At 36.6% G+C, this 71,872-nt stretch overlaps 5 protein-coding genes and 2 non-coding genes across 7 annotated transcripts; 4 read left to right on the top strand and 3 right to left on the bottom strand.

The window, feature by feature from the left end:
* Nucleotides 1-29,065: 29,065 nt before the first annotated feature.
* Nucleotides 29,066-30,670, bottom strand: LOC146937489 (uncharacterized). The gene is made up of 2 exons (XM_085749443.1): nt 30,230-30,670; nt 29,066-30,166 (listed from the first exon to the last, which is right to left on the bottom strand). Exons 1-2 carry the CDS (start codon nt 30,668-30,670, stop codon nt 29,186-29,188), a joined length of 1,422 nt encoding a protein of 473 aa, XP_085605569.1. The 3' UTR covers nt 29,066-29,185.
* Nucleotides 30,671-30,869: 199 nt separating this feature from the next.
* LOC146937488 (small nucleolar RNA R71) lies at nt 30,870-30,975 on the top strand. The gene has a single exon (XR_015033757.1). It is a non-coding gene; the product is annotated as a small nucleolar RNA R71 (small nucleolar RNA).
* A 3,061-nt stretch (nt 30,976-34,036) lies between these two features.
* LOC146937487 (uncharacterized) lies at nt 34,037-35,972 on the bottom strand. The gene has a single exon (XM_085749442.1). The coding sequence runs from the start codon at nt 35,970-35,972 to the stop codon at nt 34,503-34,505; it is 1,470 nt and encodes a 489-aa protein (XP_085605568.1). The 3' UTR covers nt 34,037-34,502.
* Nucleotides 35,973-36,122: 150 nt separating this feature from the next.
* Nucleotides 36,123-36,228, top strand: LOC146937486 (small nucleolar RNA R71). Its single transcript, XR_015033746.1, has one exon. It is a non-coding gene; the product is annotated as a small nucleolar RNA R71 (small nucleolar RNA).
* An 11,755-nt stretch (nt 36,229-47,983) lies between these two features.
* Nucleotides 47,984-62,593, bottom strand: LOC146937483 (flavonoid 3',5'-hydroxylase 2-like). The gene is made up of 2 exons (XM_085751779.1): nt 61,599-62,593; nt 47,984-49,158 (listed from the first exon to the last, which is right to left on the bottom strand). The coding sequence occupies exons 1-2, from the start codon at nt 62,511-62,513 to the stop codon at nt 48,526-48,528; spliced, it is 1,548 nt and encodes a 515-aa protein (XP_085607905.1). The 5' UTR covers nt 62,514-62,593; the 3' UTR covers nt 47,984-48,525.
* Nucleotides 50,116-54,012, top strand: LOC146937485 (replication protein A 70 kDa DNA-binding subunit C-like). Its single transcript, XM_085751778.1, has 9 exons — nt 50,116-51,252; nt 51,366-51,633; nt 51,781-51,877; nt 51,982-52,103; nt 52,232-52,316; nt 52,410-52,815; nt 52,981-53,169; nt 53,278-53,427; nt 53,545-54,012. The coding sequence occupies exons 1-9, from the start codon at nt 50,965-50,967 to the stop codon at nt 53,758-53,760; spliced, it is 1,821 nt and encodes a 606-aa protein (XP_085607904.1). The 5' UTR covers nt 50,116-50,964; the 3' UTR covers nt 53,761-54,012.
* LOC146937484 (uncharacterized) lies at nt 54,167-60,883 on the top strand. Its single transcript, XM_085751780.1, has 5 exons — nt 54,167-54,876; nt 55,909-56,113; nt 56,352-56,463; nt 56,620-56,808; nt 56,925-60,883. The coding sequence occupies exons 2-5, from the start codon at nt 55,920-55,922 to the stop codon at nt 57,159-57,161; spliced, it is 732 nt and encodes a 243-aa protein (XP_085607906.1). The 5' UTR covers nt 54,167-54,876; nt 55,909-55,919; the 3' UTR covers nt 57,162-60,883.
* Nucleotides 62,594-71,872: the final 9,279 nt, after the last annotated feature.

Here is a 71,872-nt window from a genome sequence, read left to right as displayed (position 1 = left end):
CTGAGCCATCAGAGAGATGCCGGCCCCTCAAACTGAGAAGCAAGTCAGAGGTTTCCTAGGACGTCTGAATTATATTTCAAGATTTATATCTCACATGACTACTACCTGTGGACCAATTTTCAAATTGCTCAGAAAGAATCAGCCTGTTGTATGGAATGATGAATGCCAGGAAGCTTTTGATAGCATTAAAGAATACATGTTGGAACCACCTATCCTTGTCCCACCAGTGGAAGGAAGGCCTTTGATTATGTATCTGTCAGTGTTAGATGATTCAGTGGGTTGTGTTCTCGATAAACAAGACGAGACTGGAAAGAAAGAGCATGCTATCTACTATCTAAGCAAGAAATTCACTGATTGTGAGACTCGGTATACAATGCTTGAAAAGACTTGTTGTGCTTTAGCTTGGGCTGCCAAACGCCTGCGTCATTATATGGTGAATCATACAACTTGGTTGATATACCGAATGGATCCAATCAAGTACATCTTTGAGAAGCCTGATGTTACTGGAAAGATTGCACGTTGGCAAATGTTGTTGTCTGAATATGATATTGTGTACAAAGCTCAGAAAGCAATCAAAGGAAGTATCCTTGCTGAGCATCTTGCTTGTCAGCCTCTTGATGATTACCAGCCGATTAAGTTTGATTTCCCTAATGAAGAGATTATGTATTTGAAAGCGAAAGACTGTGAAGAACCACTGATCAATGAAGGGCCGGACCCCAACAGCAAATGGGGATTGGTGTTTGATGGTGCTGTTAATGCTTATGGTAAAGGAATTGGAGCCATCATTGTAACTCCGCAGGGGCACCACATTCCTTTCACTGCTCGAATAACTTTTGAATGCACGAACAACATAGCTGAATATGAAGCATGCATCTTGGGCATTGAAGAAGCCATTGACCTGAGAATTAAGCACCTTGACATCTATGGAGATTCTGCACTTGTTATTAATCAGATAAAGGGTGAATGGGAGACTCATCATGAAAAGCTGATCCCTTACCGTGACTATGCAAGACGTCTGTTAACATACTTTACCAAGGTTGAGCTGCACCACATCCCTCGGGATGAAAACCAGATGGCTGATGTGCTTGCTACTCAGTCTTCCATGTTTCGTGCGAATCACTGGAATGATGTGCCCGTAATCAAGGTGCAGCGTCTTGATAGACCCGCTCATGTGTTTACTATTGAAAATATGCCAGATCGGGCTGATGAAGATGTGAATGATAAAAAGCCTTGGTATTACAACATCAAACAATTCTTGTAAAACCATGAATATCCACCTGGTGCTTCCAATAGGGATAAAAAGACTTTGAGAAGATGGGCTAGTAGATTCCTTCTGGACGGAGAAATCCTATACAAGAGGAACTATGACATGGTCTTGTTGAGGTGTGTTGACAAACAAGAAGCTGAGAAATTGATGCATGATGTACATGATGGCACTTTTAGGACCCATGCTTCGGGCCATACCATGTCAAGAAAACTGTTAAGAGCCGGTTATTACTGGATAACTATGGAGCGTGACTGCCACAAACATGCTATGAGGTGCCACAAATGTCAAATTTATGCTGACAAGATTCATGTACCTCCACATGCCCTCAATGTTATATCTTCCCCATGGCCTTTCTCTATGTGGGGCATTGACATGATCGGAAGAATTGAACCAAAAGCTTCCAACGGACATCGTTTCATTCTAGTGGCAATTGACTATTTCACCAAGTGGGTTGAAGCTGCTTCCTATGCAAATATGACCAAGCAAGTAGTTGTTAAGTTTATCAAGAATAACATCATCTGTCGATATGGTGTTCCCAACAAGATCATCACTGACAATGGTTCCAATCTGAACAATAGCATGATGCAGGCTTTATGTGAAGAATTCAAAATTGAACATCATAACTCTTCTCCTTATAGACCTCAGATGAATGGTGCAGTTGAGGCCGCTAACAAGAACATCAAGAAGATAGTTCAGAAGATGGTCACTACTTACAAAGACTGGCATGAAATGCTACCTTTTGCCTTGCATGGTTACCGTACTACAGTGCGTAGTTCAACCGGGGCAACTCCTTTCTCTCTGGTATATGGCATGGAAGCAGTTCTCCCTCTGGAAGTGGAGATTCCATCTCTTCGAGTGATCATGGAAGCAAAATTAACTGAGGCTGAATGGTGTCAAAGTCGGTACGATCAATTGAATCTGATTGAAGAGAAACGTATGGGTGCTATGGCTCATGGACAGTTGTATCAAGTACGAATGAAGAATGCTTTTGACAAGAAAGTCCGACCTCGAGAATTCAAGGAAGGCGAACTTGTATTGAAAAGAAGGATAAGTCAACAACCCGACCCAAGGGGCAAGTGGACACCTAACTACGAAGGTCCTTAAGTTGTCAAGAAGGCTTTCTCTGGTGGTGCTTTGATTCTTACACACATGGATGGTGTTGAACTCCCAAATCCTGTTAATGCCGATATAGTCCAGAAATACTTTGTCTAGAAAGAAAAGAACAGCGTGGTAGGTCGAAAACCCGAAAGGGCGGCCTAGGCAAAAATGCGCTTCCCGGTGGATCGAAAACCCGAAAGGGCGATCCAGGCAAAAGTTAGGGACAAAAAAAAAACAAAATGAATATGAAAAAGCTCGCTGAGATTGTATGCAACTCAGGCAAGAATGAGCGCCTCGATGAGCCGAAAACCCGAAAGGGCGGTTCATGCAAAAATGAGGTTGACAATAAAAGACAAGTAACTATATCTGGCAAATCATCATCACCCTTGGGGCATCTGCAACTGTCAATGATCATCTTCATCAGAAGCTTCTGTACTTGTGAATCCAAAATTTCTATGAAATGTAGCGGTCATCGTGTTCAATGTATCACCAACCAATAAAATTACCATTTTCCAAGCTTTGTAAATCCGTGGAGTTATGCCTTTGGCTAACTTTCACTCTTCTACATCAATTTGAGCCTGTGCTATTGTTTGAAACTCTATTTTTTCTTTCTATTTTCAATGCTGTATGCAAAATATTTTCTTTCTATTTGATAATGTCAATGCTTGAAACGAACATTTTTGAAAATTGAAAAAATCCTTTTCTGTCTATTTTGAAAGCAAACCTGAGCAATAGGGTACATTTCAATGAAACATGCATGAATAAATGAGTGTCAATGTCTATTTCAATACATGTTACGAGCAGGTTACTCCCCAGGATGATCTGTGGTCAACGGCAAGAATGAAAAACAGGATGAAAATGAAAAAAAAATGAAAAATGGAAATGAAAAGTTCGCTAAGTTGAAAACCCGAAAGGGCGGCTTAGGCAAAAATGAGCACCCCGCTGATTGACAACCTATGAAGGCAATTCAGGCAAAAATGGGGCAATGAAAAGAATCTTACTCCCCGGTGAATCGAAAACCCGAAAGGGCGGTTCAGGCAAAAATGGGATTGAAAGATGAAAAATAAAAATGAAATAAAAGCATTGACCACAGATGCGAACATCCAATGTTTACCCAGCACTGACACGCCTAACAACGGCAACCTGTATCCAAGAATCTTCCAAGGTTCCCTTCTCTACAAGTTTTATTGCCCTCAGTCATGGTTTTGATACGTCTCTCAACGACGATCTCTCCAAAGAGGATTTTCTATGTGAATATGTTGCAGCACGAGCCACTACGTGCCCAATCTTCCAATGTTGCCTCTATCTCTGTGAAGCTTTCTTGTCAAATTACAAACCAATCATGCATTTCAAGCATTCATACATGCATAATCATGCATTTTATGTGCTCATACATTCAATAACCTTGTCATACCGTACATACATATTGCATTTCCAATTTCAACTTTCAATCCAACTCAGTTTCCACTTACAATTCAGTTCAATCTCCACTATCAATTTGAATCAACATTCAAATTCCAAATCAACTCAATCTCAATCTCCCATTTCAACTCAATCTCCAATTTCAATTCAATCTCAATCTCAATTCAATCCAAACTTCAACTGTCAAACTCAATTTCAATCTCCAATTTCAATCCAATCACAATTTCAATTTCAAATGTCAAAATCAAACTCAATTTTAACTCAATCCAATTTCAACTGTCAAATTCAATTCAATTTCAACTTTCAATTCAATTTCAATCTCCAATTCAATTCAATTTCAATCTCCAATTCAACTCAATTTCAATCTCCAATCCAATTCAATTTCAACTCTCAATTCCTATGTCTCTGCTCAATCTCAACTTTCAATCTCTCTTTCAACATCAAACTTTCAATTCAATGTCTTTGTCAATGTTAATCCACTCTCAGTTTGCTTTTGGGCCAACAACAATGGTCATATCTATTTTCAAATCAAATCAATATCAACTTAGTCTCAATTCGTATCTTTCTAAATCAAACTTCCAATCTGTATCTTGTTATTGGTCAAGCAGCTAGTTCGACCCAAAGAATAACTTGTACCTGCTTATATACCTATACTTCCGGACAAACGACAAGTTCGATCCAAAGAACAGTTTGTACCCAGCTTATGCTTTGTTATCAGTCAAACGACAAGTTCGATCCAAAGAACAGTTTGCACCTACCTACATGATGTGGTGATGATCCAACGGCGAGTTCGATCCAAAGAACAGTTTGTATCTACCCTTTTGTCTATATCTCCAGCCAAACAGCCAGTTCGATCCAAAGAACAGTTTGTGCTTGTCTATCTGTTTGTATCTTCAATCAAGTGTCAAGTTCGATCCAAAGAACAGCTTGTATCTGCCTATATGTCTATGTTTCCGGTCAAGTGCCAAGTTCGATCCCAAGAACAGCTTGCACCTATCTCTTGTTTTGTATTCCTCGGTCAAGTGGCTAGTTCGATCCAAAGAACAGCTTGTACCCTATTTTCTATCCCCTGGTTTGTCTACCCTGTCAATGTCCACCTGGATCCCCGGTGACATGACATGCTCCATAGACTCCAGTTGTTTGTCTTGCATTCATAATCAAAATATTGCATGGCATTCATATCTTTGAAAATATGAAAGCGTATTTTTATGTCCAAAAACAGTGCAAATGTTAATATTTAAGTATCTTCGTCCCGTCAAGTCAAAGACCTCGTCTCTTGACTCTCCGGACAAAGAAACTTAAATAGGGGCAGCTGTTATACCCTAATTTTGGACCTAAAAATACTAGCTCAATTCTCCTTTTCGTGCATTTTAAGTCATTTGAATTTGTCCCTGATCAATTGCATTTTCCTCTACATATTATTTCAATGTTATTTGCAAAATTCACATAGAAGGGTATTTTAGTCATTTCCTATGTTAAAATTTCTTTCAGTCTGTTAAAAATTTGTTTGAGTCCTCCATGCTGAGATTTTGGGTTTATACCATGGTTTGAAGTTGTGTTGGGATACTGGATTTAAGCATGTGGTGTGTCTCTCTGATTCAACTATTGTTGTTGACCTCATCCAAAAGGATTTTAATGTTCATCACAAATATGGAAATTTAGTCATGGCTATTAAACACCTTCTTCGTAGAGATTGGGTGGTTAGTTTACGACATACTTTGCGTGAGGGTAACGCTGCAGCTGATTTTCTAGCTAAAAAGGGTGCTCTTAGTGGTAGCAGCTTTGTTATTTTGAATGAAGCCCCTCCTGATATGACCTCTATCCTCTTAGCAGATGCCAGGGGTGTTGAGTTTGTTCGACCCTAGTATGGGTCCTTTTTAGTTTTTTTTTTTCTTCCCTTTTGTTACCAAAAAAAAATAGTTTGAATAAGTCTTCATTTCAATTCTATGTCAAAATCCCTTTTAAAAATTGCATTTGAAGTCATTTTGAGTCGGTTTAGCCCCTAGGGGTATTTTAGTCTTTCCATGTGATAAAACCCTGTTTAAATTCTAAAATTGGTCTCTGAGTCTTTTGATTTGCTTGTATAAACTCTTGCTTCAATTCTCTGTTAAAAATCATTTTTAAAATTGCATCTGAGTTGTTTTAAGTCAGTTTAGCCCCTAGGGGCATTTTGGTCATTTCACACGAAATTTTGGCAGAGAGAGGTTACTTTAGAGTACCTCATTTAGGTAAATGGTTCGTTTTAGTCCGTTTTGTCAATTTTAGTCGTTTCACTTTACGTTATTTTCAAATTACGTTTTTTTACCAATTTTATTTTAATTACATTTTTTAGTCCTTTTTTATTTTGCATTTCAGTCCTTCAATTTTTAATAATTGCAAATAGGCCCAAAAGTTTGTTATAAGTTCAGTACACATGTCAGTTTGTCATTTGTCCAGTTAGTTACAATCCAGTCCACGTGGCAGCAAGCCATTGGTTCAAAGATGCACACGTGTCAGCTATAAAGGGGCCTAATCATCACAGATCCATTCAGAACTGGCCAACTCACACAAACACACTCTCAATTTCTCTCTCCAAAATCACAGATCACAAATTCAAATAACTCAAGAACACGATGAACAACTTCATCACCTTCAAACCCTAACCGTTTTTTTCCAGAATCACATTTCCTCCAAATCCTTTCGAATTCACACCAATTCTCATCGATTCAACCACAAACAAATTCGTTTCAACAATCATTTCATCAAACCAGATTCTAATTCAACAAAATCTACCAAATTCGATCAAAGTTGCGAAGGTTCTCAGTAATTCTCTGCGAGAATCATCATCATCGAACCTTTCTCCTGCAATTCGAGCACGAATGCGATCACAGGAGAAGGATTGAGGAAGAGAAGAAGAGGATCAAGAAAACCAGCATCAACATCAAGTCGAACTCAAACAAGAAACAGGTTCATCAAAGATTGAACCAATTTCGTCAAAGCCACACCGAAACATTCAAGGAAAACCAAATCAAACTTCAATTCAAGCTGATTCCGAACCCTAGGGTTTCGAAAATCACCAAATCGAAGGTCAACAGGGAAAGAATTTGGAATTTGTGAAAGGATCGAAGAGGCTAGGGTTTGAGCAATTTACAGAAAGCCAAAAGACGAAGAAGAAAGTGGCCGAATGAAGCAAGAACGTTAACAACGTCTTCAAGGAGTGGCAAAGCGAACTGGTACTCCTTTCTTCTCTCTCTCTTTTCAAATTTTTCGCAACTTAAGTCGTTAGATCTAGCTCAATTGCGTGATTGTTCCCAAAAATTATTTGCAAATTCGAACAGAGGAGAAGAAGAGGATCGTTTTGATATAAGTTTTTTAAGGAAAAGGATAAGTTTCGTTTTCCAGTGCGGCGGCGCCGCCGGCAGCCACCGCGCTGGAAAACCACGCCGTTCGTCCTCTCCGTTCAACACTTGCAGAGCACCTCTCTCTAAACATAACCTAGAGAGAGAAACGTGTGGGAATTGTGTGGTTTTCTTCTTGGATTTTACTTTTATACTCCCTTGTGATTCCATGCGTGTGCGTACATCATCATATCATGCTCCCACGCGTTCTGTAGCGTTGGATCTAGGGTTTTGGCTCCCTGGATCAATCCAACGCGCCTGATGCGTTTGGATGATCCAGGATCCATTTCCCTTGGGCCTGGACGTTCTTTTCTTGCAGTTTTTTTTCGTTTTTGCTTGTTTCTTGCTATTTTGCATGCCATTTCTTGCTAACTGCACCCCTGCATGTTCAAAAATCCTTTAAAAAATTCCTAAAAAATTCCTATGTGTTCTTGACCATTTTCTTGATATTTTTGTGATGTTGTCATGTGTTAAATCTTGATTAAAAAATGTGTGGTATTTTCTTGTCAATGGTTTACCATTTTTGTTAAAAATTGTGAAGTTTTTATATGTTTCTGTGTCTAAAAATTCTTTAAAAATTCCAAAAATTTTCATACACATTTCTTGGTAGTTTTGTGGTATTTTTGTAATGATTCTAGCCTATTGGAAATTGATAAAAATATATGTGGAGTTTTCTTGTGATTTTATGTTACTTTTTGTTAATTTCTTGTGAAATTCTTGCATGTTCGTGATCCTAAAATCTTGCTATGGTATATTGACCCTTGGTATGAGAGTTTACAATGTGTATGCCTCTGATTTGGTGCTATTCTTTACTGTTTTGGAGTTTGATTTGTTAGTTTCTTGTGCTACAAGTTATGTGAATATTTCCATACAAAAATAAAGTGTAAAATATGTCTAAAAGTGTGTCATAACTCTTGGTTTGAATATGTGCCTATAATTACCACATTGTGGCTACAATGAAGTCTTTGAACATTGCTCATAATAAGAGAATTATAGGTCATGTGCTTATTGAGAGGTTATGATAAATTTCCACTACATTTTGACACTCTATTTTTTGTCATTTTTACCATTCTTTGTTTTAGTATTTCCTAGCCTACCTTTCTATCATTTTATGCCTTATTTCCACTAACCACTCTACTTTATGTTTCATACATCATGAGCATTCCATCTTCCATCTCCTTCTCACCCTTTCATTCCTTGGCACTTTGATTCATAACAAGACTTAGAATGTAACATGTAGGAACTTTGGTACTTTACTTTTAGGCAATTTAAATTTCTTGCAAGACCATAGAATGTATCTAGGCTAATGATGTAATAAGGACTATGGACTATAATGATGTACACCGACACAAGCACCGACACATGCACACACATCGCATGGATACTTTAGATGTATGCTTAGGGAATGTATGCTTTAGATGTATGCTTAGGAATCATAATACTTAGAAAAATTCTCTTTTCCAAAAAACATGAACAACTTCACTCAAATAATTTTCCAAAGAAACCTTGGGATCAAAATCCCATTGAATTTTCCCTTTGTTTTCTTAAATAAAAACCTTAATGAACTTTAATCATACTTAGACTTCTTTTTGCAAAATAACTAATTCCACCTCACATTTTCCAAATCTTATGCCCTTGAGGCCTCTCTCTCTTATTCTTCAAAATTCCATTTTCAAAATTAAAATCAACCAACAAAAACAAAAACATTTTTGTGGAAGAGAACTACATGGATTTTGATCCCTTAAAAGGGTATGTAGGCAAGAAGTCAAAACTTCTCCAATTCCAATAAAACAAAAATTCAAACTCATTTCTCTCCCTCCAATTCTTAACCTAGCAAATCCTTAGGTGTAAATAACACTTTCAAATAGCATTTAAAAATAAAGCGCGCGCGTAGAAAGTAATGACGGTTCCTATAGGATACTATAGTCGTTATGGGTGCCTAACACCTTCCCGTAGCGAAAACAACTCCCGGACCTCGATTCTCAAGGGTTTTACTTATTTTTTCCCTTCCCAAGAAAAAATGAGATATCAACGGTTAAAAAGGTTCAAACTTAATCAATGTTTGACACCCGAAAAACCAAGATAAAACAGCTGGCGACTTCACTGGGGAGATTCGAGAGTTACGCCTAGTCTTTATTTTCACGCTCGCGCCTTGTTTTTACTTGCTTTTTTTTACTTGCTTTCTTATGTGAATAAATGTTTAAATTCTTGCAAACGTGTGGGGGTGAGAATATTAAAGCCCTACACCCGGGCTGAGTGAACTTAGGAATTAGGTGGGATATAATCGACAATTCATTCTGAGGGTTGCCTCGTGTATCGGATTATGCGATCAATCCCACATAGCTGAGGCATTTTGGGGGTGATGTTGTCGGCGCGTGTTGTCGCGTTTAGGCACTTTGCTTCCAATTGTTCTATGACGCTATGAACCGTAGATAACCGAACCCATCCATGGCCATTTTCTAGGATGTAGTGTGGAGGCTAAACCGAGTGTTGTCTCGAGTTTTAGTCGTCACGCGATACTACACTCAAGTTAGACCTTCTTACTCATAATCATGGAGCGAGTGTTTGTCTCGTGGCACCATGATATACGTCGGAGAGGTTGCGACTTGGGAACTTTTTAGAACCCGGTTACAATTATCCAAAGCCCTAGATTCAACGGACAACGTGTCCACTCATGACTCCTTGACTTTGAATTTCAACCCACCATGTTTTCTCCGTACTTGAATGTGATCATGCATACATGCATACACGCATACATGCATAAACTTTTTTCCATGCATTTATCGAAGGGCTTGGACAAATTGAATTTGTAAACATTGTAGGAATGGGGAAGACTAAGTCCTACAAGTTCAAGGAGGTGGATTTGGCTAGTTTGAGAGATTTGGCACTCAAGATCAAGGATCCAACCGGTTTCTGACGTCGTTACAGGGATTTACTTACTCTTCTCCGGACTAATGTGGATGAGAAGCTTGTACACACTCTAGTGCAGTTTTATGATCAGGACTATCGGTGCTTCACTTTTCACGACTTTCAGTTGGTGCCCACACTCGAGGCTTATTCTTGCTTGATGGATCTATCTATTGCTAAGGGGGTACCTTTCACGGGTCTTGAGCATCCCCGTACTCCTTTGGTTATTGCCCGTGATCTCTATCTCAAGACCTCCGATGTTTCCAAGAATCTTGTCACTAAGGCTCACATCCGGGAATTCACTTCGGAGTATCTACTTGAGAAAGCCAATATCAAAACCACTTGTCAGGACACTCTTGAGGCTATTCTTGCGTTACTCATCTATGGGCTTATTCTCTTTCCGAATCTTGATGACTTCGTGGACATGGATGCTATTATGATCTTCCGCTCCAAGAATCCAGTTCCTACTTTGTTGGCTGACACATACCATGCTATTCACGATCGATCTGGCAAGGGTCGTGGATACATTCTTTGCTGTGTACCTCTCCTCTATAGGTGGTTTATTTCGCACCTTCCGAAGTCTTTCCATGATAATCCAGAGAATTGGACTATTTCACAGCGGATCATGGCTCTCACCCCTAATGAAGTGGTTTGGCTCACTCCCGCTGCTAGAGTCAAAGAAATCATCTTTGGTGGTGGAAGTTTCTTAATGTACCTCTTCTTGGTACCCGAGGTGGAATCAACTATAACCCGGAGCTCGCCTTGCGACAATTTGGTTTCCCGATGAAGGAGAAGCCCATCTATCTTGCTACATCTCCTTATTTCTTCCATTACTCTAATGCTCCCATGGGAATAAGAGAAGATTTCATAGAGGCTTGGTCCAAGATTCGCAGGAAAGATGTGAAACATATGGGTGTGAGGTCCGGTGTTGCTCATGAGGCCTATACTCAGTGGGTGATAAATCAGGCCGAGAAGATTGGTATGCCTTACCCCACCATGAGATATGTGTCTGCATCCACTCCAACCATGCCTTTGCCTCTACCTCTGCCTACTCAGGAAATGTATCAGGAGCATCTAGCTATAGAGAACCGAGAGAAGCATCAGTTGAAGAGTAGATACTATGAGGCTGAGAATTTGATTATGACTTTGGATGGGAAAGATGAACAGAAGACTCATGAGATTTTGGCATTGAAGAAGGAGTTGGCTAAAGCTAGGAAAGAAATTGAAGAAAAAGATAAGTTGCTTATGAGGGATTCCAAGAGGGCTAGGGGTGCCCGTGACTTCTATGCACGATAGTGTAGCTATGAGTCTGAGTCTGAGAATGATCCTTCCACTTCCTACGCTTGAGGATTACTGTTTCCTGTTGTTGTTCCCAGTTGTTATTGTTGTTTTACAGTCTATCTCTTGGCTTAGCATTTCAAAGAGAATTATCTTGTAAAACCTTGTGATTGTGTCGTCTGGTTATGATGTTTCAGTTGTTTAGTAATGTTTACAAATTTCTAATTTGCCTAAAACCCTTCGATAACACAAAAAAGAGTCTTTTTTGCATAAGCATCTACACATTTCATACATCATTGCATTCATTGGTCGCAAAAAAAAAACTTCCTGTGCTCATTACCTCCTGGTTCTTCTGCCGCAGTCTGAAAGGTGGCTCGTGCACGCAAGGTTCACCAACTAGCTAGAATTCATCAGACAAGATTGTACAAGAGAAGAAACTTGGCTAACTTTGAAGAAGAGAATGCTCAGCTCCGTGTCGAATTGGCTGCTATGAAAGAAGACTTGGCTAAGGTTCATGACGCTATGTCTACTCTGATGGTTGCACAAGAACAACCAGCCACATCTGTTCCAGCTTCTACTGAAATGATTCCATCCATCCCATTATCCACTGTGGCTTCTGATGCTCGGTTTGTTATGCCCAATGGCCGCTCTTATGGACTCTCAACTTTCTATGCTCCTAATAATACAGCCGGTATTTCTGGTATTGCCCATCAAGGACATATTCCTGCAACAACTTTTGCTTCTACATCTACCTCTATGCCTCAAGTGACTACTGTCGTTACCGATCCTGTTGTGCACACTGTGCAACAGGTAATCGATGTGGACACTCCGCGTGGACAGGACCCCATAATGGAGGCTATGGGAGAACAGTTAAGAGAGCTAGCTGGAGAGCTCCGTGAGGTCAAAGCTAGCCGTGGGAACGGTGTTTCTGCTAAGGCTCGTGATCTATGCCTGGTATCCCGATTTGAGGTTCCTAAGAAGTTCAAAGTGCCAGACTTTGACAAATACAATGGATCTTCTTGTCCACATAGCCATGTCATTCGGTACGTCCGAAAGATGGCCAACTACGCAGATAATGATGCGCTGATGATCCACTGCTTCCAGGATAGCTTGATGGAAGATGAGGCAGACTGGTACACCGGTTTGAGCAAAGACAATATCCATACTTTTGAAGAACTCGCCGCTGCTTTTGAAAATCATTATGAGTTTAACACCCGCTTAAAGCCGAATAGGGATTCTCTTAAGTCTTTGTCTCAGAAGTCAGATGAAACCTTCCGTGAATATGCTCAGAGATGGAGAGGGGCAGCTGCCCGTGTTTCTCCTCGGCTTGACGAGGAAGAACTGACACAGACATTCCTGAAGACTTTGAACAAGGAATATGTTGAAAGGATGATAGTCTCTGCACCAAATAATTTCTCTGACATGGTTACTATGGGAACTCGTCTAGAGGAGGCTTTCAGAGAAGGTATCATTGTTCTTGAAAAAGGTGAGCCCTCAGCTAGTGTGCCGAAGAAGTATGGTAACGGCCACCATAAGAAGAAGGAATCCGAAGTAGGGATGGTGTCTGGTAACAACTCTACAGCTGCTGTCGCGCCTATTAATGCCGCTCAGTTACCCCTACCCTACCAATATGTGCAGTACTCTCAACATCCCTTCTTCCCACCATTCTACCAGCAGTATCCTCTGCCACCGGATCAACCGCCAGTGCCCGTTAATGCCATTGCCCAGCAGGTCCAACAGCGGCCTCCTGCTCAACAGCAACAACCACAACAACAGGGTCCTCGGCCCAGGCCTTATTTTCCACCAATACCATTGCGTCACCAGACCAGGCAAGCCTCTGCCTACGCCGTTGCCTCCCAGGTTCCGACAAGACCTCAGATGTGAATTCCATCAGGGCACTCAGGGCCACGATGTTGAAGGGTGTTATGCTTTGAAGTACGTTGTAAAGGATCTAATAGACAGAGGACGATTGACTTTTGAAAATAGTGTTCCACACGTTCTTGACAACCCGCTTCCAGATCATGCAGCTGTTAACATGATTGAGGCTTTTGATAAAGTTGAAACATCTCGGGTTCTTCGAGAAGTCCCCGCTTTAGATGTCCGTAATGTTGCTACTCATTTGGTGCCACTACATGTCAAGCTCTGCCAAGCTGCCTTGTTTAAACATGATCATGCTTCCTGTTCAGAGTGTCTTCAGAATCCTATGGGTTGTTGTACCGTACAAGGTGATATACAGAGTCTAATGGACAACAAGAACTTGGTTGCCAGTATGATTGTGCCAGTGTTTCATGATTCTCCTGCCAAAAGTGTATCTCAGACAAGGGAAGTAGAACCCTTGGTGATCAGGCTACCTGGCCCAGTATCTTATGCCTCTACTAAAGCAATCCCTTACAAATACGATGCAACTGTGATTGAGAATGGAGTGGAAGTGCTTCTGGTATCCCCAGCTGCGGTTAGTAATATTGCTGAGGAAACTACAACTCTGAGAAGTGGAAGGGTCCGTCCACATTTGTTCCAGAAGAAGGTTGTTACACCCGCTGCCACAGTAACTCCACCGGTTGCTCCTCCTGTTGACAAGAATGCCAGCCCTTCGGGCCAGTCTATTGAAGAGTCTAATCTGGACGAGATTTTGAGGCTCATCAAAAAGAGCGATTATAAGATTGTAGACCAACTGCTGCAAACTCCATCAAAAATATCCATCTTGTCTTTACTCCTAAGCTCAGAAGCTCACAGGAAAGTGTTGATGAAAGTGCTGGAACAGGCCTATGTTGATCATGAAGTCTCCGTGGATCAGTTCAACGGAATAGTGGGTAACATTACTGCTTGTAATAACTTGGGGTTTTGTGACGATGAACTCCCCCAAGCAGGAAAGTGTAACACCCCGTTCTCCCAACGATTTAATATTAATTATTATAATCAAAGTAATCACACAACGGAGTATCACACTACTTTTCAAAAATTCATAAATAGAAAATATCTATTTATTTAAATGCCAACATTTAAAATATCTTACAAACTGCAGCGGAATAATTCTTTAAAATATAAATTCAACCAAATTCAACATCAATAAAAATCTTGGCACAAAGGCCACAACATAATTCAGCTTTATTCTAATAGCAAGTCTTTTCCAAAATATGTGATACATAGGAGAAATGAGAAGACACTCGCGACGATCCCCATCCTAATATGTATCAGAGCCCTAGACACTTGAGCCAATCAACCTACAAGCCATCATTACCTGCACATTACCCACGGTCGAGGCAACATATACGCAGAAGGGGTGAGAAACTTATCCAATAATAATATATATAATTCATCAAATTAATGAAAACAAACAAGCATATCACAACAGACATCATTAATAATCTATATAAATAAACACATAAGCAACGACATAATTATTTTCAGCAACAAGATACAGCAACAACAACAACAACGTTATCCACAACGACACCGACAACTCGACAATGCGACAACGACAACAACTCGACAATGCTACAACGACAACAACAACTCGACAATGCGACAACGACAACAACTCGACAATGCTACAACGACAACAACAACTCGACAATGCTACGACAGCAACAACTAATGCATCATGTAGGTGGTACCAATCTACGCGCGTTGAATGCTAAGCATTCCAGGGCATAAGCCCCCAACAGGTGAATGATAACATTCCAGGGCATAAGCCCCCAACAATTTGAATGATAAACATTCCAGGGCATAAGCCCCCAATAGAACATGAGTATGCATATGGACTCGACTTGTGTATATCAACATACAACTTCAACAACGACTACAACAACAACATATGTGCCTACAACAATTATGACACACTCCCCAACTTTGACATTAGACGTTACAACAACGTCAACAACGGGAATCAACAACATAGTATATATTTATAAATCAATTACATTCATTTCAAAGTCTAAAACATCCCCCAAAAGCAATTAAGTTTTGATCAATAGAACATAAGTCAAATATCCATAAAACACCTCAACTAAATCCCTAACACTTAAGTTTATTGATTTGGGGTCTTACTATACATCTTAGGACCCCTTTAGAGGCATAGAAATAGGTCAAAAATAGTCTAAGTCAATACTTCATCGTGGCACGTTAAGGTACCATCGTGGCACGTTTGGACAGCCTAAAAATGGTTTCGTTCCTGGAAAAATCGTTGCACGTTGGGATGCCATCGTGGCACGTTCATAGTTCGACAGACAACATCAGATTTTCTACCTCTCACGTTTTCGTGCGTAGAACCTAAACCGTTAATCCGTTTTCGATGCCGTTTTCGCTCATGCGCTCCTGACACTAAGCTCTATCATATTCTACAGGAAAATTCAAGTTTAAACCACTCAAAAAAAATCGTTTTCCCAACCTCACATAATCACTTGTCTGTAGAACATTCAGACACCGACGTTTCAATCAAAATCCCAATTTTTGATCCCTGATTACCCAAAATACGTTTCAACATTAGTTCTCAGGCTCAATTTGGCAATATAGCAATCAAATAACATAGAAACATTCATCAACAACACAATTCATCATGTTAAGCAATTAACCTAAAACTTTCTAACCCTAATGCCCAAAACACCACAATCATTAAAAATCAGAATTATATACCATGATTATTGAAAGGAATCCCACCCTTACCTTAGTTCAGCAACACCAAACGACAAGCTACCGCAATCGATTCCTTCCTAGCTCTCTCTTGGCCTCTTCTAGGTTTTCTCTCCAAAACCAGTTTTCTTCTAATGTTATTACGTGAAAAATGTTTCTCTCCCTTTTCTTTCTTTTACTTCAAAAATATATCTCTTTTCTTTTCTCACCCAACTCCCTTAATTTCTATTAATTTCCACTTAATTCCCATTAACCAAAAATAAATACTATTTCTATAATATTTCTATTTCTCATATTATTTCTATCAAATAATAACAACATTCATTCAAATAAAATACAACTCCATAAATCATATAATAAATTAGCATCATAACATTTATCACACAAAAATCATATAAAATATATATTTCACATAAAATCATATATATATAACAAATAAAGTCATATAAAAATATTCACACATCTATTAAAATAATAGAATAAAAATGGGGCGTTACAGGAAGTACCACAACTCAGCTTTGCATATCTCAGTGCACTGTAAGTCTGACATGATATCCAATGTGTTGGTGGACACTGGATTGTCCTTAAATGTAATTCCTGAGTCTACATTGAGACAGTTGAGTCATCATGGACTCTCTCTAAGGGGAAGCAGTTATTTGGTTAAGGCTTTTGACGGATCTCGTAAAGATGTTCTTGGAGAAGTAGATCTCCCAATTACCATTGGACCGGAGACATTCCAGGTCACATTTCAGATTATGGACATCAACGCCTCTTACAGTTGCCTCCTCGGAAGACCGTGGATTCACGATGCTGGGGCAGTAACTTCCACTCTGCATCAAAAGCTCAAGTTTGTGAGGAATGGTACATGGTGAAGAAGCGTATCTGGTTAGCCAAGTGTCATCTTTCTCTTGTGTTGAAGCAGGGTCTGCTGAAGGGACGTCATTTCAAGGCTTGACTGTTGAAGGCGCAGAACCCCGAAGAGGTAGTGTTACTATGGTTTCATTGAAAGACGCCCGGAAGGCTGTTCAAGAAGGGCAAGTTGCTGGCTGGGGCAAAGTGATACAAATTTTGGAGAATAAGCGCAGAGAAGGCCTCGGTTTCTCCCCGACCTCGGGCGTTTTAACAGGAACTTTCTATACTGCTGGGTTTATTAACGCTATTACTGAAGATGCTGCTGGAAGTAGTTATGTGCCCACGTTTGTTGTACCAGGAGGCACCGTGAGAAATTGGGAGGCCATTGATGTTCCTTTAGTCATGCATGCTTCCATGTAATGTGTCTTGTTGCTCATGCTTTTCTTTGTTTTCAAAATAACAATCCTTTCGCTCTTGCCAAGGCGAAAGTGATGTCTTTGTAAGGGCGTGTTTGTTTTGGCATTGCCGTTATCAATAAAAGTTGTCGTCTTCCCCGCGACTCTTTGTTTTTACTTTTTAGTGCCTTTTTCTTGGAAATAATGGTAATGCCCGAAAAAACCAAAACATCTGTATTTTCTTATTAATTTAAAAAATCTGCATGAAAAACATTTTTCTAAAATCATCCCAATCATATTATGCAGATTGAACCATAATAAACCCGTTGAACACAGTGACCCTACGGTTCCTCCAAATTTTGAATTCCCTGTATACGAAGCTGAAGATGAGAAGGATGATGAAGAGATACTGTACGAGATCACTCGACTGCTTGAGCAAGAAAAAAGAGTCATTCAGCCTCACCAGGAAGAGATTGAGCTTGTCAACCTGGGTACTGAAGAGAACAAGCGAGAGATCAAAATTGGTGCTGCACTTGAGCCACAAGTAAAAAAGAAGATTACTCAGCTTCTCCATCATTATCCGATGTCTTTGCATGGTCCTATGAAGATATGCCGGGTCTAGATCCCAAGATTGTGGAGCATCGGATACCGACAAGGCCTGAATGCCCTCCCGTCAAGACAGGTTTTCTCATGACAGCTGAATATCCTGAGTGGATCGCCAACATTGTACCAGTGCCAAAGAAAGATGGGAAAGTTCGGATGTGTGTTGATTACAGAGATTTGAATAAAGCCAGTCCGAAAGATAACTTCCCATTGCCACATATTGATGTGCTTGTTGACAGTACTGCTCAGTCTAAAGTGTTCTCCTTTATGGATGGTTTCTCTGGCTATAAACAGATACGGATGTCGCCTGAAGATAGAGAAAAGACGTCCTTCATCGCTCCATGGGGAACATTCTGTTATAAAGTGATGTCGTTTGGTTTGATAAATGCTGGTGCAACGTATCAGAGAGTTTTGACTACTCTGTTTCATGATATGATTCACAAAGAGATTGAAGTATATGTTGATGACATGATTGTGAAGTCAAGTGATGAAGAGCATCATGTTGTGTATTTGAAAAAGATGTTTGAAAGATTAAGAAAGTACAAGTTTGGGCTGAATCCCAACAAATGTACATTCGGTGTAAGATCTGGAAAGCTGTTAGGCTTCATTGTCAGCCAAAGAGGTATTGAAGTTGATCTTGACAAAGTCCGAGCCATCAGAGAGATGCCGGCCCCTCAAACTGAAAAGCAAGTTAGAGGTTTCCTCGGACGCCTGAATTATATTTCAAGATTTATATCTCACATGACTACTACCTGTGGACCAATTTTCAAATTACTCAGAAAGAATCAGCCTGTTGTATGGAACGATGAATGTCAGGAAGCTTTTGATAGCATTAAAGAATACTTGTTGGAACCACCTATCCTTGTCCCACCAGTGGAAGGAAGACCTTCGATTATGTATCTGTCAGTGTTAGATGAATCCATGGGTTGTGTTCTCGGCCAACAAGACGAGACTGGAAAGAAAGAACATGCTATCTACTATCTAAGCAAGAAATTCACCGACTGTGAGACTCGGTATACAATGCTTGAAAAGACTTGTTGTGCTTTAGCTTGGGCTGCCAAACGCATGCGTCATTATATGGTGAATCATACAACTTGGTTGATATCCCAAATGGATCCAATCAAGTACATCTTTGAAAAGCCTGCTGTCACTGGAAAGATTGCACGTTGGCAAATGTTGTTGTCTGAATATGATAGTGTATAAAGCTCAAAGAGCAATCAAAGGAAGTATCCTTGTTGAGCATCTTGCTTGTCAACCTCTTGATGATTACCAGCCGATTAAGTTTGAATTCCCTGATGAAGAGATTATGTATTTGAAAGCAAAAAACTGTGAGGAACCGCTGATTGATGAAGGGCCGGATCCCAATAGCAAGTGGGGATTGATATTTGATGGTGCTGTTAATGCTTATGGTAAAGGGATTGGGGCCATTATTGTAACTCCACAGGGGCACCACATTCCTTTCACTGCTCGAATAATTTTTGAGTGCACGAACAATATAGCTGAATATGAAGCATGCATCTTGGGAATTGAGGAAGCCATTGACATGAGAGTCAAACATCTTGACATCTACGGTGATTCCGCGCTTGTCATTAATCAGATAAAAGGTGAATGGGAGACTCATCATGAGAAGCTGATCCCTTACCGTGACTATACAAGACGTCTGTTGACATACTTTACAAAGGTTGAGCTGCACCATATCCCTCGGGATGAAAACCAGATGGCTGATGCTCTTGCTACTTTGTCTTCCATGTTTCGTGTGAATCACTGGAATGACATGCCCATAATCAAGGTGCAGCGTCTTGATAGACCTGCTCACGTGTTTACTATTGAAAATATGCCAGATCAGGCTGATGAAGATATGAATAATAAAAAACCTTGGTATCATAACATCAAACAATTCTTGCAGAATCATGAATATCCACCTGGTGCTTCCAATAGGGATAAAAAGACCCTAAGGAGATGGGCTAGTAGATTCCTTCTGGACGGAGAAATCCTATACAAAAGGAACTATGACATGGTCTTATTGAGATGTGTGGATGAACAAGAAGCTGAGAAATTGATGCACGATGTACATGACGGTACTACCCATGCTCCGGGTCACACCATGTCAAGAAAACTATTAAGAGCCGGCTATTACTGGATGACTATGGAGCGTGACTGCTACAGATATGCCAAGAGATGCCACAAATTTCAAATTTATGCTGACAAAATTCATGTGCCTCCACATGCCCTCAATGTTATTTCTTCCCCGTGGCCTTTCTCTATGTGGGGCATTGATATGATCGGAAGAATCGAGCCAAAGGCTTCTAATGGACATCGTGTCATCTTAGTGGCAATTGATTATTTTACCAAATGGGTTGAAGCTGCTTCCTAACCGAATGTGACCAAGCAAGTGGTAGTGAAATTTATCAAGAATAACATCATCTGTCGATATGGTGTTCCCAACAAGATCATTACCGACAATGGTTCCAATCTGAACAATAACATGATGCAAGCTTTATGTGAAGAATTCAAGATTGAACATCACAACTCTTCTCCTTATAGACCTCAGATGAATGGTGCAGTTGAGGCCGCTAACAAGAACATCAAGAAGATTGTTCAGAAGATGGTTACTACTTACAAAGACTGGCATGAGGCGCTACCTTTTGCCTTGCATGGTTACTGTACTACAGTGCGCAGTTCAACCGGGGCAACACCCTTTTCTCTGGTGTATGGTATGGAAGCAGTTCTCCCTCTGGAAGTGGAGATTCCGTCTCTTCGAGTGATCATGGAAGCAAAATTAACTGAGGCTGAATGGTGTGAAAGTTGGTATGACCAGTTGAATTTGATTGAAGAGAAACGCATGGACGCTATGGCTCATGGACAGTTGTATCAAGTGCGAATGAAGAATGCTTTTGACAAGAAAGTCCGGCCTCGTGAATTCAAGGAAGGCGAACTTGTATTGAAAAGAAGGATAAGCCAGCAACCCGACCCAAGGGGCAAGTGGACACCTAACTATGAAGGTCCTTATGTTGTCAAGAAGGCTTTCTCTGGTGGTGCTTTGATCCTTACACACATGGATGGTATTAAACTTCCAAATCCTGTAAATGCCGATATAGTCAAGAAATACTTTGTCTAAAAATATGAAAAGAACAGTGTGGTAGGTCGAAAACCCGAAAGGGCGGCCTAAGCAAAATTGCGCTTCCCGGTGGATCGAAAACCCGAAAGGGCGGTCCAGGCAAAAGTTAGGGACAAAAAATGAATATGAAAAAGCTCGCTGAGATTGTACGCAACTCAGGCAAAAATGAGCGTCTCGATGAGCCAAAAACCCGAAAGGGCGGTTCATGCAAAAATGAGATTGATAATAAAAGACATCTGGCAAATCACCATCACCCCTTGGGGCATCGGCAGCTGTCAATGATCGTCTTCATTAGAAGCTTTTGTACTTGTGAATTCAAAATTTCTATGAAATGTAGCGGTCATCGTGTTCAATGTACCACCAACCAATAAAATTACCATTTTCCAAGCTTTGTAAATCCGTGGAGTTATGCCTTTGGTTGACTTTCACTCTTCTACATCAATTTGAGTCTGTGCTTTTGTTTGAAACTCTATTTTCTTCCTATTCTCAATGCTATATACAAAATATTTTTTGTCTATTTGATAATGTCAATGTCTGAAACAAACATCTTTGGAAATTGGAAAATCCTTTTTTGTTTATTTTGAAAGCAAACCTGAGCAATAGGGTACATTCCAGAGAAACATGCATGAATAAATGTGTATCAATGTCCATTCCAATACATGTTGCAAGCAAGTTGTTCCCCAGGATGATCTATGGTCAATGGCAAGAATGAAAAACAGAATGAAAGTGAAAAATGAAAAATGAAAATGAAAAGCTCGCTTAGTCGAAAACCCGAAAGGGCGGCTTAGGCAAAAATGAGCACCCCGCTGATTGACAACCTATGAAGGCAATCCAGGCAAAAATGGGGCAGTGAAAAGAATTTATTCCCGGTGAATCGAAAACCCGAAAGGGCGGTTCAGGCAAAAATGGTATTGAAGAATGAAAAATGAAAGAATGAAAAGCATTGACCACAGATGCGAACATCCTATGTTTACCCAGCACTGACACGCCTAGCAATGGCGACCTGTATCAAAGAATCTTCCAAGGTTCCCTCTTCTACAGGCTTTGTGTATGTGATATGATATATTGCCCTCAGCCATGGCTTCGATACGTCTCTCAACGACGGTCTCTTCAAAGAGGATTCCTGTGTGTATATGTTATAGCACGAGCCACCACGTGCCCATTCTTCCAATGTTTTGTCTGTCTCCGTGAAACTTCTCTGCCAAATTGTAAACCAATCATGCATTTCCAAGCATTCATACATGCATAATCATGCATTCTATGTGCTCATATATTTGATAATGTTGTTATACCATACATACATGTTGCATTCCCCAATCTCAACTTCCAATCCAATTCAATTTCAACTCTCAATCCAATGTCTATGCCTATGTCTATGTCTATGTCTATGTCTCTGTTCAACTCTCAAATTCAATTCCATGTCTATGTCTATATCTGTGTCTCTGATTATTTTCCATTTTCAAATGTCTCTTTCAATGTCAACTTTCAATTCAATTCAATGCCTCCATCAATGTTAATTCACTCTCAATTTGCTCTTGAGCCAACGATAATGGTCATGTCTATTTTCAAATCAAGTCAATGTCAATTTATCCCCAATTTGTATCTTGTTGAATCAAACCTCCAATGTATCTTGCTATATGTCTTGTTATTGGTCAAGTGGCTAGTTCGATCCAAAGAACAGCTTGTACCCGCTTATATGCCTCTATTTCCGGTCAAACGACAAGTTCGATCCAAAGAACAGTATGTACCCGGCTTATGCTGTGATATTGATCAAGCAGCAAGTTCGATCCAAAGAACAGCTTGTATCTGCCTTTTGTCTATGTCTCTGGTCAAACAACAAGTTCGATCCAAAGAACAGTTTGTACCTGGCTTATGTTGTGATATTGATCAAGCAGCAAGTTCGATCCGAAGAATAGCTTGTATCTGCCTATATGTCTATGATTTCGGTCAAGTGACAAGTTCGATCCAAAGAACAGCTTGTACCTGTCTTGTACTTCTATTCCCGGTCAAGTAGCAAGTTCGATCCAAAGAACAGCTTGTACCCACCTCTTGTTTGTATTACAGGGTCAAGTGGCTAGTTCGATCCAAAGAACAGCTTGTACCTATCTCTTGTCCCCTGATTTGTCTATCCTGTTAATGTCTACCTAGATCCCCAATGATATGACATGCTCTATAGACTCCAGTTTGCTTGTCTTGCATTCATAATCAAAATGTTGCATGGCATTCATGTTTTTGCAAATGTGAGAGCATATTTTTATGTCCAAAAACAGTGCAAATGTTAATATTTAAGTATCTTCGTCCCGTCAAATCAAAGACTTCGTCTCTTGACTCTCCGGACAAAGAAACTTAAATAGGGGCAGCTGTTATACCCTAATTTTGGACCTAAAAATACTTGCTCAAAATGTTTTTCCATCTCTGATATGTGTCTATTACTATTGAGTGATTGCCAATTTGATATTGTTTACCCTGATATTTTACTATGTTTTAGCTGCATGGTTTACTGTCTTTGTTTTGAAAAATTTTCAATTATGACTTTGTCTATATTTTCTTGCATTTAAAGCCATCCAAAAGGTTTTTCTTGCATGTCAAGTTGTCCCTGATCAATTGCATGTTTCTCTGCATTTTATTTCAATGTTATTTGCAAAAATTCATAAAAAGGGCATTTTAGTCATTTCCTGTGTTCAAACTCATTTTAGTCCCTGAAAATTGTCTCTGAGTCCTTTCAATTTGTTGTATAAGTTTTTGTTTCAATTCCATGTTAAAATCCATTTCAAAAATTGCATTTGAGTCATTCAGAGTCAGTTTAGTCCCTAAGGGGCATTTTGGTCATTTCACATGAAATTTTGACAGAGAGAGGTTACTTTGAAGTACCTCATTTGTGTAGTTGGTTCATTTTAGTCCTTTTTGTGTTTTTTATTGGTTTCACTTTACGTTGTTTTCAATTTACATTTTTTTTACCCAATTTCATTTTTAATTGCATTTTAGTCCTTAAAGTCTTATTATTTGCATTTTAGTCCTTTTTTCATCTCAGTCCACTGAGTCTCTAAAATTTGCATTTTTAGTCCTTTAACAGTTTTGCATTTTAGTCCTCAAATGTTTGTAATTTTGTTTTAAGTCCTTTTTCTATTATTGTACTTTGGTCCTTCAATTTTCAATAATTGCAGAAAGGTCCCTGAGTCCCAAAACAGTCCAAGGCCGAGTTAGTTACAGTCCAGTACAGGTGTCACGAATTCATTGGGTCTCAAGCACACATGGCAGCCTATATAAAGGCCAACTCATCAATGCACAGTGACAGATTCCATTCACAACGTGCCACATCACACAAACACAATTCCCAATTCTCTCTCTTCTCCTCAGAATCAAAATCATAACCGTTTTCCAGATTCATCAAAGAACACTAAGAACATTCATCAAACCCTAATTTTCCAGAACAAGAAATTGAAGCAAAATTAAGCAAATTCATTGCAGTTCTCAAAGATTCGAAGGTGAATCTTCATCATCGAACCAAAACAACTGCAATTCAAGCACAAATTCAACGAACTTGTACGATCACAGTTAGAGAGAGTGAGAAGAAGAAGAATCGAAGCAAGTTTTGGACCAGTGAAGAAGAAGAAGAGAAGAACACCGATTTATTTTCGGTTCAAACTTACCAGAAAGCTCACGAGGATCTTTTGCTCGAATCTCCGATTAAAACCAGGTAACTTCACAAAAAACTTCTTCGTTTTCATTGCAAAAGCTCATCAAAGGTTTACAAACACAAATAAACGGTGAATCGAAGCAGATTAACAAGTTCTAAGACTTGTTCTTTCGAAGAACTCTGAAAAGATTGAAAAGATTTGAAAACCGAACCCTAAAATGTAGATCTACGAAGTAAGTTAGGGTTTAGATCCATGTAGATCGGAGTTGTTAAGGTCTCGCCGGAATCTGGAATTCACGGCGGTGACGATGAAGATTCCGATGAATCTTCATCTTCTCCAGCCGTTTCATTCCAGAAACCGGCGGTGGAAGATGATCGGAGAAGAAGAGAGGTTGCAGAGCTTCTCTCACTAGGAGAGAAGTTAGAGAGAGAAAGAAGAGAGGAAAATGAAGAAAACGTTGGAGTAAGGCTTATATAAGCCTCTAGGTTGTGTTTCCACCGTTAGATCTAGGGTTAGGGGGAACTGGATCAATCCAACGCTCCTGATGCGTTTGGATAGTCCAGATCCATCCTGGATCCTGGGCCTGGGTTTCTGTTGAACTGGACTTTGCTTTCTTGCTATATTTGTGCTATTCCCACACTACTTCTTGATATTTGCACCTCTGTTTCATCAAAAACCTTTTAAAAAAATTCCTAAAAAATGTTCTAATCATTTTCTTGATTTTTTTTTGATGAATCTTGATGTGTTTACATGTTAATCTTGATATAAATACATGAAAATAATTTTCCCTTTGATGATTCAATTTCTTTTTCATTTTCTTGTTAAAAATCTTATTAAAAATTTCTAAAAGACCTTATGAACTCTTTTGCAACTATTTTTGACACTTGAAACTTGTTTCTTAGGATATTTTGACACGTTAAAAATGGATAAAAAAATAATGTGTTATGTGGAAGAGAACTACATGGATTTTGATCCCTTAAAAGGGTATGTAGGCAAGAAGTCAAAACTTCTCGAATTCCAATAAAACAAAAATTCAAACACATTTCTCTCCCTCCAATTCTTAACCTAGCAAACCCTTAGGTGTAAATAACACTTTCAAATAGCATTTAAAAATAAAGCGCGCGCGCGTAGAAAGTAAAGACGGTTCCTATAGGATACTATAGTTGTTATGGGTGCCTAACACCTTCCCGTAGCGAAAACAACTCCCGGACCTCGATTCTCAAGGGTTTTACTTATTTTTTCCCTTCCAAAGAAAAAATGAGATATCAACGGTTAAAAAGGTTCAAACTTAATCAATGTTTGACACCCAAAAAACCAAGATAAAGCAGACGCCAGATGGTGTGAGGTTGGGAATGTTGAAGCTGACAAGTAATATATTGGAAGAGATTAAGAATGGTCAAAAGGAAGATTTGGAACTGGTTGATCGAGTGGTGTTGGTTAATCAAGGTACGGGTGGAGACTTGCGGTTGGATGAGAACGGTGTTTTGATGTTTCGTGATCGTGTTTGTGTGCCAAGTGTTATTGAGCTTAAGAAACAGATTTTGGAAGAAGGTCATAAAAGTAGTTTGAGTATTCATCCAGGAGCGACTAAGATGTTTCAGGATTTGAAGAAGCTGTTTTGGTGGCCTGGAATGATGAAGGATATTGCAGAGTTTGTGTATGCTTGTTTGGTTTGTCAGAAGTGACAGGGCCTCAAGTGCACGGCTATGTCGGTTTTAGTATAAAAAGTATCGTATCCACAGAGACCAATTTAACAAGTACCGCTTCTTGTCGTTTCTATGTTTATCTAAGGCAAAATGAAAATTGTTTGGAATTTGCGCGTAATAAAATAAAACAATGAATTTAATTTAATAATAATAACATGAGACCGGAATGTAGTTCTCGTCGACCATCGATACTCACAAAGTAGTAGTTTTATAATTAAAAGAAGATAATTTTCCTCGCGGGAAATAATTAAGTTAAAGACGCCGCTTACTCTAGCGTATGCGGTGCCAGAAAGTCGAACCTGCAATTGCCCGCTTTCGCGTGGTACGAATTACAACTTCGAAGTCCTTTTTTGAAAAATAATTAAATCTTTCTTGGAAAAAGTAATTTTTAGTAGAAAATCAATTTAAAGGTACCGTCGGCTTTCGCACGCCCGTTACCAGATTTTAAACTTATAACCGTCAGCTTTCGCGTGCACGATTATAATTCTAAAATCTCTTTTTGAAAATATAAATTTTCTAAATTAATTTAAAAAGTGCTTTCGCTGTTTTTTTTTAAAAATTATTTTCCGAATTTCCTAAGTCCGTTATCGTTGCCGCTCTTTCGACACGTAAACGATATCTCTATGTTCCTACTTTCGTAGTGAAGCTTTTAATTTGAAAAACAGAATTTTCGGACTAAAAATAGACTTCTTGTTTCAATTATATAACATACAATTTAGTAGAGTATCATTGGTGTGACGATCCTCACATTCCGGGCTCAAAGTAAACTACTCAGACATAATAAAATAATAATCTAAACCTATTTTCCTTGATGAATCCATATAAAAGCAAACAAATAAAGGAACCGAACCTGTTATTTGGATGGATACTTTAAATTAGGCAGAAAAGGACAACTACAGCTAGGGCATAATAATAATAATCCTCAATCAATTGAGTTTGCACAGTAACCGCAAGTGATGGAATTGAAGAATTAGTAGCAGCAACAATAAAAATCCAATAGGCTTGGAATTGGATGAATACGGCAGTATGCAATAGCTAAGAAACTACCGCGCAGGAACAAGGAAATTTTAATAACCAGGAATAAGAATGATAACAGGAATTAAAAGGCTAATAAAGGGAAAAACTGAAACTTTAAATCGGATGAAATATATGTAAATTGCAGCGGCTAGAAAATTTGGAATCCCCAATGAATCGTCCAAGCTACGAGTGTAAAATATTGCAGGCCAAAAATATTGTACGGCAGCTAGGGTTCTAAAGAAATAAAACTGAACAAAAACTCGGGGTCCTTTGCAACTGAGTGTCTCATGTGCTTTTATAGTCTAATTCTTGAACAGAAAAATTGCCAAAGGTCGTTGGGCTTGTGACACATGATATCTTTCTTTTCCTCATTTTTCTTCACTTCTGCTTTTTACACCTTATGGTCCTGAAACACATCAAAGTACTAGCGGTAATCGTGCAAAATAAAATAATTGACTCTAAATTAAATGGAAAACAAACTATTTAGACAGTATATTTTGCATGTTATCAAACTCCCCCACACTTGATCCATTGCTTGTCCTCAAGCAAAAAGCAAGGGACGACAACAACATAATTCAGAAGAACAGAATGAACTAGAAATCAATTGCATTTTTATTTTTCAAGGCTTTGTTCTAAAGATGCATTTATCACAACCTAAACACTTTTCAAGGATCACATCAACCTACAACAGTTTCAAGTGAGTGTGTGTGTGGAGTCCAGCTTTTTATTGCGCCTGTGTAAGAGGTATTATGAGGAAACAGGTTCTAACTTCAACAGTAAATCAACCGAGAAAAGTCCTTTCTTCATTCAATATAAGAGAGATGGGAATTTAGTTAGAATTAAATTAACAATAAGCACAAGGGGCTGCAGATTGCTTAGGGGCTATCTATCCTCACAGGAAGTCTTTATGGAGAGGGTGTCCTTTCCTCCTAGATTCAAAATCACCCTAAGTAGTGCTGCAAAAATTTTATCATCTCCGTGTAGGAAGTCTTTATGGAGAGGGTGTCCTTTCCCCCTAGCTTTGATGAATTTATTTCCTCTTTTGAGCGATTTGGAACTTAAGCTCAATTTAGGGAGTCACCACCACATTTAGGAAGTCAGAGAGGGAATGTCCTTTCCTCCACATGTTGGTGCCATTCTCCCGCCCCATTTTAGTTTAACAATTTATAACAATAAAGCACATTATTTCCCACACAAACTTATACTACTTTTACTCTGAAGACTTTTAAGGGTCTAAGTTACCATTAAAGTTAGAACGTGCTCCTTAAAATACCTACTCATACACTTACTCAAAGACTGCAACTTTGTGCTTTTTCTCAAAAAGAGAATTTTCACATTGAAACATGATATGAGTTGAGTGAAACTTAAAAAGGGTAAGGGTGTTTACATGCATAAAGTCATCATCGAACTCAGCCTTAAATTTATTATTATTATTATTATTATTTTTTATTTTTGAAATTTTATTGGTTCATAAAAACGGGAGAATTAGACAAGCAAAAACTACACATTTTTTCGACTCGATAATTAAGACTTAGACTGTTAAGGTGGGAAATTCCTCCCCCACACTTAAAACTGACATTGACCTCAATGGAAATAAATAAAAATAAAAATAAAAGAAAAGGAAAGACACTACCTAGCAGATCAATCGTCGTCTAGGTCATCTGGGGGCATCCAATGATGCTGGATCATCCATATATCCTTGCCAATTTTTTCCTCTCTTGCCTTTGGGACATGCCACCTATCCTCGTCAAATCTGACTGATCTTTTTATTTCTTTAAAAAAAATAAACATAAAAATAAGGTCAATAAATAAAAACTGTGGGTTGCCTCCCACGCAGCGCTTCATTTAACGTCGGTAGCTCGACGCCTTACTCAGCTTTCAGGGGGGTTCCAACCTATAATTCGGGAGTAACTTTGAAGAGTAACCCTTAACGCACCCATCTATGGTATCAACAAGGCAGCATGAATCGTTAATTGATGGGTTGTTCATGAATTTGAATAAGAGGAACTCGATCTTTTCATCTCCAACCTCGAAGGTTATTTTTCCCTTCTTGACATCTATAATAGCACCAGCAGTGGCTAAAAAGGGTCTTCCTAGGAGGATAGGGATGTGAGAGTCTTCACTTATGTCCATCACCACAAAGTCAGTGGGAATGTACAGCTGACCAATTCTTAGAGGAACATCCTCCAGTATTCCAACTGGGTATTTTATGGATCGGTCAGCTAGTTGTAGGGACATTTTTGTTGGTTTCAACTCTCCTAGATTGAGCCTCTTGTAGATAGACAGAGGCATGATACTCACACTAGCACCTAAATCACAGAGAGCTTTATCAATGATGTAGTTGCCAATAACACAAGGAATCGAAAAACTCCCGGGATCTTTCAATTTAGGTGGCATCTTGTTCTGAATGATAGTGCTACACTCCTCAGTGAGTGCTACAATATCATCGACATCAACCTTCCTCTTATTTGTCAGAATTTCTTTTAAGAATTTTGCATAAGAGGGCATTTGAATAATAGCCTCAATGAAAGGGATGTTAACATGGAGCTTTTTCAAGAGCTCAGCAAACCTTTTAAATTGTCCCTCACTCTTTGATTTAGCTAGTCTTTGAGGGAATGGGATTGGAGGTTTGCAAGGAGGTGGAGGTACATAGGGTTTCTCTTTTTCTTCCTCAACTCCCTCCTTTCCCTTTGAGGTTTGTTCACTCTTAACAGGCGCATACTCTTTCTCAGTGCCTTCCTTATCACTAGGATTCCCTACCTCTTTTCCACTACGCAGGGTAACAACATTTAGCTCCCCTTTTGGGTTTGTTTGAGGTTGCGCAGGAAATGTTCCTAATGGTGCAGCTGCAGATGCTTGCTGTTGGGCCACTTAAGAAATTTGTGTTTCCAACATCTTGCTATGAGTGGCCAACATATCAACTTTAGATGTAAGCTGCTTAATCATTTCATTAGTGTGGATATTCTGATTCAGGAATTCTTTGTTCTGTTGGGTCTGAGCCATGACGAAGTGTTCCATCATTAGCTCCAGGTTAGACTTTTGAGGAGCAACAAGGGCTCCTCTTTGACCTTGGAAACCAAGGGGTGCAATGGGTGCAAGATTTTGCGAATAGGTGGGATTGCTATTTTTATATGGGAAATTAGGATTTCTTTGCCCGTATGGGTTCCCATGCGCATAGTTTGCCTGGTCTGTACCGACTAACAGATGACACTCAGTAGGAGTGTGTCCAGGTGTCCCGCAAATCTCACAGTTAGGGGCCACAACGGCCACGGGGGCAGGTGGAGTGATGGATATACTATCTATCTTTTTATATAGCGCATCAACTTTAGCGCTCAGATGATCAAAACTGCTAACCTCGTACATCCCTGCCTTGGGCTAGCCTTTTTCAGCTAGAGCGCGTTCGCTCCCCCATTGGTAATCGTTCTGGGCCATATCCTCGATCAGGCCCCAAGCCTCAGCAAACGGCTTGTTCATTAGAGCTCCTCCCGCAGCGGCATCGATAGTCATCCTTGTGTTATACAGGAGACCATTGTAAAAGGTATGGATGATCAGCCACTTTTCCAACCCATGATGCGGGCAAGCTCGCAAAAGATCCTTGTATCTCTCCCACTCTTCAAAGAGAGACTCTCCGTCATTCTGCCTAAATCAGGTAATTAGGTTCCTCAATTGTGCCGTTTTGCTCGGCGGGAAATACCTAGCGAGGAACGCCTTTTTTAATTCATTCCATGTCGTTATGGAATTTGACGGCAGGGAATTAAGCCATGCGCTAGCTCTTTCCCTGAGGGAGAAAGGGAATAAACGTAAACGAATGGCTTTAGGGTCGACGCCATTCACTTTCAGCGTCTCAGCGAACCGCACAAATGTAGCAAGGTGCAAGTTTGGGTCCTCCGTTGGGTTTTCGGAGAACTGATTTTGCTGAATTATCTGCACTAAAGAGGGCATGAGCTCGAAGTTATTCGCCGCAATGGCAAGGCGAACAATGCTCGTCTGAGGCTCCTCCTCAGAGGGCACAGCGAAATCCTTCAGTGGCCGGTTATCGTTGTTGTTGCCGCCCATTTCTGATTGAGGCTCAGACTGCGACGGGGTATCGAATAACAATCGGCGCCTAGCTCGAAAGTAGCGCTCAATTTCGTCAACGTAGCTGCCTAGATTTTCGGCACTTCGGGTTTTTCGCATACAAAGTTTTTTTTTAAAATAAATAAAAGGGCCTTAGTCTAAACGGTGTAACAACAGAGTAGCGATATTGCCAAAAATTGGTCCCCGGCAACGGCGCCAAAAACTTGACAGGGCCTCAAGTGCACGGCTATGTCGGTTTTACTATAAAAGGTATCGTATCCACAGAGACCAATTTAACAAGTACCGCTTCTTGTCGTTTCTATGTTTATCTAAGGCAAAATGAAAATTGTTTGAAATTTGCGCGTAATAAAATAAAACAATGAATTTAATTTAATAATAATAACAAGAGATCGGGATGTAGTTCTCGTCGACCATCGATACTCACAAAGTAGTAGTTTTATAATTAAAACAAGATAATTTTCCTCGCGGGAAATAATTAAGTTAAAGACGCCGCTTACTCTAGCGCATGCGGTGCCAGAAAGTCGAACCTGCAATTCCCCCCTTTCGCGTGGTACGAATTACAACTTCGAAGTCCTTTTTTGAAAAATAATTAAATCTTTCTTGGAAAAAGTAATTTTTAGTAGAAAATCAATTTAAAGGTACCGTCGGCTTTCGCACGCCCGTTACCAGATTTTAAACTTATAACCGTCAGCTTTTGCGTGCACGATTATAATTCTAAAATCTCTTTTTGAAAATATAAATTTTCTAAATTAATTTAAAAAGTGCTTTCCCTGTTTTCTTTTTAAATTATTTTCCGAATTTCCTAAGTCCGTTATCGTTGCCGCTTTTCGACACGTAAACGATATCTCTATGTTCCTACTTTCGTAGTGAAGCTTTTAATTTGAAAAACGGAATTTTCGGACTAAAAATACACTTCTTGTTTCAATTATATAACATACAATTTAGTAGAGTATCATTGGTGTGACGATCCTCACATTCCGGGCTCAAAGTAAACTACTCAGACATAATAAAATAATAATCTAAACCTATTTTCCTTGATGAATCCATATAAAAGCAAACAAATAAAGGAACCGAACCTGTTATTTGGATGGATACTTTAAATTAGGCAGAAAAGGACAACTACAGCCAGGGCATAATAATAATAATCCTCAATCAATTGAGTTTGCACAGTAACTGCAAGTGATGGAATTGAAGAATTAGTAGCAGCAACAATAAAAATCCAATAGGCTTGGAATTGGATGAATACGGCAGTATGCAATAGCTAAGAAACTTACGCGCAGGAACAAGGAAATTTTAATAACCAGGAATAAGAATGATAACAGGAATTAAAAGGCTAATAAAGGGAAAAACTGAAACTTTAAATCGGATGAAATATATGTAAATTGCAGCGGCTAGAAAATTTGGAATCCCCAATGAATCGTCCAAGCTACGAGTGTAAAATATTGCAGGCCAAAAATATTGTACGGCAGCTAGGGTTCTAAAGAAATAAAACTGAACAAAAACTCGGGGTCCTTTGCAACTGAGTGTCTCATGTGCTTTTATAGTCTAATTCTTGAACAGAAAAATTGCCAAAGGTCGTTGGACTTGTGACACATGATATCTTTCTTTTCCTCATTTTTCTTCACTTCTGCTTTTTACACCTTATGGTCCTGAAACACATCAAAGTACTAGCGGTAATCGTGCAAAATAAAATAATTGACTCTAAATTAAATGGAAAACAAACTATTTAGACAGTGTATTTTGCATGTTATCAAACTCCCCCACACCTGATCCATTGCTTGTCCTCAAGCAAAAAGCAAGGGACGACAACAACATAATTCAGAAGAACAGAATGAACTAGAAATCAATTGCATTTTTATTTTTCAAGGCTTTGTTCTCAAGATGCATTTATCACAACCTAAACACTTTTCAAGGATCACATCAACCTACAACAGTTTCAAGTGAGTGTGTGTGTGGAGTCCAGCTTTTTATTGCGCCTGTGTAAGAGGTATTATGAGGAAACAGGTTCTAACTTCAACAGTAAATCAACCGAGAAAAGTCCTTTCTTCATTTCATATAAGAGAGATGGGAATTTAGTTAGAATTAAATTAACAATAAGCACAAGGGGCTGCAGATTGCTTAGGGGCTATCTATCCTCATAGGAAGTCTTTATGGAGAGGGTGTCCTTTCCTCCTAGATTCAAAATCACCCTAAGTAGTGCTGCAAAATTTTTATCATCTTCGCGTAGAAAGTCTTTATGGAGAGGGTGTCCTTTCCCCCTAGCTTTGATGAATTTATTTCCTCTTTTGAGGGATTTGGAACTTAAGCTCAATTTAGGGAGTCACCACCACATTTAGGAAGTCAGAGAGGGAATGTCCTTTCCTCCACATGTTGGTGCCATTCTCCCGCCCCATTTTAGTTTAACAATTTATAACAATAAAGCACATTATTTCTCACACAAACTTATACTACTTTTACTCTGAAGACTTTTAAGGGTCTAAGTTACCATTAAAGTTAGAACGTGCTCCTTAAAATACCTACTCATACACTTACTCAAAGACTGCAACTTTGTGCTTTTTCTCAAAAAGAGAATTTTCACATTGAAACATGATATGAGTTGAGTGAAACTTAAAAAGGGTAAGGGTGTTTACATGCATAAAGTCATCATCGAACTCAGCCTTAAATTTATTATTATTATTATTATTTTTTATTTTTGAAATTTTATTGGTTCATAAAAACGGGAGAATTAGACAAGCAAAAACTACACATTTTTTCGACTCGATAATTAAGACTTAGACTGTTAAGGTGGGAAATTCCTCCCCCACACTTAAAACTGACATTGACCTCAATGGAAATAAATAAAAATAAAAATAAAAGAAAAGGAAAGACACTACCTAGCAGATCAATCGTCGTCTAGGTCATCTGGGGGCATCCAATGATGCTGGATCATCCATATATCCTTGCCAATTTTTTCCTCTCTTGCCTTTGGGACATGCCACCTATCCTCGTCAACTCTGACTGATCTTTTTATTTCTTTAAAAAAAATAAACATAAAAATAAGGTCAATAAATAAAAACTGTGGGTTGCCTCCCACGCAGCGCTTCATTTAACGTCGGTAGCTCGACGCCTTACTCAGCTTTCAGGGGGGTTCCAACCTATAATTCGGGAGTAACTTTGAAGAGTAACCCTTAACGCACCCATCTATGGTATCAACAAGGCAGCATGAATCGTTAATTGATGGGTTGTTCATGAATTTGAATAAGAGGAACTCGATCTTTTCATCTCCAACCTCGAAGGTTATTTTTCCCTTCTTGACATCTATAATAGCACCAGCAGTGGCTAAAAAGGGTCTTCCTAGGAGGATAGGGATGTGAGAGTCTTCACTTATGTCCATCACCACAAAGTCAGTGGGAATGTACAGCTGACCAATTCTTAGAGGAACATCCTCCAGTATTCCAACTGGGTATTTTATGGATCGGTCAGCTAGTTGTAGGGACATTTTTGTTGGTTTCAACTCTCCTAGATTGAGCCTCTTGTAGATAGACAGAGGCATGAGACTCACACTAGCACCTAAATCACAGAGAGCTTTATCAATGATGTAGTTGCCAATAACACAAGGAATCGAAAAACTCCCGGGATCTTTCAATTTAGGTGGCATCTTGTTCTGAATGATAGCGCTACACTCCTCAGTGAGTGCTACAGTATCATCGACATCAACCTTCCTCTTATTTGTCAGAATTTCTTTTAAGAATTTTGCATAAGAAGGCATTTGAATAATAGCCTCAATGAAAGGGATGTTAACATGGAGCTTTTTCAAGAGCTCAGCAAACCTTTTAAATTGTCCCTCACTCTTTGATTTAGCTAGTCTTTGAGGGAATGGGATTGGAGGTTTGCAAGGAGGTGGAGGTACATAGGGTTTCTCTTTTTCTTCCTCAACTCCCTCCTTTCCCTTTGAGGTTTGTTCACTCTCAACAGGCGCATACTCTTTCTCAGTGCCTTCCCTCTCACTAGGATTCCCTACCTCTTTTCCACTACGCAGGGTAACAACATTTAGCTCCCCTTTTGGGTTTGTTTGAGGTTGCGCAGGGAATGTTCCTAATGGTGCAGCTGCAGATGCTTGCTGTTGGGCCACTTGAGAAATTTGTGTTTCCAACATCTTGCTATGAGTGGCCAACATATCAACTTTAGATGTAAGCTGCTTAATCATTTCATTAGTGTGGATATTCTGATTCAGGAATTCTTTGTTCTGTTGGGTCTGAGCCATGACGAAGTTTTCCATCATTAGCTCCAGGTTAGACTTTTGAGGAGCAACAGGGGCTCCTCTTTGACCTTGGAAACCAGGGGGTGCAATGGGTGCAAGATTTTGCGAATAGGTGGGATTGCTATTTTTATATGGGAAATTAGGATTTCTTTGCCCGTATGGGTTCCCATGCGCGTAGTTTGCCTGGTCCGTACCGACTAACAGATGACACTCAGTAGGAGTGTGTCCAGGTGTCCGGCAAATCTCACAGTTAGGGGCCACAACGGCCACGGGGGCAGGTGGAATGATGGATAGACTATCTATCTTTTTATATAGCGCATCAACTTTAGCGCTCAGATGATCCCCCATTGGTAATGGTTCTGGGCCATATCCTTGATCAGGCCCCAAGCCTCAGCAAACGGCTTGTTCATTAGAGCTCCTCCCGCAGCGGCATCGATAGTCATCCTTGTGTTATACAGGAGACCATTGTAAAAGGTATGGATGATCAGCCACTTTTCCAACCCATGATGCGGGCAAGCTCGCAAAAGATCCTTGTATCTCTCCCACGCTTCAAAGAAAGACTCTCCGTCATTCTGCCTAAATCAGGTAATTAGGTTCCTCAATTGTGCCATTTTGCTCGGCGGGAAATACCTAGCGAGGAACGCCTTTTTTAATTCATTCCATGTCGTTATGGAATTTGACGGCAGGGAATTAAGCCATGCGCTAGCTCTTTCCCTGAGGGAGAAAGGGAATAAACGTAAATGAATGGCTTCAGGGTCGACGCCATTCACTTTCAGCGTCTCAGCGAACCGCACAAATGTAGCAAGGTGCAAGTTCGGGTCCTTCGTTGGGTTTCCGGAGAACTGATTTTGCTGAATTATATGCACTAAAGAGGGCATGAGCTCGAAGTTATTCGCCGCAATGGCAAGGCGAACAATGCTCGTATGAGGCTCCTCCTCAGAGGGCACAGCGAAATCCTTCAGTGGCCGGTTATCGTTGTTGTTGTCGCCCATTTCTGATTGAGGCTCAGACTGCGACGGGGTATCGAATAACAATCGGCGCCTAGCTCGAAAGTAGCGCTCAATTTCGTCAACGTAGCTGCCTAGATTTTCGGCACTTCGGGTTTTTCGCATACAAAGTTTTTTTTTTAAATAAATAAAAGGGCCTTAGTCTAAACGGTGTAACAACAGAGTAGCGATATTGCCAAAAATTGGTCCCCGGCAACGGCGCCAAAAACTTGACAGGGCCTCAAGTGCACGGCTATGTCGGTTTTAGTATAAAAAGTATCGTATCCACAGAGACCAATTTAACAAGTACCGCTTCTTGTCGTTTCTATGTTTATCTAAGGCAAAATGAAAATTGTTTGGAATTTGCGCGTAATAAAATAAAGCAATGAATTTAATTTAATAATAATAACAAGAGATCGGAATGTAGTTCTCGTCGACCATCGATACTCACAAAGTAGTAGTTTTATAATTAAAACAAGATAATTTTCCTCGCGGGAAATAATTAAGTTAAAGACGCCGCTTACTCTAGCGCATGCGGTGCCAGAAAGTCGAACCTGCAATTGCCCGCTTTCGCGTGGTACGAATTACAACTTCGAAGTCCTTTTCTGAAAAATAATTAAATCTTTCTTGGAAAAAGTAATTTTTAGTAGAAAATCAATTTAAAGGTACCGTCGGCTTTCGCACGCCCGTTACCAGATTTTAAACTTATAACCGTCAGCTTTCGCGTGCATGATTATAATTCTAAAATCCCTTTTTGAAAATATAAATTTTCTAAATTAATTTAAAAAGTGCTTTCGTTGTTTTCTTTTTATATTATTTTCCGAATTTCCTAAGTCCGTTATCGTTGCCGCTCTTTCGACACGTAAACGATATCTCTATGTTCCTACTTTCGTAGTGAAGCTTTTAATTTGAAAAACAGAATTTTCGGACTAAAAATACACTTCTTGTTTCAATTATATAACATACAATTTAGTAGAGTATCATTGGTGTGACGATCCTCACATTCCGGGCTCAAAGTAAACTACTCAGACATAATAAAATAATAATCTAAACCTATTTTCCTTGATGAATCCATATAAAAGCAAACAAATAAAGGAACCGAACCTGTTATTTGGATGGATACTTTAAAGGGCAGGTAAAATATGCTTTTCATCCCTGTAATTATAGGCCATTTGAATTTTCGTCCCTGAGCTTACTAATCCTCCCATTTCGTCCCTGTAAAAGTTAATCACTTGAAATTTCGTCCCTCGCCCCTTTTAATCACTGCCACGTCAGCAAATTACCAAAATGGCATGGGAAATGACGAAAATACCCCTGACTTATTTTTTTCCCTTAAAAAAAATTTCAAAATTTTGAAAATTCTTTTTTTAAATTAAAAAAATCTGAAAAAATAATTAAAAATCATAAAAAATTTCGGAAAAAAAATGTTAAAATTAAAACTGAAAAAACTGAAATTTTTCGGAGAAAAAATCGTAAAAAAAATTCGGGAAAAAAATTTTTGTGAAAATTATTTTTTTAAATTAAAATATCTGAAAAAATAATTAAAAAATTTTGGAAAAAAAATGTTAAAATTAAAACTGAAAAAAATGAAATTTTTCGGAGAAAAAATCGTAAAAAAAAATTCGGGAAAAAGCTGGGAAAAAAATTTTGAAGGAAAAAAAACAAAAAAAAAATAAGCCAGGGGTATTTTCGTCATTTCCCATGCCATTTTGGTAATTTGCTGACGTGGCAGTGATTAAAAGGGGCGAGGGACGAAATTTCAAGTGATTAACTTTTACAGGGACGAAATGGGAGGATTAGTAAGCTCAGGGACGAAAATTCAAATGGCCTATAATTACAGGGACGAAAAGCATATTTTACCCTACTTTAAATTAGGCAGAAAAGGACAACTACAGCCAGGGCATAATAATAATAATCCTCAATCAATTGAGTTTGCACAGTAACCGCAAGTGATGGAATTGAAGAATTAGTAGCAGCAACAATAAAAATCCAATAGGCTTGGAATTGGATGAATACGGCAGTATGCAATAGCTAAGAAACTTACGCGCAGGAACAAGGAAATTTTAATAACCAGGAATAAGAATGATAACAGGAATTAAAAGGCTAATAAAGGGAAAAACTGAAACTTTAAATCGGATGAAATATATGTAAATTGCAGCGGCTAGAAAATTTGGAATCCTCAATGAATCGTCCAAGCTACGAGTGTAAAATATTGCAGGCCAAAAATATTGTACGGCAGCTAGGGTTCTAAAGAAATAAAGATGAACAAAAACTCGGGGTCCATTGCAACTGAGTGTCTCATGTGCTTTTATAGTCTAATTCTTGAACAGAAAAATTGCCAAAGGTCGTTGGGCTTGTGACACATGATATCTTTCTTTTCCTCATTTTTCTTCACTTCTGCTTTTTACACCTTATGGTCCTGAAACACATCAAAGTACTAGCGGTAATCGTGCAAAATAAAATAATTGACTCTAAATTAAATGGAATACAAACTATTTAGACAGTGTATTTTGCATGTTATCAAGAAGTCTAAGATTGAACATCAGAGACCGTCAGGTTTGATGCAACCGTTGTTTGTGCCAGAGTGGAAGTGGGATAGTATATCGATGGACTTTGTTGAAGCGTTGCCGAAGACTGTTAAGGGTTTTGACTCTATTTGGGTGATTGTTGATCGGTTGACGAAGTCGGCACATTTTGTTCCTATTAAGACCGGTATGTCTGTGGCGAAGTTGGCTGAGATCTACATTGAGCAAATTGTTAGATTGCATGGTGTTCCTTCTAGTATTGTGTCGGATCGGGATCCGAGGTTTACTTCTAAATTTTGGGAAAGTTTGCAAGATGCTTTGGGAACTAAGTTGAGGTTGAGTTCTGCTTATCATCCGCAGAATGATGGTCAGACGGAGAGGACTATTCAGAGTTTGGAAGATTTGTTGAGAGCTTGCGTGCTGGAGCAAGGTGTTAGTTGGATTGAATGTTTACCGTTGATTGAGTTTACTTACAACAACAGTTTTCATTCTAGTTTCGGTATGACACCGTTTGAGGCTTTGTATGGTCGGAGGTGTAGGACTCCTTTGTGTTGGTATGAGTCAGGAGAAAGTGCTTTGTTAGGACCGGATGTTGTGCAAGAAACTACGGAAAAGGTTAAGATGATCCAAGAGAAGATGAAAGCGTCTCAGAGTAGGCAGAAGAGTTATCGTGATAAGAGGAGGAAAGACCATGAGTTTCAGGTTGGTGATCATGTGTTTTTGAGAGTGAATCCTATAACTGGTGTTGGACGTGCTTTGAAGTGTCGGAAGTTGACTCCTCGTTTTGTTGGACCTTTTGAGATTGTTGAGAAGGTTGGGGTCGTAGCGTATCGGATTGCGTTACCGCCATCTTTGTCGAATCTTCATGATGTGTTTCATGTGTCTCAGTTGCGGAAGTATGTGTATGATGCGTCTCATGTGATTCAAGTGGATGATTTGGAAGTAAGAGATAATTTGACTGTTGAGACTTGGCCAGTTAGGATTGAGGATCGTGAAGTGAAGCGTTTGCGTGGCAAGGAGGTCGTTTTGGTTAAAGTGATTTGGGTTGGACCAACCGGTGAGAGTGCCACTTGGGAATCGGAGAGTAGGATGAGGGTTGTGTATCCAAAGTTGTTTCCTTCAAGTAATTTTCGAGGGCGAAAATTCTTTTTAGTGGGGGAGAGTTGTAACAGCCCGATTTTTTGCTAGATTTATTTTATTTATTATTTATGTGTGCTATATGTGCTCATGTGTGATTATTTGCCTCTGTGTGTATTTTTGGTTGGGAATCGTAGAATTCAGTGTTAGAAGGGTATTTTAGTCATTTTGGACTTAGGGGCATTTTGGTCATTTTGAGAGTAGGGGTAATTTTGTAATTTTGCAGAAAGTTATTTTTTTTAGTGTTTAGTGAGAGTTACTATTTTACCAAGTTACTAGAGGGTGTAGTAATTATTTTATTTACCGTTAAGTGACCGTTAGTGTTATATTTTACCGGTAAGTGAGTAGTGACATTTTGAGGTTGAATTAGAAATGGGTTAGGCCCATTAAGGTTTGTGAGATAAGCCCATTAAGTGAGCCTTTATAAACTAATGTTAGTGAGAAGAGATAGGGTTACAAACATTTTCATTTCATTTTCATTGAGAAGAGAAGAGATAGAGGCTAGAGGAAAGAACAACATCAAGGGTTAGAGCTGAAGAGGAGATTCATCATCTAGAAGCTAAATTGAAGCTTGTGTTAGAGAATCTTGGAGCTAGAGGTAAGAGGGTTAGGCTTCAACCATAATTCATCTTTTTTTTCTCTTTACCCATTTTTGTTAAATTGATGAATTGAACCTAATTGTTGTAAAATTCGTGCATAATTGTTGTTGTTATGTTTGAGAACATGATTTATGTGATAATTGCATGTTAGTATGTGAATTAACATGTTCAAATGTATAGTTGTTGGTGTTTTGTGTTCTTGAGCAAGTTTGATGAGAATTGATGTTGTGATGTTGAATTGTGCATGAATTTGTACTCATTAGTTGTTGTTATTGATTTAGAATATGTTGTTGTTGAATTGGTACTTTGGGTATCAAGATTGGTGAATTAATGATGAGATTTGATATTATTATTGAAAGTTGAGAATGAATTGAGAAATTGGTGAATTTGGTTATGTTGATGATTTAATTCCAAAACTTGTATGTGTTTAAGTGTATTGAACCTATTTTGACCTATAAACACTTATTGGAACTGGTTTGGGTGAATTGGGGGATTGAAAAGTGGATTTTGGAATGAATTGAACTAGAACCCGTAACTGAGTTCTGGGAATCTGATGTAGGACGCTTTCGCGTGCTTAGGACGCTTAAGCATCCCATCAGCATCCCAGAAGCGTCCCAAAAGCGTGCTGTTCCAGGAGTTTCTGGAACTAGGACGCTAAAGCGTGCAGAGGACGCTTTCGCGTCCTAGCCCCAGTTCAGCAATTTTTGATTTTTGTTTTCGAGCACTTGGGGACCAATCCGATACTTCTAAAATGTTTCTTTGGACATAATTAACCTCGTTTACACCTTTAATCCTACTGGAACATGATTTGAATTGGTTTGGACTTGAATTTATGAAAATCGTCTAACTTTTGTAAAAACGGTCCAAACGTTGATTTTTCCAAAAACTCGTTTTCTCTGGAAATTGAAGTGGGATTACAGTTGCGTAATGTTTGTATGATTTCTAAAAATGGTTGTGATTGGTTCCATCAAGTTTGAACTTGTTTTGCTTTGAAAATGGAAATTTTGTGAAAAGTGATAAAACGAGACGAACTTTGAGTTTTTCGTGAATTCGTCGCATTTGGCCGATGAAATGCTTATGTAACCTCTACTGCACACATATGTGAATTGTGAGAATACAAGGCATAGGCAATTGAGCTTGTTTACTTGGTTTTGACTCAAATGTTCAATTAATTAATTTTGTGATTTTGAGAGACGAACTTGACTAAAGATGACTTTTGAGAATCAATTGATTGTGAATCCTTTATGGAGAGTTATTATATGTTATGTGGAGATGATTGGTGGTGTAATTATGTGACAACTACATGTTGTGTGATTTTTGGATGTGGTTGGTGATTGTATATATGATATGTGATGGTGAATTGTTAATGATTGCATATATACAAGTATTGGTGATGGTGAGGTGATTATTGTTTGTGTGAACATATGCATTTGTAGTTGAGTCATATGTTCATGCATACATGACTGATGGTGGTCGATTTTTATATCCAATGGAGGTGATTACGATGTTTTTGTTGCATCGAAGGTGACGACCTTGAGGTGTTTTGGTACCACATGCATCTAGATGAGTCTAGAGACATTGCATAAACTGTTGGTGGATTGAATTGCAAATAAGATGTGTTTGATGGTTGATTATATTGCTAATTGTACTTGCGGATTGAATTGTTAATTGTTGATTGACAAGGTGAGGTTGTGATATGTGTATGATACACTTGTGGACATGAACTTGGTATGATGATATTGAATGATCTTGGAATATTTATATGTTGTGAATATTGTGGAATTATGTATGGATTGTCATTCTTTATCCTTGATTATATCTTTCATCTTCAAAGTTCTTGTTAATCTTATATGGATTATGATGATGTAATGCTAACCCTCAGTGGTTTACCACCTACCTTTCTGTATGGACGGGTAAATGGAGTGCAGGATGCTTAGTCTGTTTGCTTGATGTTGCCGAGGAGTGGAGTTCCTCTTTTATCTATGCAAGTGTCTAGATTAGGGCTCTGATCTAGGATAGTTCTTGCATGTTGTTTTATTTGATTATGTATTTGGATTTGAGATGTTATGGTTGTTCAGATTTGGAGGATACACTTGTATTAAGTTGAGATTTGGAGATGTTTATGAATTATATGTTGTTCCGCTGCTATGTTGTGTAACATGATCTTTATGCATGTATGATTTGTGGTTTATTCGGAGACGTAGCATCTATTTCTAGAATATTTCTGATGTATTCACGCGTTTTACCGCTTAATAGAAATAGGGTGTTACAGGTGCCTCGGGGATCTGGAACGTGACTGGCGAGGGCTCCTTCCTCTTCTGCTACGTACTGGGGAAGGAGTCTGTTTGGTCGGGACTAGTGGGCGTGCTTGCTCCAGATCCATCAGGTGTCGGTTCTGTTCCTCGATTAACGACATTGGTCGTTGAACCGTGCTGAGCAGGTTGCTGACGAGGGCACCAGTTGGCGTAGTATCTTCAGGTGTCTCAGTAGGATGTAGAGGACCCTGCAGAGGTCTTTGCTGGAGAGGAACTATTTGTGCTGGTTCCTGTAAGGCCCTACTTTATTACTTATTTATTTTATTGAGATTAGATGTCTTTTTTATAATTTAGTTGATATATTTTTTGAGTGATATTTTGTTATGTTATATGTTGGTATTTATTAGTATAATATATTTGTTATTTTGTGTATAAATATATATGTTATCTGGTGTAAAAATATATTTGTTATTTTGTGTAGAAATATATATGTTAGCTGATGTAGAAATATATTTGTTGTTTTGTGTAGAGATATATTTGTTATTTGGTGTTAAAATATTATATACATATATATTTTGATGAAATATGCTATTATGTGTTATTTAGTAGAAGAATATATTTAGTGGGAGAATATAATTAGTGGAAAAGTATATTTAGTGGAGAAATATAATTATTTAGAATAATGAGGCTTTGGGGAAGAATTGGAATTAAGAGAAAATAAATAGGTTAAGGATATATATATATATATATATATATATATATATATATATATATATATAGGAGAGTCAGAGTTAGAAAATAAGGATTTCGTGCAAACTATTTGTGGGAGAAAGAGGAGAAACCTAGAGAAAGAGGAGAAACGAAGAGAAGAGAAGAGTCAGAGAAGGAGAAGTTTGTAGAACCTTGTTGTCAATTAATCTAAGGTAAGGGTGGGACTAACCTTCTTTAATCATAACTATATGGTTCTGAAATAGGGTTTAACATGTTTGTTGTTGTTTTATTTTGATGATTAAAGAAGTTAGGGTTTTGAATTGCAATTTAATTGATGAAATTCGTGCTCTAGTTGTAGTGATATGTTTGGGTATGTTAATTTGTTGATAAATGAATTGTTGATGATGAAATTGCATGCTCTTGGTATATGTATTTGGATACTTAATAAATTATGCTCAATTGATGATTTATGTTATGTTGTTGTTGATTGAGATGATTTTGAATGAATGTGAAGTTTGAATAATATAAGTTGCTTTTTCTGATTTTTTTTCATCTCTGCCCCGAATTTTAAAATGAAAACTAGTATTGATCGGTGCGGAATTGGTCTTAGGTGTAAACACGAAAGTTGTAGGTATGAATGTTAGATTTATAATGTCGTTGGTCTGATGTCAAAATGATTTATAAAACTTGAGTTATGGTCAAATTACTGCACGTAGGTCACAGTGAATTTTTATGGACTTCTGCACAACTTTTTCAAATTTAAAATGAAAACTGGTATTGATCGGTACAAAATTGGCCTTTGTTGTAACCATGAAAGTTTTAGATAATTTTGTTAGCTTTCCAGTGGCTTTGGTTTGACGTGAATATGATTTTTAGTTTTTGAGTTATGATGAAAATACTCCAAGGAGGTCTTAGCAAAATTTTACGGTGACAGCATTCTCTGTTTCATGTTTTTGCGTTTGTTTCACATGTTTCTGTTATGAATTAGTCTTTGGTATAAACATGAAAGTTGTTGATATTTGTGATATCTTTCCAGTAGCTTTGATTTGACATGAAAATATGTTGTGGATAATTTATTATGTTTTTACAAATATACATAGTGAATTATTGTTGTTGCTTAAATACGATGTTATATGATGTTGTTTATGATTGAAGAATATGATGTTTTATGATGTTGTTCATGATTGATGAAGTATTATATGAAGGTATATGTTATTTAATATGATGATATAAGATGTTGTCTATAATTGATGAATTATGATATTATCATGAGAAGATGTTGTTGTTGTCGTTGTCACTGTTGTCGTCAATGTCATTAAGTTGTAAGTTGTTGTTGATGTCATTGAAGTTGTTGATTTGTTGTTGAGTCCATGCATACATCATTCAAGTTGAGGGCTTGATGCCCTGGAGCTTTTGCTCAATTAAGTTGGGGGCTTGATGCCCTGGAGCCTTTTTACGCTCAAATATGTTGGGGGGCTTGATGCCCTGAATTGGTACCACATGCATTTGTATTATCAAGATGGTTTTAAGAAGTTGAAGTTGCATAGTCAAGTTGAAGTTGCATAGTCGAGTCAAAGTCGTCAAGTTGATTAAGTTGAGTAAGAAGTTGTTATTGATGATTGATTATGAAGTTGTTTATGATGATGCTATGATTTTATATGATTATTAATATGATATGATGATGATGATGTTTATGTTGTTAAATTCTATTGAAGAATTATATGCTTATTATTAATGAATGTGAAATCTCACCCCTTCTGCTTGAAAATGTTGCTCTTCGTATGGGTAACTTGCAGGTAACCAAGATTAATTGCGGTCGTGAGTGAACTCCTCACAAGGGTGTGTCTTAGGTGCTCTGATACGTAACGGGATGAGAATTTTGTCATTGTTTTCTATTCCTTACGTATTACCTTATGAAACTTTTAAGAATTGTTGTTGAACTAAGATATTATGAGATTTTATGTTGAGGCCCTTGTGCCAAAGATTGTTTAAGATGTTGAAATATTTCCGCTGCGATGTTTTAAATATTACGTTGTTGGATTTTTGAAGGATAAATATTTATTTATTCCGTTTACGATTTTAAGAAAAGAAATGTAACATTCCGTTTACGTTGAGAAACTCTGATTTATTTTTAAAATTTTTATGTTGGGAAAACGGGGTATTACAGTTCCTCTCTGGGCGTGTCTACAGGTGAAGGTGAGGATGTCATACCATCCCGTTGAGGGATGCGTATCTCACTTCGTATTTGGGAGTTGGCATCGTTGCCAGCCATTGAAGTTTTTTCGAAAGCTTTGATTTTTAGGAATATAAAAACGGGGAGAGCTTATATTTTCCCACAGACGGCGCCACTGATCGTACCTGATCAGAAGGTGACTGCCGGTGCTTTAAATGCGGTGGTTTAGATGGTAGTGGAATACGTCAGAATGCTTCTTGGAGCAGATAGGGGGTGTGTACATGCAGGCACTCCGACGCTCAAGTCAGTAGAGATCAGAGAGTGAGGGTTTATAGGGAGAGATAGATTCTACCTTGGGGACTGCGGTGAGTCCCCTATTTATAGAGGTGGAGGGCTGCAGAGTCGTTGTAGTGGCACACCTGTCTCTAGCGGTTACGAAATCATGGGAAGTGTAACCGCCAGAGAGTTTATTGCGGGAACGTGCAGAGAGACGTTGTGGCTCATTTGAACCGGTCTCGCTCGCTCCGTGCACCCCCCTCGTGAGGAAGGGGTGTGTCGCAAGTAACGTTGCCAAACGTGACGTTTGAGCTTTGGATTGTACTGGGCCTAAGTAAATGGGCCAAAGGTCTTTTTGGCCGGTCCAGAACAGATACCCATGAATTTTTGAATTTATTTATTTTTTGGTGGAAAGAATAACTTTTTTTTTCATTAGCAAAAAACTTGAACTTTTAAACATGCATACATAATCCATTCAAATTTCATAAATCATACATAATCCATACAAAATTCATGATTCTTACATCGTGCATTTCAACTTACGAAGAAACAAAATACATGACATAAAAGAAAAGTAACCAAGACACATATAAAGAAATTACTGAACAGAGAAGTGATGATTTTTTTCAAGAAAAAATGCTCAGTTTCACACAAAAAGATTAAATCAATTCTCACATAGAAATTAAAAACAAATTGAAATAGCATATGTAAAATAAGTTATAAGCTCCTTAAATACGCTATAAACTCTTGATAATATGATGTTTATAAAACAGAACTTTTTGGGACATACATGTTTGTTGGTCTTACCAAACAGACCTTCAAGGTAAACGAGCAAGTGAGAAAAAGATAGGATGAATATTCAAAACTTGTCATGCATAGAACACAGATAGAAACCTCTGTGCACCCCCTAATTCTTAAGTCATTATATGTAGGAATTTTACCGTCATAACAGCATAAGTCTAAAAAAATAAAAGATTGTGATGGAGGAATACAATGGCGCCAAATCAAGGTCGTCTGATTAACAAACACTGGGAAGTCTGCTTCACAAAAAGATCACCATTTGAGAAGTGAGACAACCACACCACTAAATGAGTTACATGGATGTTATATAAAAAATAGTAGAATACATGGACTAATTAAAAAAGTTACTTAGCCTTTTTATTATTAATACAAACACGCACAATATACAGCGGCGAAGCTCGCAAAAAATTTATGCAGGGGCCAACTATAAAGAAGAATTTTTTTTTTTAAACAAATATATTAAATTTAAGGATAAAATATATTTTTAGTCCCATAAATTATAAGTTTTAAGGTTTAGTCCTTAAAAAATTATCCAATTTTGTCTCAGTTTTTTAAAATTTTACAAAAAAAAAAAAAAAAAAGTGGTTTTAGTCTTGAATTTAATATCTAACAAGAAATTAAGGACTAAAATTAACAAATCTTAGGAACTTAACATAAAAATCGCTATTTAGAAACGTTGGGCAAAATGCGTTTCGAGAACCCAATTTCATCAATAATTGTATGTTTAATAATAGATTAATAATGTCTTTTCAAATGTAAATAAATAGGTTATTTGCAAGAAACTCATTGTCCATTTAATTTGTCTATGGTTATTGTCTTGATAATTTTTATTGTTGAAAAAGGTTTCTCTATTGTTGTTATTGAGACCTGAAGTATCAAACCAATACAAATAAATATATCAATCCTGTAGTAATTGTAATACTTTATTATTTATGCTAATTTTTACAACTAAATTTATTTGGGGTAGCTCAATGTTTATTATTTGGGGTAGCTCAATATAAATACATACCGACCACTTCAAGAATAATATTTTTTTTGTGGTAGCCAAGGCTACCCCTCCCATATGAAGGGCTACGCCCCTGACAATATAGTACCCAAAAGATGCACAAACACATTTTCACCCCAAACAAAACAAAAACAAAAACAAAGACACACAATAGACAAAATGCTTGAATGTAGCTAGTGATCGCAATGACCAACTTAAGAAATTTGCTCTTCACACATGTGTTTAAGCTGAAACACACCAGTAAATGATCAAAAACTGACAGTTATAATCTGATGGAACAGCGCATCGGCAGTTAACTGCCGAGGATTTCAAAAACTCGGCGGCACTTAACTGTCGAGGAATACTGAAATCGATGGCAGTTAACTGTCGAGGGGTATTTTGGTCATTTATTGGTGTGTTTCATTTTAAACACGTGTGAACAATTTTCCCAACTTAAAGAATGTAAGCAGATGGAGACAATCTTGGGCTAACAATAGCAGCAAGAGGAACTTTTTTCTGCAAGGCAAGCCCAAATGACTCATCCATGTTCAAGTCCACAACACCATTTGGTAACTTCCAATCAAATGAATGAACCAAAGCGCCCAAAATGTATTGAACAAGTACAATCCCCATTCTTGTCCCAGCACAAATTCTTCTCCCAGCACCAAAAGGAATCAACTCAAAATCATTTCCACGTGGATCAATTTTAGCATTTTTACCACTCAAAAACCTATCTGGATTAAACTCCAATGGATTCTCCCACACAATAGGGTCTCTTCCTATGGCCCAAATGTTCACACTTAACCTAGTGTTTTTTGGGATGTAATAGCCATTTACTTGGCATGGTTCTAATGAAACACGTGGCAAGTTTAGTGGTGTTGATGGGTGTTTTCTATATGTCTCTTTGCAAATTGCTTGTAAATATGGAAGCTTTTGAATGTCTGATTCTTGGAGCCGTCGTTGTTTACCTATGACTTGGTCCATTTCTTCATGAACTCTTTTCATGATTTTGGGATTCTTCAACATTTCTGCTAGTGCCCACTCTATGATACTTGACGATGTATCGGTTCCTGCGGTAAATAGATTCTATACACAAGAGTAAAATGTTATTATTGGTTAGAATTAGAACAAAATCTAATTACACTAAAAATATAAAAAACAAAATTTGGTTGTGGGTGTGAAAAAATTATTTTTTTATTATACTTTTTTGAAGAAGATTTTTTATTTTATTTATACTTATTAAGCTTGTTAACTAGAAATTTTGATCCTCTGTAAAATGTTATTATTGGTTAGAATTAGAACAAAATCTAATTACATTAAAAATATGTAAAAAAATAAAAAACAAAATTTGGTTGTGGGTGAGGAAAAAAATATTTTTTTATTATACTAAAAAGTAAAAAAAAAATTATACTTATTATGCTAGCTAACTAGTAATTTTGATCCTCTAAAAAAGAAACTAGTAATTTTGATCTTGTGTGAAAAACAAAAAAATTAGTAACTTTCTTCCCTAAGACGAACTACTAAATTATTATTATTTTTTTAGTAACGAACTACAAAATTCTAGGTGGTCCAATATTTTATTTTATTTCTGCTAATATATTGGTGGTCCAATGCGTTTTTATTTTTATTAATTTTTTTTTTTTACCAAATTTTTATTAATTTTTTAAATAGTCTATAGATTAAATAATTTTGTGGCTCCCTAAACAAATAATTCAGTGTCTTTCTTTTTATTATGCTCGTTTAGGCATATACTTCATCCGTCCCAAAATTTAAAAAAAAAAAAAAAACTCACTTTCTTTGTCTCAAAATGTAAGTAAAAAAGACAAACTATTGTCCTATTTAATCTTGTTTTTTTAGAAAACTATCTTTTTCAATAAAAAAAATTTGTTTATTCTAATGAAGTTAAATACAAATTACATTCAATTTTCCATCTCTTCCATTTTCTCCATAACCAATAGCCAATGAAAATTGATTTTAAATCTTCCTATAAAACTTATTAAAAAAATAAAAACACAAACTATATTTCAAATTCTTATATTTTAATTTTTCTTAATAAGTGTGCTTTGATATTATTTTTTTTACAATTTTGGACGTAGGGAGTAATAATTAAGTCCATTAATAATAAGTGGTCCAAGTCCATTAATAATCGGTGGTTCAATTATGTTTATATCATTAATTACTACATCGACATGTTCAGGCTGGACATTAATTTATAGGCTTAACAAATTTAATGTCACTAGTCTTGGATTTTTTTGACGAGGATATGTCTTTGATGTTAATATTGATTTGCACTTTATCCTACTTTGCTTTGTACTTGTAGTTTGTGAGTACAGATCCTCTTAACTCTTAGTTTGTATCATTTTCAAGTATCTCATTTTGGGTTCTTGTAGGAGTGGGGATTCAACCTCCAGTATTTGGTGGAGGGGTCCTACTATTATTGCATTCCTATCCATCATCAAAACACCTATCTTTACTCTTAAAAATTTCACACTGTGGAGCATTAACCAAGAGCTTACAAATAAACCTGATTAAAATACTCTTTCAGATTTTTAGTAGGGACTGGCCCAGTGAACCTCTTCAGCGGCCATCTAATGTAGGCTTATTAATGTCCTGCTGTTCGTAGGTTAATTTCAGGCGGCTACTAGGTAGAAGGGAGAGAAGATTTCATAGTATTTTAGCTTGTGATGATGATTTCTTGGAGATTGCACTTTCGGCCTTGGTTCAATTTCTCCCTTTCTTATGTGAATCTAATAAATCTAAAAGATCTCATAGTATTTTATCTTGTCATGTCTAAATTTTATAGGAGAGAAGATGATGTGAATTACTTTGTCGTACTCTCTTTTCCGTCGTTGTTGTATTTAATTTAATTTAAATTAATTTAAATTTAATTTAATGTGGGGGCTGGGTCTCTTTGTTAATGTGGGGTTTAGATTGCAGAGAATTCTGGCTATAAATACTGGTTATTTCCTTTGTAGTATCGGTTGTAGTCAGCAGTTATTCTTCTTGATTTTTCTGTTCATAGAGAATACCATGAGTTCCTCTTTTGATTCTGTGTGTGACATCAAGTCTGAGAAGGAAAACTGGAGGATCAAAGTGAGGGTTGTTAGGATTTGGAATGTTCCTTCGTTTCTTAATCCTGAGCAGCCCAATTCCATTGAAATGGTTCTGGTTGATGATAAGGTTGTTCTTCTTTGCAGTCTGTGTTTTCTTTTTGTTTCACTCTTTGTGATTAACCGTGTTTGTTTTTTGGTATGCATTGTTGTTAGTTGATTTTTATCTTCTTATTTGTTCAGGGAGATAAGATTCACGCTTCTATCAGAAAACAGTTGATTTACATGTTTCAAGGAAAGTTGGTTGAAGGTGATTGCTACAAGTTGTGTTATTTTGCAGTTGCTCCAGTGTCTGGATCCTACCGGACTACCTCTCATGAATACAAACTTCTCTTCCTCATGAGAACCAAGGTTCAAAAGTGTGAAGCTCCCTCTATAAGTCGATTTGGTCTTTCCCTTATCAAATGTGATGATGTGAAGGCCCATAAGTCTGAATCAGTTTATCTGAGAGGTATCTTGGTTGATTTTGTTGTTGTTATTCCTGTTGTATATGTTTGTGTTATTACTTATTTCAAAAATATAATGTTTCTGTTGTGGTTGTAGATATAGTTATGGTTAGTGTTTTTATGTGTTTTTTCTTGATTTGTTCCAAATTTAGATGTGATTGGCTTGGTTAGTGGGATGTCTGCTGAGAGGGAGTACCTCAGGGATGGCAAGATCACTAGGATGCTTATTGTTGAGATTATGGATGACAGGTTGACAAACTTTAAAATTTATTGAGGACTTTGTACTGACATGGTTATGATATTCATGCTGATTTATTGTTTGTGTTTTTTGTTTTGAATGGTTTAATTTTCAGTGGCAAGTTTGATTGTGCGTTGTTTGGTGAGTACGTGGATATCATGAAGAAATTGATGGAGAGTGCTGGAGCAGGGATGCCTGTGATTGTTGTTCAGTTTGCAAAGATTAAGGTTTTTAGGGGTATGTGCTCATCCCATGTCATGTTCTTGATAATCTGTATAATCTGTATTTGATTGTATTATATATATTTTTTTGTGTTGTGTTTTAGATTTGATATTGTTGTCTGATTTCTTAAATTTCATCTTTAGAGAATGCATCTATTCAAAATGTTATGAATACTACTAGGATTTTAATTAATCCAGAGATTCCTGAGGTTGCTGAGTTCAAAAATGGGTGAGTTCTAAGTTGATTATATGATTTTGTTTGTTGCATATGATCCATTGTGTTGGTCTAGGGTGAAAGATGACATGTTTTTTTATTGATTAGGATTGCTGTTCATGGAAGTGAGTGCACCCATCAGGTTGCTCTCATTCAACCTAGGGCTAGAATTTCAAAGGAGGATGATTTTTTGAAATTGCATCCTAGAAAGACTGTGGCTGGACTGAAGGAATGTGTGGAGGATGGTGTTTTTGTTGTCCTTGCTGCCATTCGTGGTTTGGAGGTTGGTGGAGAGTTTTGCTATTTTGCTTGCAAGTGTAACCGAAAGGTGACACCTGATTCTGGAAGATATTATTGTTCGGGTTGCGACAAGCATGTTTATCAGGTTACTCCTAGGTATAGAGTCACCATGAATGTCAGTGAAGGAGATTCAGAGGCTCTGTTTATGTTGTTTGATACTGATGTTCACTACCTTATTGGAATAAGCTGTGCAGAGTTGGTTACCCAGTCAAAGGTTAGTTTGTTCGGGCTTGCTCCCGCTTAATGGGCAAAGTATTTAATCTCTTTTTGATGTTTATCTCATGTTTTGCAAGAGACATACTCTGTTTGTTGTCTTTGTTTATGCATGGTGTTGGAATATTTGGTTCACAATTAATTATTGGTCATTTTGTGTATCTAGGTTGAGAATGGTGATGGATATCCCCCTCAGATTGAGGGTCTTATTGGTAAGAAATTGTTGTTCAAGGTTGAGAGGAAAGTTTATGTGTCATCTTCCTTTGAGACAAGTTTTAGAGTGAAGAGGGTTTGTGATGATTCTAATATAATCAAGTCATTTGAGGCTATTGGATTTGAGTACACTCCTGAGAAGGTATGTATCTTGTGCCTGTCTGTTTTGCTTAAACTTTCAGATAGTATTATGAGGGACAACAATGTTTTATTCATGGTGTGTTTTGTTTTCCTCCTTTAAATCATATAGTCTGTGTTGCATTCTGCCTCTGGAGAACCTGTTGGCGATGTCTCCAAGGGTGATGAAGAGTTGGTTTCCGAGACTGCTGGGTTTGTTGCTGGTGCTGTTGTCACCCCACCCTCTCCTAACATAACTGCTGATACGCCTTTGACAACAGATGTTAGTGGTGTTTTTAGAACAATAAATATATTTGAATAATGAGTCTTTTTGTTCTGTATAGTGAAAAATTTATTTGCTATCTGATGCAACGTCTATCTGGTTTTTTGTATCGCGTAGGACTCTTCTAGCTTGGTGGAGAGCCATGTGGAGGTTGTTCAGTCGGCTCCTACTGTTGTGGAAGCTCCCCTGTCTGCCCCATTTGCTGTCAAGAATGCTAGGAAGAGGGCAAGAGGATCTACTTCAGTTAAGAAGAATTTGTCTGAAGTGTTTGAAGGTGTGGATGATTTGAACATGGATCGGCCTTTGAAGGCTGTTAAGATGGAGAGGGAGTGATTCATTGGATGAAGAAGTTGGCATCCTTTTTTGATGTTTGGAAGGCTGCCTTTTTGAATATGTAAAATATGTTTTTGTCTATTCTCATGTTTTGTATTTGGGATTTGATTAAGTATCAAATTATCCAGTTATTTTGTATCAGGAATCTTAATTGCCTGATTTATTAATGTTAGAAGCATTGTGTGTATTGCAATGGAACCTTTGTAATGTTGGTGATAATTATGTCTAATGCGGCCTTATCAATTTATTAAAGTTTGTTGTGTTTTATGCTGAATTTGAAGCTTCTGTGGTAATTGTTAATTAAGAAAAACATTGGCCATCACTTTTGTATTTAATTGGTTATGGTTATTGGTTGTAGGCATAACGACTGAGAATGTTAAGATAATGACTAAGATTTTTTTTATAAACTTAATTACCAAGACTTTGTTATAGACATGATAAAAAATGACTAAGAGTTTTGTTATTTGTGCTTTCCTTGATGTCCCAGGAAATACTTTTCGCTTCTTCTTTTGTGTTGTTTTTGTCTTCTTCCGTGTTGTCTTATCTAATATTAAAGTACTTTTCATTCTCTCTCTCTTTTTTTTTTTTTGCATTGTCATTTCCTTGACATTGAGAGTGATGCACCAATTAAATAATAAACTACTGGCTACCTAACAGGGTAAAGGTGATATGGTGTATTTCCAAAATTACTAAATATCACTGTGAATGGCTTTGCACGCACGCCAGGTCTCTATATAAACCCGATCTACCTTCTTTTCCTGCTTGGTTGCTGCTTCTCTGTCTGGTTCTTCCTTGCGATATACAATCCCCTTTCATATAGGTGTCGTTCTTGATCGTTTTGTTTTAATTTTGTTTCAATTTCATCTATCTCTCTGTGTTGTGTGTGACCTTGACTGTGTTGATTTAATTTAATTGAAGCCGGAGGAAATTTTGAGGGTGGAGTTTGATGGTGTTCGCTGGTCAATCACCCTCTACACCAACTATCTCTTTCATTGTTTGCGATGACACCAGAATTATAATTCCATCTGATGTGTTTTGTAATGAGAGAGATAGTTTGTGTAGAAGAGGATTATCATCGTTTGGTTTTGTTGATCTGATTCCTGCAGCAAGATGATGGTATAAGGTTTACTTTTCTAATTTTATTTAGTTTTTTTATTTTTTGTTTTGTGGGGTTGGTTATTATTTTCTTTTATCATATTTTAGTTTTGGTGAATATTGAGCATTTTCCTTTTTGTTTTATTTGGATAGTTTTTCGTTGATGGCGGTGTTATTTTGCTCCATAGTTTTGCTGGGATTCATTTTATGGTATTTTTTTTTTTTGACAAGTTGGGCTAAATAGTTTAAAGAAATGTATAATTAATATTTGTATTGGCTCTGTTTTGTATACGAATTTTATCGACGATTTTCTGCTCCGTTAAATTAGTACTGTTTTTTTCTTTCATTGTGATTTTAGAAGAAAAAAAATTAAAAACTGACCGCATGCATCTCTAATAAATTGGGGTAGAATATTCTGTTTTTTTTTTGGTGATTAAAATTATATAGGAAAACTTAGGTGGTTTTTTTAGTGACTAAAATTATATAGGTGTTGATGTCTTTGTTGGTCACATCTTCAGACTACCTCTGGTCTATTATATGCTAGAGTTATTGATCTATTATCTAATATTTAGCCTTTATTCATGGTTAAAATGCATAAAATCTAATTTTGATTGTTTTAACCAAGATATGTTATTGGTTGATGAGTGTACTAACCAGGATATATTTGTAGGCTGATGATTTTTTTAACCGTCTTTTTTTAATAGGTGAGCATAGGTGGTTTCTTATTTTAATTTATTTTGAAGGGCTTGTGAAAGTTTCCCACCCAAAGTTAAATTTTCAAATTTTAGACAATGTATCTTTCTCTTATTTGTGCTTTTTCTATATATATCCCCTACATGTTATTGTATAACTGTAACAGAGAGTCTTGGTCATTTTTGTTAAAAGTTTAGGTATGTGCCTACATTTTATCATGTTTCTTTGTATGCATATTTGTGTGGGTAATATAGTTTCTTTAAGAGATATGTGGCTGCCGTAGTTTGTTTGTTTATTTTTATTTTAATTTCGTAATTGATGTTCAATCTATTGAATTAAATTATGTTGTTAATTTTCAAGATTTGGCTGAAATGGATTTGGAGAGGAATGAACTTGCAGCTAACATTGGGGTTGACCAATTTATTGGTTCTTGTGTTGTTAAGAATTTGTCTGAGCTGGTTGAATGTGATAATGATGGTGTATTTATTGTGCCTGCATGTTACGATGGAATTTATGAGGGTGTGGACATGTGGTTGTCTGATTCTGCTGGAAAGATGATACCTAGGTATTATTGGTTATATTCTTTTACTCAAGCATGATTCATGTTGTCATTATTTATTATTGTTGTTTATTTGTGATGAGTGTGTTCTTTGTAGGAGTTTTTTGGGTTAAATATATATTCATAGTCTAATTTAGTCATGTTTTTTCGAAGCTTTGGTTTTTTGTCGCATCTATATCAAATTGTTCAATTTATTTGATTATTTGATGTTCATTATTTTGCAAATGTATTTATTTATTTTAAGGTATCGACTCAAGATAAATGTCGAAGATGATTCTGATCGAGTTGTCCTTTCTTTGTTTGATGAAAAGGTCAAGACTCTTGTCCCTGAAACGTGTCGTTTATTGGCAGAAATGGTAAATATATTCTTCTGCTTTGTTGTATTGTTTCTGTTTTTTTTCTGGCCAGAATATTTTGTAGTTTGTTTTTTCTCCCGGCTCTTTGTTTTCTTCCTGGTGTGTGCGCGTTGGTTTTTTGTGGCTTTTGAGACGGTGCTTTCTTTTGTTCTTTAGGCTGAATGTTCCTCAATTTATCCTCACAATGTTAACCTCAAGCTTGGTGATGTTGTTGTCTTTAAAGTGGAGAAGGACGAGGTCCTTCGGTCAAAGGATGAGATTTCATTCTCTGTTGTTGATATGAGGCATGATTCAGATTTTGTTGATGCATTCTTTGAGCACATCTATCCTTATCTTTCATCAAATGTATGGCTGTCTTTGTGTTTGAATTTGAACCGTGTCAACAGATTTTACATTGGTTTGAAAATTTTATTCATTGTGATTATTTTGTTTTTAATTATGTGCTATGTATTTTTGTCTAGGTTTCATCCTCCAGTGAGCTGATTCCATCTTTGAAGGTAGAAAATCCTGGTTGTGTTAAGGATGAGTTTAATGTCGATGGTGAAATAAGCGAGGTTAAAAGCATGCTGGCAAGCTCTTTGAAGGATGAGGTACTTTGCAGCAAAAGTTCCAAAAGGGGGTTTTCTTGTGTGGAAGATGAGGATTGTGTTGCAGGGGATGGGAAGAAGCTGAAGCTGGCTCAGTTCGTTTCTGACTAGCTGCTGGTCATTGAACTTTGGTTATTTCTGTAGAGATGGTTTAGAATTTGTATAGTGAAAATTTTAAAATATTTTGATGTAGTGTCTCTTTTTTTCTTCTGTATCCCCGCAGATGTTCTTTTTGGTTGTTGGAATAGAATAAGAATGGGGGATTCAATCCATCATTGGATTCTATTCCATGGACATCTGTATATGGGATCAGTTTTTGTTGTTGTTATCCCCTTAAGTGGTAATGTTTGCTATCTATATAAGATGCCTTTTGTTTGTTGTCTATTAAGCTTGCATGCTTCATGGTGTAGACATTGCTAGAGATACAGTGAGGATTGCTATAGATGGATAGTTGTTTTTACAATTAGTTTTTTTGGATGTCCATGCTGAATTACCGGCGACGGTGATCACCGGTGACGGTGCCCAGGCCGTGAAATAAAAATGTTAGCATAGGCTTTAGAGCGACAAAGGGGAGACCACAGAGATTATGGGCGGCTAGGGTTTGAAGCAGGGAGAAGAGGAGTGAGTTTATGTTTTTCCTTTTCATTTCCATAAACTAGAAAATGAACTGAATTTTTTTTTTCAGACAAAAAACAACTAATAGGTGATTTTCATTTTTATTAGAAATTTGCAAAGGGAGAAATGGGTGAATGTTGAAAAATAAACATTATTTTTTCTTTTAACTCAAAAAAAACATTATTTTTTCTTTCTTTTTAATTTTTTTGTCTATACCCGTCTTTTTGTTTTCTTTCAAAAAAATTGTTTAGTTTTTAGTCTATAAAGTCCGAATACTCCAAAACGGAGATGTACCCGTATTGGATGTATCGGATACCGATATTGCGTGGATATTCGTGGATACGTATCCACGAAGTATCGTAATTAATTATTTTAATTTTTAATAAATATTTTATCGGATATTTATGTGATGCTCCATAAATACACAAAGATACTTCTAAGATACTTCACAATACGTATCCTAGGAAAAGATGAAGGGTAAAAAAGTGAGACAATGTTGTAAAAATTCATTATAGATGTATATGATTCAATTTTAGATATGCATCAATATAATTGTTTCACGACGAAACACTTAAAATTATACTTCTTGTGGATGAACGTAGCGAGAGATGTGATTCATTTAATCAACATTAGATAAAATTTGTGTTGAGCTCTTTGAAAGATGTTTCTCTCGATATCCCAACATCTGAAAACTTTAAAAAATTATTTTAATCACATGTATTATATTTAAAATATTGTAATTTTTATAATAATACAATAATGAAGAGTAATCGGTGATGATTTTCTTCAAGTATTTTATATACATATAAGTTTTACTATAAATTTTTGTTAACGTATCTTAACCGTATCGTTCCCTAAATATAAAAAAATTAGCGTATCTGCATACCCGTATCGTATCGTACCTGCACCCGTATCCGTATCGGGGCTTCGGTTTTAGTCTTGCAAATACTCCCTCCGTTTCAAAATGAGTGTCGCTTTAGGCTTTGGCACACAGATTAAGAAATGAAATGAAATAATCATTGGATATAACGCTTCTACTAAAATGCCCTTACTTTATAAGAAAAAGACAAAATTAAAGTTGCATTGAAAATTGTGTGAGGGAAAAGTTGGAAGAAAAAATTAAAGTTGTATTGAAAATGTAAAGTGACATTCATTTTGAAAGAAATTTTTTTAGCTGAAGTGACACTCATTTTGAAACAGAGGGAGTAAATCATAACACCTTACTTCTTTTACAAGACAAAACACCTTACATTATAGTTAAAAGTTTCAAAGGTAGACACAAAATCAAGAACCATGAATTAAAGTTGATTATAATAGTTTAAAAAAATAGTGATGAGGCCCAATTAATCGGGTTAAGATCCTCTCTATTTGATAAAATAAATATAAGAAACAATTCGGTTGAGCTTTAGTATAAGTCTTTTTACTTAAACCTTGTGTGAATCCTGACTCTTTAATTATAGTTATTTGTATTATCGTATTTTTGATATATGTTGTAATACGCCAAAAGTTATGTTGAATTGAGATGTGGCTTGATACTTAACCTCCAAACTATTATTTGACGTGGCCTTTTTTTGTGTGTTAACCATCTGGTTTTTAGGAGAATGGATCCTGGTAATTAGGCATTGCACCAAAACCCATACTTGTGGGTACCCGCGTAAACACACTCCGATTGGACGGGTTTTCCCGCTTTGATTGGGTTTGGCTTTTCCTTGATTCCAAAACATAGGTACGGGACATGTTACATGGATATATATTCACCTGGAACCCATACCCAAACCCGTCATTCGGATGTTAAAAATTACTATATTACTCTTTTTTATATAAATAAAAACTCAAATCCTAAACCATTTCACTCAATCAGTAAAAATGTCAGTGTGTCTGGACACACTCGAGTTTTCGATCTTCCTTTTCCACATGTCACACCCTCGGTCTCTCTTTTCTGTAGTACAACATTTCCCTAGAGGCTGGAGAAAACTTCTTTTTGTATTAAAAAAAATCATTCACTTTGGGTACAGGGATGAGATACCGGAACCCGTCGGAGACGGGGACGAGATTCAATTTCTCATCCCCGTTGGGTATGAGTACGGTGATAGGTAAATATATGGGAATTGGGGACGGGGACGGGGACGGGGACGGGGAAGGTAAAATATGTCCCCACCTCGCCTCATTGGCATGCATACTGGTAATTTGGAGTTCGATCGTGAGGTAAGTATAGTTTGCCCAAGAATTATTTCATCCAAGAATCAAACTCAGGTTCCCCAAACAATTCATCATTTGGTTGAACTCATTAATCACTTGAAGCCAATTAATATAGTAGTTGTAGCTAATCTTTGAACCTAATTGACATTATTTTTTACACTAACAAAAGGAAGATCAGTGATTCTTAATTTACTGTAAAATTTGCTGGGCTGGTCCGCGCTGTTTTGAAGTATTGTAATGCTTGCTTTTAACTTCGTCTCAAACGTTTGGTGGTTTATTTTTTTTTTATGCAATTTGAAGTCTATTTTGGTTATATTTTATTGTATTTTGCTGATTTTATTTTCATCCCAATCATCTTTGTAACAATTAATTTTCTTGCCGAATCCTTCGAAATCTGCTGTTTGTTCTTGGGTTTGCTTTGCACATGTGCGTGAGGTACATGGCTTGAATTTGGACTATATTTTATTTTTGGAGAAAGTACTTTAATTTTAGATTATTTTTGCTGTGTGAATATTAATATCTTAAGAATTAATAGTTGGATGATGCGGTGATGAGATTAATTTATAGTCAACCAAATGAGTATTTTAAACCGTGCGACGCACGGGTTAGGTCACTAGTTTTCCAACATTTAACATTAGTTCAGATTCTAGGACGAAAATATTGCACGCAGATTTTAATAAGGATTTATATATAGATGGAGCTAATTTTAATAATGGATTGCAGTGTCAAGATAGGAGTCAATTATACACATTGGAAAAATTTCAAACACAAAAAAACATACACACTCCTATGTTAACTAAGTGTCTCAAAATTTGTCCAACATCAACAATTCTACACATTGGATTTATCTAAAAGTAATTATATGAATATGACCTTGTATATAGATTAAGAAATAAATCTAATCAAATTCTTTAGGAGCTAGTAGCGTAAAATACGAATATACACATCCAATCCAATATTAATTTAATACATTTTAACAAATTTGTTTTGACTAATCACAAAAAAAAAAAAAAAACAAATTTCTTTTGCCTAAATCCTTGGTGCAAATTTTATTGAATCTCAACATGTAACAAACATTTTATTATTATTTATACGAACGCATGTTAGATCTAAAAAGAGATATACTCTCATAATGCAACAAACTAAAATTTAAATTTTGGTTGAAAAATTTGTCTACATTTAATACCTAAATGTTTCAAATATTATTACTAAAAAAATAACATATAGTTTTTTTTTCCCATTCTATAATAGAACTAGTGCATATATATGTAAGGTAATCCAAACTCGACTCGATGTTGAACATATTATACATTGATTTAAGGCTCAATAAGGGTTTGACTTGTGGTAGACAGATAACAATTTATTTATTTCAATCTTTGTAATATGATAAATTAGCTCTAATAAATAAAAAATAAGGTTTTTTTATTCCTAAAATATCATAAATCATATAACAAATTACTAAAAATTGGACAATAATCTAACTCAAATATGACATAATTAGAAATATCATAAAATATCATAAATCTATTTTTTTAAGGCATCTTATATCTATTTTTGTTGCTATGTATTAGAGACTATAACTATAAATATTTGTCCCTCATTTTCTTTGACAATCCGTTAAAATTTTATATAGTTTATGTATTTTCAAATAACAAGGTAACAAAGAATTTCCTCTCAAATAAAAAGAGTATAAAAGAATTTAGAAGTGAGATAGTTAGGGCTAATTATACGTACCAAGAGTAATGCCTTGATGTTAGTGAGTGATAATTTCTCCCCATCAGAATCTTCCTTACTTTGAGCAATGAGTCTGTCTAAGAAATCAGGCTTAACCCTATGACTTTTTTGACTAGAAGCCACATGTTCCTCAATCATCTTTGTCAACAAAGCATCAAACTTTTTGTGTAAGCGCTTCATCCCTCGTTCAATGCCTTGAAGATCCAACCAAGCAAGAATTGGTATAAAATCACCAATATTAAAATAACCAGCAGTAGTCATGAGCTCAACAACCATATCCTTAAATTCATTCGATTCATAACCTTTTGTCTCAAACACACGACGACTTAATATAACTTGACCTATCATATTAGCCATAGCATATGTTAACATCTCAGACACAACAATGGATTCATCTTTCTTGCTACAATCATACATTGTACGAATCATGTGTCCCATTTCGTCCCTTCTAATTTTCGACCAATCTTCAAGAGCTTTTCCACCGAGCATGTGCAAGTTACTTAGTTTTCTAAGTAATTTCCACCTAGATCCATAGTCCGCGAAAACCATGTCTTGTGAATCATAAGCTAGGTGTGTCGCGCCAGCGTTGGGCGGCCTATTGGAAAAATTTTGGTCAAGTGTTTTAAGAAATGCTTTGGCTGAAGAAGGTGTTGAGGCTACAACCATGTTGTGTGATCCCATTTTTAGGTACATTACGGGTCCATATTTTTGTGACATTTTGAAGAGTGTGAGATGAGGCATGGTTCCCATTAGTGGGAGTGCACCTAAAATTGGATAACCTTTTGGCCCGGGTGGAAGTTTTTTGTGATTGTTTTTTAGGAGAAAAGTTCTGAAGAATAAATGGGTTATCAAGAAAATGAAAAAGGAAATGGAAAGTTCCTTGTAAAGGAACGTTTGGTATAGGGTGATCACCATTGTGAAGCTTTTTTTGCTTATGAATAATCTTGTAATTGAATTGGTGATGATTCAAGAGATCGTGGAATGCGATTGTAGTAGCTAGGGTGCAACTATTTATAGTTCCATTCGGTTTGGTTGGGGTCACATCACTTTTTTCTATTGAGTGAAATTTTCTCCTCATTTGTCTTTCATTATATTTGCTTTTCAAAAACATCATTGACTATTTAATTTTATTTTATTTTAGATATATCTTTTTTTTTAAGGATTTATTTTAGATATATCATTATCGACCTTGTCTAATATTTTTTTTGTTTTTTATTTTATTTTACGTTAATAAATCGTAAATTATTTTTCTATTACATATTTAATATTTATTATATTTTTATTAATGTTCATTTTTTTGTCAATTTTGTTTCTGTGTTAACCCTCTGATTCTTATGGAAAATCTTAGTAATCCGTTGTTTGATCGAGAGATAAGTAAATTTTGACAAAGAATTGTTCACCAAAAATATAACTTAGATATATTGAACCATTGGTTTTTAGGGGAGTTTATTAACCACTTGAGTTAAATCATTAGATTTTCAATATTTCTTTTTGGTTTGGTGTCACTATTGTTTTGGTGTTTTTTTTTATTCTATATTTGTAGACTTTTCTTTTTGGTCTTAACACTCATTGTAGTTTTTTTTTTTTGACAAGTTTGATTGTTTCGTTTTAATATTTCATCATTTAGGCTTTTTAAAAATAAAATAGTAAAATATTTATTTTATGGGCAGATAATAATGGCTATAAAAGAAGTACCTAATTTTGAATATGAAAATATAACTTAGATATATTGAACCATTGGTTTTTAGGGGAGTTTATTAACCACTTGAGTTAAATCATTAGATTTTCAATATTTCTTTTTGGTTTGGTGTCACTATTGTTTTGGTGTTTTTTTTATTCTATATTTGTAGACTTTTCTTTTTGGTCTTAACACTCATTGTAGTTTTTTTTTTTTTTGACAAGTTTGATTGTTTCGTTTTAATATTTCATCATTTAGGCTTTTTAAAAATAAAATAGTAAAATATTTATTTTATGGGCAGATAATAATGGCTATAAAAGAAGTACCTAATTTTGAATATGAGACAGTAAAGTATATATCTAAATGTTCTTCATCCCAATACTTCTCTAATTATTTTATTTTGGTTAGAAAAAGAAGTTTGGCTTAAGAGTTTTCTTTTCAATGGCAAATTATATAGGGTTAAATATGTTTTTGGTCCCTGTAAAATTGCGACCTTCTAAGTTTAGTCCTTACTTAATTTTAATAGCATTTTTAATCCCTACAAAAAAAAATTTACTTATAATTTTAGTCCCTGCTAAAATAAATTTTGTTTAATTATCCTTAAACTCTTAAATTTTTTAACGATTCTTTTTATACAAGTTTAGAACACTATGAAAGGTTCATTTACTAAAATCTATAATTTTTTAACATGAAATAAATTAAATATGAATTTTTTAAAACGACAAAAGTTTAAGATATAAGTAACAAAAATATGAATGTAGAAATCAAATTTTTGCGATATTTTTTCCGGAGGACCTTTTAATAACGTTCTTAACACGCCTGTAAAAAATTGTTGAAAAACTTAAGAGTTTAAGCATAAATTAAACAAATTTGGATTGAGTAAGGACTAATATTGAGTGCAGAATTTTTTTGTAGGGATTAAAAAAACTATTAAAATTAAGTAAGGACTAAACTTACAAGGTTGCAATTTTGTAGGGACCAAAAACATAATTAACTCAATTATATATAGTATATAAATGAGTCAAGAGTACAAATATGCTAGAGTAATAGAAGTACTCCAAGTTTGCTTAATTAAGAGTGGTGTATCAACCTTCTTAATTATAAGTACTTATCAAAAACTCTAATACCTTCCGAAGGCCAACTAACCCCGTTGTGTTGTCAATTTTTTTTCTATTCAAAGGCCAAACAAATTCAATTCATTAAGACATGCAAGAAACATACAGTACAAGAGTAATATACAAGACCCCCCAAAACAAAGACAGTAAGACACACCCAAGACTTGAATACCCTCAAAAAAAATAAAGAAAACCCAAAACTTGAGTAGATTCAAAACACTAGCTGTGAGTGTTTTCTACGGTACTGTTAAATAAACTATTTCAAAAAAGAGTTTCTAGCGTTCGTGGTGCAATAATCTCCGCAATATATCTTGGATTGTAGCACTTTCCGAATGCTCAGTTCTTTATTTTTGACATGCCCAAAAACAGAAATGCGACATTAGTAAATTTTCAAGATTACAATATGTTGAAAATCAAGTGTGAGTGATTAGGTCTCATATATGGAGGAAATAACTTATATATAAGAGAAGAAACACATATACCTGATGCTTTGAGGTTTTAAGTGGAAATGTGGTATTTAAGTCTATTGGTTTTCCTAGACATTTAGCCTATTGTTACTCCCAACACAATATTTATTTTTCCTGTTAAAAAAAAATTACAGTAATATTAATTTTCGCTAAATTGTTGTTTATTATTTTTATCGAAAAATATAATGATTTTTATTTTTATTTCGATCAAATGTTAATTCAACAAATGACTAGATCATTAACGTCGCATATAAGAATATATGAGTATAATGCAATTGGAGGTGTACTTTACATTGCTTTGGTGAATACATTAGTTTGGTGATTTATGCATTGTCGAGTCTTTGCTTGAAGTCCATGCATTCACAGTCATGTTGAGTCTTGTGAAGAATGTAAATGGAGGTGTACTTTTACATTGCTTTGGTGACATACGTAAGTGGAGGTGTACTCTTACGTTGATGTGAATTCAATACAGTAAAATTATCTCCGGAATCCAATTGGTGTCACATGCATGCATCTAGAAGAGTCTAGAACATTGCATATGCACTAGATAATTGGTGAAACATGTCATATTTGGCTATGTGAATTTGTGATTATGTGTGTCGGTGAAATTGGTGAATGTTATGAACAGATGAAAAAGGTGAATTTGTACATGTTTTATTGTACTTGTAAGTTTGATGAAAATGTTGATGTGGAAATTCATTGTTGAATGATTTAATAAATGTCTATTCAATGATCATCGAAAATGAATATGTCGCTTTACTTCATTATATATTATTTGTAGAATATTATCTAGCCCCCAATGGCCGTTTGGTTGACCGGCTGCCTATTTGTATGAATCGGTAGACGGCGTGCAGAAGTGATTTTCTTATTGCTTGTGAGTCGCTTGAGGACTAGCTTTGGAGCTACCTCATTTATTTTCTATGGAGTCTTAGTTAGGGCTCTGATTAAGATGTCAGTCTATGTTTATTTACTTATGTGTTTTGAGACTTGTTGCTCATTTATATTTGAGACTTGAGATTTTATTTGGTGATGAATCATAAGACCTATGACATGGTGATGGAGAACTATTTATTGTTGTTGAGATCATTTTTGTATGTTTGTCTTCCGTTGCGAAATTTTTATGAAAACCGCTTATGTATGTATTGATAAATGAAGGCGCAACATCTAAACTCTTTTGAAAATAATTATTTATTTTGCATGATTTAATGCTTAAGGGGTTTAGGATGTTATAGATCTTGCGCAAAAAGCAGTGATTGAGAGATTCACAATCATAAATCACGAATAAACAGAGAAAATCAAAAATTAAAAACACACTGCAACTGAGAAAGAATAATGAACAACGTTCTGCATCAATGGAGGATAAAGAACGAGGAAGAAGATGCAACATAAAACGGTTAAAAAGACGGTTAGGATCATAATAACATTTCTCTCTATCTTTCTTTCTCAAAGAGGGATAAGAAACAAAATTGATACCATACTATGAGAAAATGAAATAATGATAAATTGATTGAATATTGAGAGTACAATGGCTATATATACACAAGAGTGAGACCACACTACCTTACAATGCAAGGTATCACATAGAATTATAGCTAACTAGACTAACTAAATAAATTGTTTGTAGTCTAAGTAATCTGATTCTTCTCACTATCATCTTCATGATGCAATATCAACTTATGTTTAGCCTATTTGGTTCATGAATCTTGTTAAACAAGTTAATTGTTGAGTCGGACTTGGAACTATATTAGAGTTGACTTGGTTCTTTACCAACCATAAAACAACCTCCTCTATAGAAAACCCTAAAACAACCTTGATTGATGCCGCTCATGATTATGGATTGTACTTTCGGCACTCACACGCCACTCAATTAAGAGAAATGTCATAAACACTCTTTTCTATCACTCTCTTTAACACTCACTGTTCTATTGGGTGAAACACATGTGAGTCTCACCACTTTATGTGAGATCTATTTTCAAATGTGGTACCCACGTAGATTTCATCCAATAAAAGACCGGATGTTAGAAAGAGTATTAGAAAGAGAGTGTCTAAAAAACTCCTCTTCGATTAATAGCCATTCAAATTAATACAAGTAGCACACACGTGTTTTCTAGTAAAATGGGCTAGTACAAACATGTGTAAAGTTGGAAATTGATTAAATCAGTTCAATGGTAGCATGTAGATGGGAGTATAGCACGATGGGAGAGAGAGATGGATTAGATCAGTACAATGTAAAGTTCGGAAAGTGGGATAATATAGCATTGGGCTAAATGCTTTGAAATTAACAAGTACAATGGGAGTATGTTGATGTATATCAAATGAGCTATGGTGGCACCAAACAGTCCAAGTCCAACCTTATAATGTAGAAGTGATTGCAGAATATCAGATCAATTTATAGTAGCTACCGTTCTTTGTAGATAATTGAAGAATATCAGATCAATTTAATTGTCGTCAGATACTTTAACTTTTAACGTTGAATGGAGGAAAGTTACACCAGTAGTAGATGTTCTAGATGTAGCATCGTGCGAGCTGATAGCCTGAAATTAATAGAATTATTGAAGTCACTCAGATTATTTATATGCGGATTAATATCAAATTATACTTATTGGACAATTCATAAGATCTGATGGGATTTTTGTTTATTTCGCATAAATTAAAAAATGTAATTAATGTTGTATGAGAAAAGAAAACTATAATTAACTTTATAAAATTATCTTTCATTTGAGCTCTTCTTGCATAGCTGTTATACATCCATTATCTGAAAGTGCTTCATCGACAGTAGTAGGTTCTATCACTGATAACAATCCCAACATTAAAGGTTCTTGTCTGAAGGATGATCTTGTCATTCTGGGGCTGTCTCTGTTTCCAATGATTAGATTCTCTGGATGTGACAACTTGTATTTGAAAACATTTCAGGATTTTCGCTATCAGCGAAATTGCCCAGTGCCAGCATTCGCTGTTTCTCGTTCTTGCGTCTTTTTCCCTCGTTTCTGTTTTGAATTGGCTTTCGGTGTAAACATGAAAGTTGTAGATAATTTTGTTATCTTTCCAATGACTTTGGTTTGACTTGAAAATGATTTTTGGTTTTTTAGTTATGATAAAAATACTCCAAGGGGTCTTAGGGAAATTTTACGAAAATTCCGCATAACTATTTCTAAGTCAACTCAAACCTTATGGATTGTTTCCAAGCTTCGAAACTTAAGTTTTATGAGTTCAATTAAGGTGTTTAATGGCATTTAAACAATGATGTGATGGATCTAACTTGTTTTGATTTGAAAATGGAAATTCCTTGAAAAGTGAGACGAATTTTGGGTTTTTCATGATTTCGTTGCATTTGACCGGTGAAACGCCAAAGTATCCTCTATTGCACCCACATGTGGCCTAGAGGTATACTTAGTTGAGGCATTGAATCTTGTTTTACTTGGTTTGGTTTAACAACTTCAATTATTTTGATTATGAGATACCGATAGACGAACTTTGTTAAAAACTGTTCCTTGAACCAATTGCCTTGTAAATCTTTTGTGAATGATGTTATATGATTAATTGAGGATATATGAATGGTTGTTGAAGGTTGAATATGAAGTTTATCATGAATGTATTCCACTTTGCTTGGTTTATGAGAAGTATGTGGAATTGTTGTGAGATATTGTGTAGTTGATGATGATGGGTGTGATGATGATTCTTATGTGAATTATGATTGTTGAATGTGTGGACATGTATACTTGATAATGCAATGTTGTTGAGATAGTTGAATAGCTTGCTGTGAACCATCTTGAGCTTTATCAGAAACTTCTTCATCTTGAGCTTCTGGAATGGGTTCAGGTTCTGAAGGTTCTTCAGACACCTGTATCTCTGCGAAACTTTCAAATAGCTCTGGAATTTCACTTCCAAGCTCCTTGTCATCAAATTTGATGTGCATTGATTCTTCAACACATTGTGTCTCTGAATTATACACTCTGTATGCTTTGGATCTTTTAGAGTAACCTAAAAAGATTCCTCTTTGAGCCATGACATCAAATTTCTTTAGGTAGACTTGAAGTAGATAAAATAGTCACAAGAAAGGGGGGGTTTGAATTGTGACCCTTTAAAAATTATCCCAAAACTTAAAAGTTATTCTCAAGTAGTTTACTTGGAATGGTTAAGTTAACTTTCTGAACTCAGAACGTTCTGAAGTTCATACACAGAAACTGATTAATAAAGTAAATGTGTTGGTGTGTGTTGTGTATACTGAAATTAAAGAGTATAAGGAAGAAAGAAAGAACACACAGAGATTTATAGAGGTTCACCCAATGTGGGCTAGTCCTCTCCTCACAATCTTGTGAGAGTTTCCACTATGATGCTTGAGATAACCTCTCAAGTCCTGCACCTTACAATCTTTGTTCACCTGAACAATTACAATCCTGTATTCTCTAAGCCTCAGCAGGCTTGCACCTTCTTGCTAAGTTACCCACTTAGACTTTTACAACCTTTGCTCAAACTAACACTTTAGTACCCCTAAAGCTAGATGAGACTTAGTTACAATTTATATGGAAGTTGAATGTTTGTGAATCAAACAGAGGAGGAAGAAGAGAAAGGAGTTATCTTAGAGATAACAAGGAGTATTGATTTGCACTAAGTAATGAAAGCCTTAGAGATTGATCAATTTCAGTTTGCAAGAGCTTCAAACAAAATCAGAGTTGTTTTCTTGTATGCTTTGCAATGGTGCAAGTAATGCTGAGCCTTTGAACTGTATTTATAGAGTCCTTGGGCTCAAATAGCCGTTGTGGGGTGTCCAATGGTGTTATGCCATGTGTCCTGGGTCCCACAAGCTTTTACTTGAAATTCTGGGCAAACATTCTGATCTCTGATGAACTTCAGAATGTTGTTGCGTTCATGATGATCTTCATCTGGGTTCATCATGTTCTTCATCTGGGTTCATCATATATGAATGAATATATGAAGTTCTGGGCGTGTCATATGCTTTTCATATGAATTTCTGGGCAATAACCAAAGTATGGACTTTTCTTCATACTTCAGAAAGTTCAGTTGCCAGATCTGCCTTGGAACTTGGTGCAGGAGGATATAGTGGGATTCTGCATCTTCATACACAGGCTTTGAGAGATTGTGTGGTCCTTGTTCTGTACCAACTCTCATACGTGTCTATCTCTGATTGAGCAAGATAGATTTGCTTTGCTTTTGCTTTTGCTTTTCACCTACTGTACTGTTCATAAAGTAGGCCTGTGCTGAGCTGGACATTCTGATCATCAGAATGTTCCATTTGTTTCACTTAGGATGATTTGTAAGACTACCATTTGATGTAATCAAATCCTAATAGTGAAACACAATGAAGAGCAGTAAATATAACATCTAGGATGATATTCCCTTGTGGAATATTCCTAGGACTTTAATGTTCATAGTCTTAAATGAACATAAAGTATCCTTTTTGACATAATCCTTGTATATGCCTTTATTGCTTGATTGATCCATGCAAAAGTACTTCTCTTGACATTTATTTATGTCACATGTGCCTTGCATGACCTTGATCCATGTTCTTGAGATTCTGGGCTTGTATAAAAGCAACCTTCTGATCTCTTGTGCGAACATTCTGATCTCTGAGCAACATTCTGATCTAACTTTTTGACCTCAGTGTTAGATTTTGAATTCAAATGTCCTTTGATTTCTTTATTCTTGGTATGATTTAAACCTTGTTCCTGTCTTAGTAAAACACTCAAGAGCACAAGTTAAATACCAAGGAATTAATCAAAGTCCATTAATTCTTTAATCATATTGGTTTATTATCTTTAAAATTAATTAGGGATTTTGCCTCAACAAGACTTTGTTATTTAGAATGTAACAGATACATCCAAATTGATGAAAGCAAGAGATATTAGGTTTTCTTCCTTTAAAAAGTTCATATGTTGTTTTGTCCAATATAGGTCTGATATAGATTCTATTTTAAACATAACATGTTGTGTTTACTGCTTCTGCCAAAAAGTGTTTAGCCAAATTATTTTCATGAATCATGGTTCTGGTCATTTCTTGTAAAGATCTATTCCATTTATTTTCATGAAACAATTGTATTATTGTCCTTTCTCTGTCCATTCTTCATTGTATAAGCATTCAATGTCTTCTAATTTCTCTGAAATAGTCGTTGCCACAGGCTTCTATTCCTTCTGCAATCTTGTGTCTTCAATAAATATAACTAACTCCAGGTTCTTGACTTCAGACTCGGTGACTTCAGACTCTGCCAGTCAACTTTTGATGGTCATTAGACTCTGATTGTCTTCAGACTCAGACATAAGCTTCCTTTGTAAATTCCTTTGCTCTCATTTGTTCTTCCAGAACCAATATTTGTTTAAAGACTTATAAATTTTATTCTATGGTCCTGCACACTTGAATAAATATTAGCATATCCAATTGAACTTTTAATACCTTGTTATTATCAAAACTTAAGGTGGCAATGTTAAACACATTTTGTTTCAACAACACACACACACACACACACACACACAAAAACCCTAGTCGTACCCATTTCTTTTCTAGTTTACAGAAGATGGGTGATTTGGGGTCAATTTTGACCAAAAATCACCTTCCAAATTGTTTTTCCTTCTTTTCTACCTGAATAAGTGATTTACACATATTTTCAGTCTTTTTCGGTTGTTTTTGTGATTTCGTCGTCTCTGCACGACTGTATTTGTTTTGATTTTCCCTATCTGTGCAATGTATTTTTTATTTCCTATCTTAGTATGATATTTATTTGATTCAGGTTGAAAGATTAACGTTGAGCAAGTGCATATCCAATCAATGACATTGATGTCATCAATGTATGCAGATCCAGAGATAAGAGTATTCCGGAAACTTGAATACAATCATATTTGTAGGCATAGGTATTTTGTTGTTTTATGCTAACAACATGGATACTATGAGTTTGTTCGCAGATTCATCCTTTTTGTTTATATAGATTTTGGATCTGTATGGTATCAATGTACTATATTGTAGGATTCCAATGTGAAATATGTTTTTACTTGACGTTAAATT

The sequence above is a fragment of the Medicago sativa genome, chromosome 3 (genome assembly GCF_051527215.1).
Source record: "Medicago sativa cultivar Bolivia chromosome 3, Bolivia_mono, whole genome shotgun sequence".
Taxonomy (NCBI): Eukaryota; Viridiplantae; Streptophyta; class Magnoliopsida; order Fabales; family Fabaceae; genus Medicago; species Medicago sativa.
The sequence above is the reverse complement of the archived record's forward strand: the minus strand, read 5'-3'. Positions and strand labels throughout refer to the sequence as shown.

Coding starts and splice junctions, on each gene's coding strand:
- LOC146937489 (XM_085749443.1), bottom strand. CDS start 30,670: ATGTACGAGGTTAGCAGTTTTGATCATCTGAGCGCTAAAGTTGATGCG. Junction 30,167..30,229: donor TTAAGCAGCTTACATCTAAA/GTTGATATGTTG, acceptor GTGGCCCAACAG/CAAGCATCTGCAGCTGCACC.
- LOC146937487 (XM_085749442.1), bottom strand. CDS start 35,972: ATGGGGGATCATCTGAGCGCTAAAGTTGATGCGCTATATAAAAAGATA.
- LOC146937485 (XM_085751778.1), top strand. CDS start 50,965: ATGTGGGGGCTGGGTCTCTTTGTTAATGTGGGGTTTAGATTGCAGAGA. Junction 51,253..51,365: donor TGGTTCTGGTTGATGATAAG/GTTGTTCTTCTT, acceptor TTATTTGTTCAG/GGAGATAAGATTCACGCTTC. Junction 53,428..53,544: donor ATACGCCTTTGACAACAGAT/GTTAGTGGTGTT, acceptor TGTATCGCGTAG/GACTCTTCTAGCTTGGTGGA.
- LOC146937484 (XM_085751780.1), top strand. CDS start 55,920: ATGGATTTGGAGAGGAATGAACTTGCAGCTAACATTGGGGTTGACCAA. Junction 56,114..56,351: donor GCTGGAAAGATGATACCTAG/GTATTATTGGTT, acceptor ATTTATTTTAAG/GTATCGACTCAAGATAAATG. Junction 56,464..56,619: donor GTCGTTTATTGGCAGAAATG/GTAAATATATTC, acceptor TTTGTTCTTTAG/GCTGAATGTTCCTCAATTTA.
- LOC146937483 (XM_085751779.1), bottom strand. CDS start 62,513: ATGGTGATCACCCTATACCAAACGTTCCTTTACAAGGAACTTTCCATT. Junction 49,159..61,598: donor ACATCAAGGCATTACTCTTG/GTACGTATAATT, acceptor TCTTGTGTATAG/AATCTATTTACCGCAGGAAC.